The sequence below is a fragment of the Drosophila suzukii genome (genome assembly GCF_043229965.1).
Source record: "Drosophila suzukii chromosome 2 unlocalized genomic scaffold, CBGP_Dsuzu_IsoJpt1.0 scf_2c, whole genome shotgun sequence".
Lineage (NCBI taxonomy): Eukaryota > Metazoa > Arthropoda > Insecta > Diptera > Drosophilidae > Drosophila > Drosophila suzukii.
The window spans coordinates 5,027,623-5,096,447 of record NW_027255896.1 but is presented as its reverse complement, the minus strand read 5'-3'; the positions used below and the strand labels follow the sequence as shown (position 1 = coordinate 5,096,447).

Here is a 68,825-nt window from a genome sequence, read left to right as displayed (position 1 = left end):
GCTTTTGCTCTCCTCGATGACACCCAGCTCCAACATCTTGTCGATCTCGTCTTCGACCACCTTCTGCTTCGCCGGAGACATCGGATACGAACGATCCTTAAATACCCGAGCTCCTTCCATCAGTTCAATGGAATGCCTCTCCATGCTGGTGACTCCGAGGCCGTCCCTTTCAAAGGTAAGGAACTCCTCCTTGACCTTGCCTAACGCCAGCTTTTCCTAGGCAGAAAGGCTCCAGGATTCCGGTTCCTCCCTTACCTCGTCCTCATCTTCCTGGTCGGCATAGTGTTTCATCTGGCTGGCATGGATTTCCTCCGCTGCCTTGACGCCTCTCGTCGCCGGCTTCCCCACGACGGCTGGAGCTAGTCCGAAGGCTCGCCAGAAGTCGACTCCGAAGTACGCCGTTTGTTCCAGGTATGGGCACAGGTAGAACGTGACCGGCTTACTTACGCCTTTGTACCTCACAGGCAGCTCCAAGCGTCCGATGATGGATCGATCCTCGCCAGAAGCCGTTCGGACTACCGAAAAATACGGTTGGACGGTAACTCCCAGCGTTTCCACGAGCTCTCGACAGTTTTTGCCGCTTTCGGACTGCCCAGCCGACCGTTTTCCGCGCAATCGGGACATTTCGGATAAATTACGCCCGGTCTGCTCGCAATCCTGGAATCCGTGCTCCGCAGCCCGGCAATTCCAGCAACCTGGCCTGAATGGTTTTCGGACACGTCCACGAAGCTCGTCCACTTCCAGGTTTCGCTGCTCGTCGACTTCGTCAACTTGCTCTGCTGCAAGTAAGCAGGGCGCCCTCGACGACCGAAACACTCCTACCGAAGTTCGTCCACCGTGAGTTTTCAGGCGTGAGGCGACTTGTTGCATGGAATGGATGTAGTCATCCGCGCTCTCTCCCGGCTGTTGGTCACGCTGAAGTAGCTCAGGCATCCTTTCGTGGTGACCACGGAACCGATCCATCGAAGCCGTGCGCAGCTGGGCCCAAGTGTCCACTCTGGATTGGCGTACGTGTACCCAATTCCACTCCTTCGCTCTGCCGGATAGGAGTACGTGGAAGTTTCGCAGAACTTCGTTCCACGGACACTGGTGCTGCCACTGCAGGAACTCCTTTCCGCCGAATGAGAGGTTCCAGCGGTCCACTCGGATGTAGCGGTTTCCGTTGCCGGCTCACGCGTTGGCGTATAACCGCGGCTCGTCCCGAAAATACGCCGTCCTCGATGCGCCATGGCCGTGCGTGGCGATCGCTCCTGCCTGTCGGATGATACTCGGGTTCCTGGCTCAGACTCCTGTCGATCCCTGGAGAGTCGAGGTCGCTGCCTGGGTGGCAATTCCGGCGGCCTTCGGTAGCATCCTCCTGTATCCTGCCGCTGCTGAATCTCCGCTGGGCCATTTGCGCCGCCTTCTGGACACGACGGGGTGGGCACCATCGACACTTGGCGACTCGTGCTCTCCTGAAGCGGCTGCAGTTTGCTCTCGGCTGGCCTATGGACGTCGTTTAACAACTTGATTTCTTCCCGCAACGCCTGGCTCACTCCTACCTCCTGTGACGCGCGATAGGTTTGGGCAGCCTGTGCCAGAGCTGCGTTCATCGCCGACTCCGCCGCTGTATCCCGTTCCGTGTTCAGCTTTTGTGGTGCCGTCTGCTCCGGAACCAGAAGTCGATCCTGCGCCTCGACGATAGCTTTGAAATCCAGGACCCTGGGCGACCGATGGTGCTCCAGATCCGCCGGTTGATCCCGAATCCGATCCACCGCACTACCGCCTACCGGCGTTCTGGGTAAACCCCCAGCCAGCGATATCCGCGGCAACCCAGCAGCACTCTCTACGTCCGTGGACCAGACATCGTCCTTGTCGTCGCCAGGAGGACCCATCGATCTGAGCTGGTGGCCGTGCCTATCCCTGGCGTCCTTACTTTCGGACATACCTCCCGAGAAATTTTAAATAAATACTTAATAACTACTAATACGCTGATAAATGTGATAAATAAATAAATAAATAAGACAACAAATAAATACTATAATATATAATAAATATCAAAATAAATACGAAAATAACTAACAGCAAAAATAAATAACAATAACCAAATATTCCTCACTATCCAACACCTTTCAAAATCTCCTAAATTTTTTTATTATATTTTTCTTCCTCTACTCTTGATTTGGGGAGATGGAACTGACCCTCGCCGGTGGGCTTCCGACCTAACTGTCTTGCGCTTTTTCCAAAAATCCTATTTACCCGTCTCCGCCTAGCCGTTCGTCAACTGGACTAACTATCACCCGTGGTGACAGCCGCCAGTTAAGGACATCGGCTCGGTTTGGCTTCTGTTGGCTTTTCTTTCCCGCCCTCTTTTTCTATTTTAAATCGAGGTAACCGTGCAGCGCGTAGGGTTGCTACGGGTCACGATTACGCAATTAAGTTCACAACCGACATAAAATTAGAAGTCCAGGACGGGGAGAAAAACCCAGGAACACCACATCCTAACAAAAAAAACATTTCAAATAAATAAATAACAAAATACAAGCTGTTTGTGGGGAAGACAGCAAATATGCCACCCTTATATTTATAATTAATAACGCACGAATAGGTTATATTAAAATGTATAGCGTTTATTCGGAGCGGCAGACGGACTGTATATGTGTAAAAAGCTTGGCTCCAAGATCTTCATATAGACATATGCAGGCTTACAAAGTAGTTGCTGAATAGATAAGCGACAGCTTTATGGGTATAAGAAAGAAGGCGAAAGATAAGCAGAGAGCGATGCAGGTGCCGTCGTACACCTATGCGCGCATGACTAGGCGCTGGCGATCTGCTCCGAACATACTCCCCCCGTTGGAAGAGGTAAGGTTCCAACTATCTCGGAATCGATGGGCAGAACGGCTAGCTTGGCGACGGCTCTCTTGATCAGACCCGTAGCTGTACGGACCATAGCTACTCTGATGACTCCGTCCCCGCCGGGTATGACTTCTTGGATGCACCCAAGCTGCCATCTCAAGGGTGGAACGTTGTCCTCCTTAAGCAAAACTATGCGTCCAACCTTGATGTTAGACGTTTCGACGCGCCACTTGCTCCTCTCTTGAAGTAGGGACAAATACTCGCTGCTCCACCTTTTCCAGAAATGTTGCTGCATCTGGGTAACCCGCTGCCATCTGCTGAGGCGGTCTTCGCGGAGATGAGTAATGCCAGGCTCAGGAAACTTAGTGTAGCTGGAAACCTTCAGGAAATGCGCCGGTGTTAGCACCTCAAGGCTTTCAGCATTTTCTGAAATTGGACAGAGTGGACGGGAGTTAAGGATGGCAGAAATCTCATATGCAAGAGTTCTTAATTCATCGATGTGTGAAGTGAAGTGAAATTTAGCTGACTTCACAGCGGCCTCCCATAAACCACCGAAGTGCGGGGCACGCGGAGGGATGAACTTCCAATCGATCCCATCAGCTAAACAGACGGAAGATATCGATGCTGTGTGCTGCTCGCTCAAAAAGAGCTCTTTCAGCTCGGCAAGCTCTCTCTTTGCACCGACAAAGTTTGTAGCATTGTCGCTCCAAATGGTACGCGGACTGCCTCTAAGGCTGATGAATCTCCTCAGCGCTGCGATGAAAGAATCCGTCGTGAGATCCTGGACCACTTCCAAATGAGCAGCCTTCGTGGAAAAACAGACAAAGACGGCGATATAGCACTTGTGGGGTGCCTTATTTCTGGCCTCTGCTTTATGATAGAATGGCCCACAATAGTCCACTCCTGTGGTATGAAAAGCTGGATTAGGCTGCACTCTATTTGCTGGAAGGCTACCCATGACGTGCTCCCAAGTAACTGGCTTCATTCGGAAACATCGGACGCATTTGTTGATAACGCTGGCGACGAACTTGCGGCCTCCAATCGGCCAGTACCTTTGCCGTAATGCAGCAAGCAGCGCCTGCGATCCTCCATGCAAATATTTCTCATGATAATAAACGATGATCGCCTTGGTGACTGGATGATCCTTGGGCAACAGTATCGGATGCCATGTGTCGTAGTCCAAGTTTGCGTTCTGAAGCCTTCCACCCACGCGAAGTAACCCATCGGAGCCGAGTATAGGTCTAAGCGAAACCAGCTTGCTTTTCTGTGGAAACGGCTTGCCCTGGCTAAGAGATCCATACTTCTTCGCCAAGTTAACCTGTTGGATGTTCCTCAGAAGAAGTACAGTTCCAGAGTTGATCTCCTCCACCGAAAGTCGACCTTTTAACGGCGCAGATTTGGCTCTGCAATTTGAAATGAATCGATAAATGTATGCAAATACGCGCTGCAACTTATCGAAAGAGTTGAGGAATTTGCAGTTTGATGAACTGGCTATGCAAACGGCCCCAATTAGAGCCACAGAACGGCGCTCTGGAAGATCCTTTACTGAGTCTAGCAGGGACGGCCAATTTTACGAGCTTTGCAGAAGGAATGGAGGCCCGTTAGCCCAAAGGGAATGTTCCAACAATTCTCTTGGGGTACATCCTCGCGATACGACGTCTGCCGGGTTCAAGTTTGTAGGAACGTGATGCCAAGACATGTCTTTCGTCATCTCCTGAATTTTCGCGATTCTGTTTGATACGAAAACGTTAAACTCCCTCGGAGGTTGCCGAATCCACGCCAACACAATGGACGAGTCCGACCAGCAATGAAAGGTGCAATCGAAATCTATGGCTTCCTTGGCGTTTACGATTAGCTCAGCCAATAAAAGCGCTGCGGAAAGTTCTAATCTTGGAATTGTTAAGGCCCTTGACTTGGCACAGAGCAGATGGACTTTCGATTCTCCATTGGTCTCCGATCGCAAGTATAGACACGCTCCATAAGCTGACATGCTAGCATCGCAGAATCCATGCAACTCAACGGAAGCCCTTGGTTGCAGTACGAATCGTGGGAATTTTAAGTTCTGTACGACCGATAACTGTGAGGTCAACTCCCCCCATGACGAAAGAATGGGCTCTGGCAGTGCATCATCCCAATCCACGCTCGCACTCCATAGAGATTGCAGAAAAATCTTAGATTTTGTGATAATAGGAGTTATTAAACCGAGTGGATCATAGAATTTGGCAATCGTCGACAATGCAACCCGCTTAGTGGGTCGTTGATTGATTGGCAGTTGAGAAAAATGAAATAGGAGCTGATCAGAAGATGAATCCCAGACTAGTCCCAATGCCTTGGCGACATCCGATCCATCGTGAAATTTGATTAACTGCTCCTTGTCGCATTCAGACTCTCCCTTCAGGGCTGCTGACTCATTCGAACACCATTTGCGAATTGGAAAGTGCCCTCGCGACAGTAATTCCTTCACCTGACGACGAATTTCTCTCACCTCCTCAACTGAGTCCCCACCAGATATTAAATCATCCACATAGAAATCTCTACGAACAATTTTTGCTCTAATAGGAAATGATTCCTCCTCATCGTAAGAGAGTTGATGCATGGCCCTTATAGCCAAGAAGGCAGCTGGCTTGGTTCCGTAAGTCACCGTGTTCAATTTAAAAACACTCAGTTCTTTCCTGGAGCTCTCTCTCCAAACGATGCACTGCAAGAAATCATCCGGGTACGAAACACGCACTCAACGGTACATCTTGCAGATATCTCCACAAAGGGCAACTTTAAAAAATCGAAAGCGAAGCAGTATATTGAAGATTTTTTGTTGAATTGTTGGTCCTGCCAGAAGTAAGTCGTTCAGAGAGCTACCAGAAGTTGTTTTAGCAGATCCATCAAAAACGACACGAAGCTTCGTACTCGTGCTTTCCTGCTTATGTACGCAATGATGGGGCAAAAAGAATTGTGTTTCTGGCGGTTCCTTAGTTACAAGAGACATGTGACCTAGGTCGATATACTCCCTCAAAAATGCTGAATACTGAGCTTTCAGGGCTGGGTTTCTATCTAATTTAGCTTCCAAACTCTTGAAACGACGACGAGCCAAGCAATAAGAATCACCTAAAGATTCGAATCCGGAAGTGGTCAAGAGACGAACAGAGTATTGGCCGTTTCCAAGTCGAATGCAATTTTCAGTAAAAAGTTGCTCACATCGCAAGTCTTCCGGCAACAAAGATGGCTTAGACGAAGTGAAGTCCTCAATTTCCCAAAATCGCTTTACAATGGCGGAAAGTGTGTCATCGGAATAATCAGCTGGGTCCTTGATGCTGGCTTGTAAAACCGACTTATGAGTTGGCATGTTCGATGATAACCCTCCAGAGACTATCCAACCAAGCTTGGTGTTCTGAAGAGTTGGCAAAGCCCTATCCAAATGAATATGTCCGATAAAAATTATTTCGAAAAACAACCCAGCGCCGAGTAAAAGGTCAATTCGTTGTGATTGATTGAAATTAGGGTCAGCGAGTGAAATGTTTTGCGGTATCCTCCACGATGTTGCATTTATATTGAAATGGGGTTGATAATCAGTAATACTGTGAGTCACAACCGCTGTGAATGCCGCTCGATAGCTTGCATCCCGTGATTGCACAAGAATATCGACAGTCTTATCAGAGATCATGGAAGATTCTCCTATCCCAGAAATCGACGTTTGCGATCTTCTGTGATTCAAGTTTAGTTGGCTGGCTAAGCGAGAGGTTATGAAGTTTAGCTGGGAGGCCGAATCTAAAATTGCTCGGCAAGGCATAAATGCTCCAATTCTATTTCTGACGTAGATAATAGCAGTTGGAAGCAACACGTAGTCGATCGGCAAAATATTTAAGGCTTTGGGTGGAGGGCTTGGTAAATGATGATCAGGATGCGATGATGTATGCGAACATGATACTAATGCTGATGAAGTAGATGGTAATGGCTGAGAGCTCGAGGATGGATCGCATGATGGAGATGAAAATGAGGTTGATGTTGCGGATGGGTCATGGTTCATGTGTAATAATGAATGATGCTTCATGCGACAATACTTGCAGTGAGTCGACTTGCATTGCTGCAAACTATGCCCCTTGCGCAAACAGTTGAGGCAAAGGTGCAACTTCTTTGCTTCTCTATATCGAAGATTCGGACTCAAATTTAAAAATCGAGGACACTTTGGCAAATAATGATCCCGTGCATCGCAAAATAAGCATGTCAAATGATTTGAGTTAGTAGCAGATGCATGAAGTGTATTTTGGTTATATTTGTGCAAGTTTTTTCCCACCTGCTGACCTGGTGTTTGAGTTACCAAGGCTTGATCCAAGTTTTCCATCATCCTGCACCTCTTTTCCAAAAACGACTCCATAGCATCCCAGGTAGACAGCTCAGTGATTGACAAATCCTCTTCCCATTTTTCCCGCGTCCTCTGATCCAGTTTCCGAGTGACGATGTGAATTAAAAGTCCATCCAAAATTTGTTGCGTATTGGCCAGGGTTCGAATTGCTCGCAGATGCGAATTCATGCAATCGCTCAGCTCCCGAAGACCCTTCGAAGATCCCTTCTCGACACCCTTTAAACCGAATATTGCCTGAACATGTGCCTGAAAGTGTAAAACTTTATTATCAAATCGATTAACCAGCAAATCCATAGCCTTTTTAAAATTAGCATTCGAGGGTTCGAGCGATCGTATGGTTTCCAGAGCCACGCCGCCCAAACTCGAACGCAAATATTGTAATTTTTCAATGTCGCTTAGCTCATCATCATTTCCGATGACCGTAGTGAAAGTCGCAAGAAAATCCGGCCACTCAGAGTAGGATCCATGAAAACGAGCAATTTCCAAATTTGCCAACCGAGGCTTTCTAGATCGAAAAGAAAGATCCGCATTATTAGTGATGTCAATAGATGTTGAATTTGCCGCGGTTGAAGCCGGCAATTGTGACTTGCGATGAGCAGCCAAGCCTCGGCTTAGTTTCGCCTTCACATCCATGAAAACCTCTACAAATTCAATCCGATGGTCGCTCGAGATCTCTGCAAAGTCCAGTCTTTCCAACGATGTCTGCGCAGAATCAAATGCCTGGTTTAAGGAATTGATCCATTCCATTCGAGCCAGCAAATCAGATTCGTCAAACTGATTACCCGCATCAGCGTTTAAATAGCATTTCATCGAGCTCATTTGCCGCAAAATAGATTGGGCTTTGACTCGGTAGTAGTCGACGTCACTTGTGGATTCATTTTGAGCCCGAACCGAGTTTTCCGTATCAGACATTTTTCAATCACGAGAAAGAAAAAAATGAAATGAAAATGAAGTAAAGTAAAATGTCCGACCGCGTTAGAGGCACAAAACACCGTATACCCTTTACCGCGAAAACGTGAAGGTTAACAAGCGTCGCTGAGATGCAACGGAACCTTTAACTTGGTTGTTGTTGTTCTTGCCGATAAATTGCCTGCCTAGCAACAGCGGATATATGTAACTGGCAAACGAATGTATGTATGGCTATATGTACATATATATAAGTAATATGCGCTATTAACAAAGATTAAATGCGATTCACTTTGTTAAGAATTATTTGCACAACACAGTTTCGGTGTTTTTTCACAGCGCAAAATGTACAAAAAATCAAACGGCCGGCTGTGCACTTTTATATGCACTTATGTATGTATGTGTGTTCGTATGTTTGTGCCCGAATGCACGGTAACGACAGCGAAACAAAGCGTTTGTTTAAACTATATTAAACAATCGCGAGACCGAGCTGCAGACTCCGATAAAAACTGCTATCACGTCGGGGTCACCAAATGTTTGTGGGGAAGACAACAAATATGCCACCCTTATATTTATAATTAATAACGCACGAATAGGTTATATTAAAATGTATAGCGTTTATTCGGAGCGGCAGACGGACTGTGAATGTGCAAAAAGCTTGGCTCCAAGATCTTCATATAGACATATGCAGGCTTACAAAGTAGTTGCTGAATAGATAAGCGACAGCTTTGAGGGTATAAGAAAGAAGGCGAAAGATAAGCAGAGAGCGATGCAGGTGCCGTCGTACACCTATGCGCGCATGACTAGGCGCTGGCGATCTGCTCCGAACACAAGCCTTAAAACTACTCTATCACAGAAATTATCACAGATTCTCGTCAGTGCATCCCGTGATGCAAATCTTGGTTTGCCCCAAGATGCCATCACCGGTTCACTGGTAAACCTGTGACCAGGAGCAAATCGTCGGCAATGTCGACGTGCCTCCCGTTCTACTTCCAACTTCCCTACTCAGCTGACTTCCCCGTCACCACTCCCTAGCAATTGCAATCTATGTTGCAAGCCTTAGGTCGTGATGGCGGGGGCGTCAGGGTCATAAATGGGCGAGACGTCGTCGCCTCGACAATTTATTTTGTTTGAATTGGGCGAAAATATGTTACGAACTGCTTTTTTTTTTTGGTGGCAGTGCCGCTAGCTCAGTCGTTCCTCAGGGCAGAGTACCCCTAATGCCACAGCTCGCAACATAAGTATCGATAACTTCGCGGTCTCACTTTACTAATCTATCGGTCATCACTAAGGGCAAAAACGTAAACAAAGCAAAAATCTAAAATTATTGTCGGGAAAATGGATTACATTTGGTGGCTATCGATGTCCTAGCCCAGCGCTCCCACCCAACCATGGATGCCCTCAAGATGCTGCAGGGCACCACCGATTCGCAGTCGGCAGGAGCCCCTTCCTCGCGACTACGGCTACGGTTCCATCTCCCCCACTGGGAAAGCTTATTCACACATAGTGGGTATTACAAAGGTTTAATAAATATGGTAAGTACAATCATTTATACACATGCTTCTCTTGACAGATTTATCCTTCCTCAGCCTCTAAGACCGAAACCTGGCCGCCGTCTCGGATATTTACGCGGTCAAAGCAGAGGATTTGTTTTGCTGGGAAAGGGTACAGGCGCCGCGGGAACTATGCTCTACCAGCCATGTATTGGTAGAGCTCGCATGGAAACGCGGGCCTCAAGGGAACATGCGCGATGCGCGTGTGTATGGTCACCTAATCCTGAGGAGCTCCAAGGGAAAAGAAGGGACAGGCCAAAAAGGTATGTAAATGCACTGTAAGCTAAACCATTTAACTAATGCTCGCAACCTTTTTAATTTTAGGCAAACAACGAGGACAAATAAGGCTCTCGGGTCTAACTCCGGATAAACTCACAAACAGGTAATTAGATATCAATATATATAATCGATGTACACGTGTATTTAATTTCTGCTAATTTTCAGCCACTGCTGGGCCGGCCTGGAGGCGATGATTGCCCGGGCTGATGACTTCCCGTCGGAGGCCAGCAGCGATACGGATCTCCACACGGGAAAACGGCGCTCTCCGGTGAGTGGTGCACGGGCAGTCCGAGATTCGGCTGCCAGACAAAATGGCGATACTTCTCAGCGCCGCAATGCGACCGCTGGAAGTTCCCGAGAGGAGGAGGAGGACGCGGTACGCCGGAACGGACTCACCGGGAAGTGTTGACGTCGTCGGCGTCGATTGTAGAAGGCTTTCCTGGTTGGTCGCTGGCACGGGTCGAACGGACACCGGTTGCTGGTCAGCCAAGTCGGGCTGGTAGGTATGTCGAAGTATGGCGATGTCAGTAGAGTCCAAATAAATTCTTCCGGGGCCCTTTGTATTGGGACCCCGGCTGCTATTTAATTTAAGGCACAAAGAAAATTTATACTAGAACTCCTAGCTGCATCTGCCTTGATTGCTGGACAGTATGGCCGCGACTATCACGATATCTGCTGATCATCGCCCCCCGCCATATTACATGGCCTCTCTCGACATTGGGTCATTGGATACATGGGCCATTTGAAGTAATCCCAGAGCGAACCGGGATTAATCTTCAAATGGCCAGATCGCCCGCCAGACTCATCCCGCTGCTGCAGCTATCGCCCTATCGACCTAAACTATCGATAACGTCGCTCCCACTCGACTCCAATTGCAACACTATTTTAAATCGGGGTAACCGTGCAACGCGTAGGGTTGCTACGGGTCACGATTACGCAATTAAGTTTACAACCGACATAAAATTAGAAATCCAGGACGGGGAGAAAAACCCAGGAACCCAACATCCTAACAAAAAACATTAAAATAATTAAATAACAAAATACAAGCTTTAAAACTACTCTATCACAGAAATTATCACTGATTTCCTTCAGTGCATCCCGTGATGCAAATCTTGGTTTGCTCCAAGATGCCATCACCGGTCCACTGGCAAACCTGTGACCAGGAGCAAATCGTCGGCCATGTCCGCCGACCCGCCTCCCGTTCTACTTCCAACTTCCCTACACAGCTGACTTCCCCGTGACCACTCCCTAGCAATTGCAATCTATGTTGCAAGCCACAGGTCGTGATGGCGGGGGCGTCAGGGTCATAAATGGGCGAGACGTCGTCGCCTCGACAATTTATTTTGTTTAAATTGGGCGCCAATATGTTACGAACTGCTTTTTTTTTTTTGGTGGCAGTGCCGCTATCTCAGTCGTTCCTCAGGGCAGAGTACCCCTAATGCCACAGTTCGCAACATAAATATCGATACTTCATGGTCTCACATTACTAAATTATCGGTCATCACTAATGACAAAAAAAACGTAAACAAAGCAAAAATCTACAAATATTGACGGAAAAATGGATTACATTTGGTGGCTATCGATGTCCTAGCCAAGCGCTCCCACCCAACCATGGATGCCCTCAAGATGCTGCAGTGCGCCACCCATTCGCAGTCGGCAGGAGCCCCCTCCTCGCGACTACTGCGGTTCCATCTCCCCCACTGGGAAAGCTTACTTACACATTGTGGGTATTACAAAGGTTTAATAAATATCGTAAGTACAATCGTTTATATACATGCTCCTCTTAACAGATCTATCCTTCCTCAGCCTTTAAGACCGAAACCTGGCCGCCGTCTCGGATATTTCCGCGGTCAAAGCAGAGGATTCGTTCTGCTGGAAAAGAGTACAGGCGCCGCGGAAACTATGCTCTACCAGTCATTTATTGGTAGAGCTCGCATGGAAACGCGGCCCTCAAAGGAACATGTGCGAAGCGCGTGTGTAATCCTAATCCTGAGGAGCTCCAGGGGAAAAGAAGGGACAGGCCAAAAAGGTACGTAAATGCACTGTAAGCTATACCATTTAACTAATGCTCGCGACCTTTTTAATTTTTAGCAAACAACGAGGACAAATAAGGCTCTCGGGTCTAACTCCGGATAAACTCACAAACAGGTAAGTAGATATCAAAATAAATAATCGAGGTACACGTGTATTCAAAATTTCCCTAATTTCAGCCGCTGTTGGGCCGGGCCTGGAGGCGATGATAGCCCGGGCTGATGACTTCCCGTCGGAGGCCAGCAGCGATACGGATCTCCACACGGGAAAACGGCGCTCTCCGGTGAGTTGTGCACGGGCAGTCCGAGATTCGGCTGCCAGACAAAATGGCGATACTTCTCAGCGCCGCAATGCGACCGCTGGAAGTCCCCGAGAGGAGGAGGACGCGGTACGCCGGAACGGACTCACCGGGAAATGTTGACGTCGTCGGCGTCGACTGTGGAAGGCTTTTCTGGCTGGTCGCTGGTACGGGTCGAACGGACACCGGTTGCTGGGCAGCCAAGTCGGGCTAGCAGGTATGGCAAGTCGCGCAGATGTCAGTAGAATCCAAATAAATCTTCCGGGGCCCTTTGTATTGGGACCCTGGCTGCCTTTATAAATGATAAATATTAAATACCGAACTACTATAGAACTTTAACACAACTCACTATTTAATTTAAAGCACAAAGAAAATTTATACTATCACTCCTAGATGCATCTGCCTTGATTGTTGGACAGTATGGCCGCGACTATCTCGATATCTGTTGATCATCGTTCATACCCCCCGCCATATTACATGGCCTCTCTCAAAATTGGGTCATTGGATTCATGGGTCCATTTAAAGTAATCCCAGAGCGAACCGGGACTAATCTTTAAATGGCCAGATCGCCCGCAAGACTCATCCCGCTGCTGCAGCTATCGCCCTATCGACCTAACCTATCGATAACGTCGCTCCCATTCGAATCCAATTGCAACAATTTTTTCGGAAAAATTCAGTTTGCACGTCCTCTCCCTTCGGAAGCGATTGTCTATGTGAACAAGAATTGCAACAGCGATTTTAAGCGGATGTGTGCAGAGGCTATTAATAACTTAAAAACTCGAAATAATAATGTACAAAAACAAGTTGCAACATTTGTAGGGTCATGGAATGTAATCGCAATTTGTACTTCACGCGCGGGAAGTACTTATCGAAACTAGCTAATATAGGTGGAGAAAAATCGATGTTTTCGATGATTTAATAAAAAAAAAAACGATGAAACATCGATGTTAAACCAAATAATAGGGTATATTGTTGAACGTCAACTTATCCATTCCATCTGGCCTCAGCTTTGAATCCTTAACATTTTCCACACATTAAGTCTTTCGCGCTTACTGGTGATTCGCAGTTCTCCTTCGCTGTCCTTGAAACTAGCAATAGGTGTTAGTGGTGTAAGTACTTACGGTGTAGAGAAGTTATGGTAAAAATTCACCGTATTTTTCGTCACCCCCAGATGACTATCTAAACGATCCAACGATAGTCTGTTTTCTTTTTCTCTTATTTTATATTATATCTCTTATTATTATACGTCGACGAAAACCGTAGGAGTGAGCGAGAGGCAAATACGTAGCTAACGCTTTTCGTCGGGTCTGTTTTTCAGCGCGGTACTCAGATGAGCTAAGGAAATACCCGAAAAAATACCAGATCTTGCGAGTGAACTTCTGATGAACGCCGTTAGCCGCGGCCCAAAGAATAAGAAGTTTAATCTTTGGCGGTGCTCGTGCAGAAACGGTGGGTAATTTAAAAATTAACAAGGAAGAACGCTATAGTCGAATACCTCGACTATCAGATACCCGTTACACAGCTAAATGGAGATATGCAAACAGCAAAGCGATATTAAAATGAGCCACCTATCGGCGGTAGACATATTAAAGCGTTATGGGCGTTAGAGTGGGCGTGGCAAATTTTTTTTTGGATCAATCGATAGGTATTGACGAGACCAATACAACTAAGTTAAAATTTATATTCTAGCATCAAAACTGTAGGACTCACAGTTTTGGGCGGTTTGTGGGCGTTAGAGTGTGCGTGGCACTCTGCTGAAACAAACTTGCGCTGCTTAAGAAGCTCAGGACGCCAAATCTCAATAGCCTAGGTCTTATAGTTTCCGAGATCTCAGCGTTCATCCGGACAGACAGACGGACAGACGGACATGGCTAGATCGACTCTGCTAGTGATCCTGATCAAGAATATATATACTTTATGGGGTCGGAAACGCTTTATTCTGCCTGTTACATACTTTCCGACGAATCTAGTATACCCTTTTACTCCACGAGTAACGGTTATAAAAATGTAAGAAAAACCGCAAAAACGGCTTAAGGTGGTACAGATTAAAAAGGAGGCCTAACCCAAGCTGTTGCCTATTATTGTGGGACTTGACCGACAGGAAGCAATACCACAACAGGGCAAATCCGCAGAATAGTTGAAGTGCTGGAGGAGATCCACTAGCGAATCCCAGTGGGAGGGAACATGGGACATCGCTCGATCTCCGACGAGCTCTCCATTGAGAACTCCACCTCCACCAGCTACTTGGCAGCTAAAGCGGAGATGGAGGACGCGCCGGCTTCTATAGGGAGGAGGAAATAAGGTCGCTTGCTAAGGGACATCTGGGGGAGCCATCACCAGCCATTACCAAGATGCTGGGCGACTTCCTGCAGTATCAGCGGATCAACCCCGTGCCCAATCTGGGCCCCGTTTCCTCAAGGTCCAACATGCCTATTGGGACTCGGAGCTGGACTACAGATGGTGCGGGAAAAATGTCGAAGCATCCGTAGGACGGGAAGGTAGCCTTAAACTTCTAATTTACATAAAAAAAAACATTCGTTGAACATATCATTTCATTTCATTTCATTTATTTTTACTTTCATTTCTTTGTGCACCAGCAGGCTTTTCTCATTTAAATTGCTCCAATTGATTTGTTTTCCGTTTATCGACAACATCCCGCTTGACAGTAAGACCATGCCACATGCATTGCAAGTGAACTTTAAAAACTTCGGTCACACTACAAAGAATACGATTTTTCTACTAGTGAAACTCTTAGCCGATTTGAGTACTAGGCTTTACCTATTATAGCGAGTTAGATCTTTAAAAACCAATTTAATTTATAAAGCCTAGTACTTAGATCGGCTAAGAGTGTCACTAGTCGAAAAATCTAATTCATTGTAGAGTTTTACTAGTCGAAAATCTAATTCTTTTTAATGTTACCTAAGTTTTTAAATGTCACCCGCAATGCATGTAGCGTGGCTTGTTCTGTTTTGTTGACGATTTAAAAAAGATGGATCTGCTGGTGCACAAATTAGATTAAAGGCTAAAGACAAGTTTCGGCCTGTCCGATATTTTAGGAGCATTATTGTGTTTAAAAAAAACTTCGACAGCGGCACAGAGTTTTAGGCACAAAAAAACGAAAAAGATTTTTGCCATCGACAAGTCGCTCCGAGCCTACTGCAGATCTAAAGGGTATTCTTGATCAGGATCACTAGCCGAGTCGATCTAGCCATGTCTGTCCGTATGAACGCTGTGATCACGGGAACTTAAAAAGCTACAATACTGGGATTAGGCATGCAGATTCATGAGATTTCACTCACTGAAATTTATTGTTCCCATTAACCAAAAAAAAGTTTGCCACGCCCACCTTAACGCCCACAAGCCGCACACGATCTTGAAAAAATCGCAAATATGAACGCTGATATCTCAGAAACTATCATAGATATAGAAGTGGGATTCCAGATTTAGATTTCGTAGCCTTGTACGCAGCGCAAGTTTGTCACGCAAATATCCCACTGCCACTCTAACGCCCACAAGCCGCCGAACACTGTGGGGCGCTCAGTTTTTTATGGTAGAAAACAAATTTAACTAAAATGTATTAGTCCCCTTCAGTTCTGAAGTAGGGACGCGGTGACGAGGGGGCTCAAGGTAAAAACTTTTTGTTTTTTTTGTGCCTAAAACGCTGTACCGCTGTTGACGTCAGCAGAGAAGTCGGCGCAGCTTAGAGGACTGACGACGAAAACGGTCGTGAAAAAAAGAGGGCAGATACTCGGAGGTTCCCTCTTGTTCTTTGTCGTATAATCTGTCTGCACTCGGCGCTCTCAGAGACAAATTTTGTCCGATCCGTTATTTCTTTTGGGTCTCTCCATTATGTTCGGCTAGCGATTAACATTTCGGCGAAAAAATTTTCGTGGAGCAGCGACATGTGAATGCCGTAATATTTTAGGAGCAATGTTGTATATCGAATAAAAAACAACTAATATTGTTTTACAAAAGTTAACTATAGTAGTTAACTATATTATAGTAATATTAAGTAAATTCAATTAACTTATAATGTTATGTTTACTTATTATACATTTTAATTACAATATAATTTTTAAGTTTAGTTATAGAAACTTAGTCCGTTAAAATTGATTTAAATATTTAAAACATTTTAATATTAACATGTTTAAACAAGGGAGAACGCTATAGTCGAGTACATCAACTATCAGATACCCGTTACTCAGCTAAAGGGACCATAGGGAAATGGACATATGCAAGCAGTAAAGCGAGATTGAAATGCGCCACCTACCCGCGATCTCAATATATGGTTATGTGGGCGGTAGACAGATTTAGGCGTTATGGGCGTTAGAGTGGGCGAGGCAAACTTTTTTTTGGCGTCAATCGATAGGTATTGACGAGACTAATACATTTCAGCTTACATTTTTTTCTAGCATGAAAATTGTGGGCGCCACAGGCTTAGGCGGTTTGTGGGCATTAGATGGGGTGTTACCATCTGCTTATTTTCGGTGGCACGAGCCCTCTCCTCTCGACTACGGCGGTTCCATCTCCTCCACTGGGAATGCTTACTCACACATTGTGGGTTTAACAAATTTTTAATGAATATGGTAAGTACAACCATTTATATTAATGCTCCTCTTTCGATTTATCCTTCCTCAGTTTCTAAGACCGAGTTCTTGGCCGCCGTCTTAAATATTTACGCGGTCAAAGCGGAGGATTTGTTTTGCTGGAAAAAGGGTACTGGCGCCGCGGAAACTATGCTCTACCAGTCTCGTATTGGTAGAGCTCGCATGGAAACACGGTCCTCAAAGGAACATATGCGATGCACGTGTGTATGGTCACCAAATCCTGAGGAGCTCCAGGGGAAAAGAAGGTACAGTCCAAAAAGGTACGTAACTGCACTGTAAACTATACCATCTAACTAATGCTCGCGACCTTTTTGATTCTAGGCAAACAACGAGGACAAATAAGGCTCTCGGGTTTAACTCCGGATAAATTCACTGTTGAACAGGGAAGTAAATATCAATATATATAATCAAGGTACACGTGTATTTCATTTGTCCTAAGTTTCAGCCACTATTGGTCCGGGCCTGGAGCGCGGATATACGGATCTCCACACAGGAAAATTGGCGCACTATGGTGAGTTTCGCAAGGCCAGTCCGAGATTCGGCTGCGAGACAAAATGGCGATACCTCTCACCGGGGAATGCTTGATGTCTTCGGCGTCGACTGCGAAAGGCGTTTATGGCTGGTCGTCTGCGCGGGTCGAACTGACACCGTATTCTGGCAGCCAAGTCGGGCTGGTAGGTCGCGCAGATGTACCTAGCGATGCCGTCCTTCAAGCCCTTTTTCACCACCTTCACCAACTGCCGCTCTGGCATTGGTTTTTTAGGCGTGAGGCGAGTTGCTGCATCGAATGGATGTAGTCATCCGCGCTCTCTCCCGGCTGTTGCTCACATTGTAGAAGCTCACAAATCCTGTCGTGTTCCGTCTGGTGACCACGGAACCGATCCATCAGCGCCCTGCGCAGCTGGGCCCAAGTGTCCACTCTGGACTGCGTACGTGTACCCAGTACCACTCCTTCGCTCTGCCCGAGTGAAGTTCTCTCCACGGACCCTGATGCTGCCGCTGCAGGAACTCTAGACGGAACACGAAATCATCCACGGAATGGCCATCGTCCTCGCCGCCAAAGGAGATGTTCCAGCGGTCCATGCGGCTGTAGCGGTTCCCGTTGCCGGCGCCCGCATTGGCGTACATCCGCGGCTCGTCCCGAAAATTCGCCGTCCTTCGGTCCTGGATACACCACGGCCGTGCGTGGCGATCACTCCTGCCTGCCGGATGATACTCCGGTTCCTGCCTCAGGCTGCTGTCGATCCCTGGAGAGTCGTTCACCTGCGGTCAAGGTCGCTGCCTGGGTGGCAATTCCGGCGGCTTTCGGTAGCCTCCTCCTGTCTCCTGCCGCTGCTGAATTTCCGCTGGGCCATTTGCGCCGCCTTCTGGACACGACGGAGTGGGCACTATTGATACTTGGCGACTCGTGCCCTCCTGGAGCGGCTGCGGTTTGCTCTCGGCTGGCCTAAGGACATCGTTCAGCAACTTCATCATGTCCATGAAGCCAATCTTAATCTCCTCCCTCAACGACTGGCAACGGAGTCCTTCTGCTCCGCCTTGAAGTCAAGGACCCTGGCCCACCGTTGGTGTACCAGATCCGCCGGTTGATCCCTAATCCGATCCACCGCACTACCGCCTACCGGCGTTCTGGGTAAACCCTCAGCCAGCGATATCCGCGGCAACCCAGCGTCACCCTCTACATCTGTGGACCAGACATCGTCCTTGTCGTCGCCAGGAGGACCCATCGATCTGAGCTGGTGGCCGTGCCTATCCCTGACGTCCTTACCCTCGGACATGGCTTTCAAGAATTTTTAAATAAATACTTGTCGGATCTTAAATTATGGTAGTCAGTGTAAAAGCATTAAATCAAATGCGTGTACCAAGTGACAATTCTCGTCTCTGCACTTTAACGGTTGTTTGTTAGTACGCTTTGTTCCGTCTATTCGCCAGATGGTCAGTATAGTTCGATGCGAACATGAGAGAGAGAGTTGTGTGAGGTTAGAGGTTTGAGAGGGAGATGCGCACTACGATTGTTGTGCGTGTATGCTTGAGCCACTGCGAGAGACAGAGATACAAGTATGGTCGTTGCAGCATTTTCGGGAGAGCATTTTCGGTATGCAAGAAGGATGGCGCGTATATTCGGCGTATACAATCTGCGCAAAAATATGGAAAATCATATTAATAACCCGACATCAGAAGTGGGGTCGGTGCCAACTCCTGCATTTTCTGAAGATCAGTGGCGTACTATTATGGAACAGCAGAATCGCGATTTCGTTGAAATGTGTAAAGCTATGCAATCGTCTGTGCTTCCACAAAATCAAGTGGTTTTGCCAAAATCTAACCCAAATGTAACTGAAGCCGATGCGACTCAATGGTGTGCAACGGCAAGCATTATTATGGACGAACAGCAGATTGATGGCAGCGCACTTACCATGATGTTGAGTAGTTGCATGCAGGGCAGTGCTTCAGCGTGGCTCGCACAGATCTGCTATCCCGGCATTAATTGGAAGCAGTTTAAAGAACTATTTATACAGCGTTTCGAGATTAAGGAAACGCCGGCAGCTATCACACCGCTCAATAAGTTCCCGGCCTAACAAGGAAAAACACTTTTTTTTTTGAAAATTTTGTTTTATTCATCAATATAGTTTCCATCTACGGCTATACACTCAGTCCAGCGCTTCTCCAACCTTTCTATGCCATTTTTGTAGAAAGATGAACTTTTACCCTCAAAATAGGTCTCAGTATCGACAATCACCTCTTCATTTGATCGATATCTCTTGCCTTGGAGGTGCTTTTTGAGATCTGAAAAAAGCCAGTAGTCACTGGGGGCCATATCTGGAGAATAAGGTGGGTGCGGCAGAAGTTCGAACCTCAATTCACTCAATTTCACCATTGTTGCCATAGACTTGTGGCATGGTGCATTATCCTGGTGAAACAGTGGTTTCTTCTTGGCCATATGTGGACGTTTTTCCGTGATAACGCGATCCAATCGATCCAGCAGTTTTATATAATATTCGCTGTTTATTGTTTTAACTTTTTCCTGGTAGTCTATAAATAAAATCCCATGTGCATCCCAAAATACAGAAGCCATAACCTTACCCGCCGATATTTGTGTTTTGGGATGCTTCGGACGGCTTTCACCGGCTACCACCCACTCAGAAGACTGACGACTGGATTCTGGAGTATAGTGGTGTATCCAAGTTTCATCCATGGTTACGTAACGGCGAAAAAAATCGGTCCTATTGCGCTTCAACATGCTTAAACACGTCTCGGAAGCATCGATGCGTTGTTGATTTTGGTCCGGTGTTAGCAATCGCGGCACCCACTTCGAGCAGAGCTTTCTCATGTCCAAATGTTCATGTAATATCGTAAACACACTGCCTTCCGATATCTTTGAGGCATCAGCTATCTCCTTTAATTTCAATTTGCGATCGGCCAATACGATTTTTCGGATTTTTGCCACATTTTCTGGCGTAACTGCTGTTTTTGGGCGACCACTGCGTTCAGCGTCTTTGGTGTCCACACGACCACGTTTAAATTCATTGTACCAATCTTTGATGGTTGATTTTCCCGGAGAAGAATCTGGGTAATGTTTATCAAGCCAAGCTTTTGCTTCTACTGTATTTTTTCCTATAAAAAAACAGTGCTTAATCAGGACACGAAACTCCTTTTTTTCCATATTGTAGAAAAACCCAAAGGTTGTATTACTTAAAAATTTGTAACTTAAAAGCACGTGGTCACAGAGTTGTATAATTTTTACACAGAGCTTATGATAATCGACACTTTCGATAAAAAATATCTATATTTGCTTACTACTGCTCCTTATATGTCGGGCCGCGAACTAATTGAGCAATGCGATATGTTCCTGAATCTGCTGAACAGCCGTCCAGCACACAACGAGTGCCCTGCAGTGTACGCAAGCCGTATGGTGACGTCATTGACCACAAAATGGCGCAATATGAACGCCGAGGAAATAGCTGTATCCACGGTACTTGCGCATATGGCCAATTTTGACAACCGTTTGCAGCGTATGGTGTTTTCGTCAAATGTACAAACTAGAAGTGAACTCCAGATGGAGCTGAGAGCATTTACATTTGACAAAAAGCGGAGTGCTGGAAGTACTGATGATAATAGCGGCGACTGCAAGCGAGCCAAAATCGTGTGCCACTTATGCAAGAAACCAGGACATAAAATGGCGGAGTGTAAATTAAAGCGGTCTGGATCGGAGAATAAACAGCATCGCGATTTGCAGAATGTGACCTGTTACCGGTGTGGACAACTTGGGCATCTTGCGAATCGGTGCACGAACAATGCAGCTAAATCTGGAGCAGTTACTGAGAATAAATGTAATCAATGTTTTGTGTCTGAGCCAAAAGGAGTTTTGACACACCAGGGTGAGATCTTTCCTATTTGTTTTGACTCCGGGGCAGAATGCTCACTTATTCGAAGTAGTGTTGCCGATAAATTTGATGGCAAACTTATTAATAATATTGTCATAATACGAGGTATTGGCGACGCTGGCATTTCCAGTAAGCTACAAAAACTATCTAAATGCATTATTAAAAGAAATATTGTAGAAATACTGTTTCATATCATAGCAGATAAGCATCTCACAAATGATATTGTAATTGGTAGGGAATTCCTTAGTCAAGGATGCGAAATCATCTTGACACCTGATAAATTTGAATTTGTTAAGTCTAAATATGTCTATCTGAGCCATCTGCCTTGTTACTTAATGTTGATACTGAAATGATTGGTAATGACAAGGAAAACTTAATTAAATTACTCAAAGACAATTCAGCTGCATTTATTGATGGAATCCCTTGCACAAAGGTTAATACGGGTGAGATGACTTTAGATTAATTAATTCAAACAAAACTGTGCAGCGGCGTCCATATCGTCTGAGTCCAAATGAAAAAGAAATTGTACGTGAAAGGATAACAGAATTGTTAAACTGTAACATTATTCGACCTAGTTGCTCTCCCTATGCTAGCCCTATACTCTTGGTTAAAAAGAAGAACGGATCCGATCTGAACTGAACAGCAATACTGTTTCTGACAGATATCCCTTACCACTATCAACGACCAGATTGCTAGACTGGCGGGTGCAAAATATTTTACTTGTCTGGATATGGCTAGTGGATACCATCAGATACCCATTCATCCCGATTCTGTTGAATATACCTCGTTTGTTACACCTGATGGTCACTATGAGTATCTGACAATGCCATTTGGCCTCAAGAACGCCCCGTCTGTTTTCCAGTGAGCCATTATAAACGCGTTGGGAAATCTCATAATGGTGGTGTCATCTACCATAGAATTAGGTATGGAAAGATTGAGGATTGTGTTGGATGTATTGACTGCAGCGGGATTCTCTTTTAACAGAAAAATGTGGATTCTTAAAAACTACTTGGGGTATGAGGTACGAGCTGGTGAGTTAAGGCCTAATCCGCGAAAAATGAATGCGTTAAATTCCTTGCTACCACCGCAAACAGTTCGTAGCGTAAGACAGTTTATAGGATTGGCGTCTTATTTTCGAAAATTCGTGCCTCGGTTCTCACAGATTATGAAACCGATATATTCCTTAACTTCGAGTAAAAGTGTGTTTAATTGAAATAACGAGTAGGAAGATATTAGAAAAAATATTATTGCTATCCTTATAAATAAGCCTGTACTTGTTATTTTTGATCCACAACATCCAATAGAGTTACACACAGATGCAAGCTCTCACGATTATGGTGCAATGTTAATGCATCGAATCAATGGTAGTCCTTATGTAATAGAGTATTTTAGTAAAACTACTTCCCCTGCAGAGTCTAGGTACCATTCATACGAATTAGAACCTTGGCAGTGGTAGAATCCGTTAAACAGTTCTGTCATTATTTAGTTGGTCGTACGTTTGTAGTGTATACTGACTGTAATTCTCTTAAATCATTGCGGACAAAGATTGATCTGACACCAAGAGTGCATCGTTGGTGGGCGTATCTGCAGTCGTTTGATTTCAAAATTGAATATAGAGAAGGAAAGCGCATGGCGCATGTTGATTTTTTATCGAGAAATCACATTCAGGAAGCCACAAAAGTTGAAAAGTCTTTAGTCCCTGAAAAGCATGTAAACTTGGCAGAAATCTCAAGTGAATGGCTTGCTGCTGAGCAGCGCCAGGATTCTGAAATTACTGATATCATTAACAAACTTAATTCTAAAGCAGTGTTCGGCAGCGGCCTATCTAGTGAGCATAGGGAAGTGTTCTGCCCATCCTCTGCTCGCTTACGTATAACGTACATGTTCGTGTGACTTCGGCATGGCTCTTCGGGTCATTTTTTTCTCAGCTTCGGCGCGCTTTTTTGTTGCTGCGGCAGAGGATCTCAGTGCAAAGCAGAGAAACGTCAGGCTTCAGCACGCCGCGATCAAACTTCGTGTTTGTTACACTCACACTAATGGAAGGCAAACCTGCGATGGTATGTGTGGGCCGACCACTGCTCTTAAGAGTTGACAGATGATGTTGCACAGACTTATGAGTTGAGAAAAGGTGTCTTGTTTCGTAAAGTCCAGAGAAATGGAAGAACCCGTTGTTTGCCAGTAGTGTCCCATGCATTTCGATGGTCAGTAATAAATCAAGTGCACGAGTCCATCATGCATTTGGGATGGAAAAAGACTCTTGACAAATATTATTGGTTTGCTAAGATGAATAAATATGTTAGAAAGTTTGTCGATAGCTGCATTACATGTAAAACCGTTAAGGGTTCATCTGGGAAGATACAAGCCGAGTTACATCCAATTCCAAAAGTGAATGTGTCATGGCACACGGTGCATATCGACATCACTGGAAAATTAAGTGGGAAGAATGATCTTAAGGAATACGTGATAGTACAAATTGATGCCTTAACAAAATTTGTTTATTTGTTTCATACTTTAAGATTAGATTCTGACAGTTGTATTCAGGCAATGAAATCATCTATTTCTTTGTTCGGAATACCGCAGCGTATAATAGCTGATCAGGGTAGATATTTTACTAGTGGGAAATTTTCAGAATTTTGTACATCACAGAATATTAAGCTTCATCTTATAGCTACAGGAGGAAGCCGTGCAAACGGTCAAGTTGAACGTGTGATGAGTACCCTTTAGAATCTACTGTCAGCGGTTGAATCAAGTCACCGATCTTGGCAGGATGCTTTAGGTGAGGTACAACTTGCCTTGAATTGCACAGTTAGTAGTACAACCAAAGCAAGTCCCCTAGAGTTACTTGTCGGCAAGGAGACTCGTCCTTTAGGTTTGATTCCACCGTATGATACGGAGATGGAGGTAGATAAAGTTAATGCTAGAGATAGGGCAATTGAAAATATGAACAATCAAGCTTGTCGACGGTCGAACATTGTAATCGATAGGTAGACTAAGTATTGTAAGAGAAATCTAGTATTTGTTAATTTATCCGATCTCGTATGGATTTCTTGGCCCTTGAAGTGCGGGCCTACTAATATCGGTTTAATGGATGTCGCCATAAATTGTGCTTCTCATTGTCTTGTGAATCGTAGGAGGGCACACTGCGGTAAGATTAAGTTAGTTTGAAATGTATGAGGCTGATTTGAATTGTTAACAGAATAAAACGATCGCCCCGATCGCACCAATCGAGCGCCACCAGGCGCACGCCGCCCTTAAAGTTCACCCTCTCTTCGGACCTACGCGTGTGGGGTAGTCGTTAACAAGGCAACTCCATATGATGCAAGACAACTCCTTTTATTCGCAGTCCTAGGGAGACTGTAAGGGCAACTTGCGCTGGAGGACGGCTTGACGACCAGCTAGAGAGTTGCCAGGAGCAATTCCCGTACCAGTAGAGGAGTCGCAGGCAGCGACATAGACGGGCGCAGACAGCGCCGAACACTGGGTACGGACGGAGTCGCAGTCAGCGACAGGGAGACGCAGGCCGCGTCAGTTAAGGAGACCGCAGACAGCGGTCAGGAGGCGCAAGGAGCGCCAAGCACGGGGTCCGCAGACAGCGGGCCAGAAGACGCAAGGAGCGTCAAGCATCGCCTGCCGCAGCCAGCGGCCAGAAGGCACAGGTGCCGCCATTTTGGAGAGCGCTGAGGCAGCGCCGTATTTGGACCTGTTAGGATGCAGCATTCCCCGAAGAGGAGCTCCCGGCTGAGAGGAGGGGAAGCCACCCCTACAGCAACGCGAGCGGATCAGCAGCCAGTGAGTAGTGGAGCAGAAAACCGGCCGCGAGTGAACATAACCTCGGCGGCGGCCATTTCTAGCCCAGCCACTACGGTGACTACAGTAGCGTCCCAACCGAGGAGTACTGCTGTCACAGCTGCGGGATCAGAGCCAGAGCGGGAGACGAACCAGTCCCTCACGTCGGACCTTTTGAAAAGGATTGCGGCGTTGGAGGAGGAGCTAAAACAGGTTAAAGCCCTGAATAGTGTGAGCACCGCCAATTGCGCGCCAATCGCAGTTGGCCCACGCGCAGATGGCGCCATCAGTGGAGCGTCGGGGCGGCCGCCATCTTGGAGCGGACCGCCATTAGCCACATCTAACGGTGAGGCCTCAACTAACGGGGTCGGGCCGGTCCCACATAGCGGTGTCGGTGCGAGCAGTGCGGCCTGCACGCTGCCGCCATCTTGGAGTGGACCGCCATTGCTAACGACTAGCAATCATTTTGTGGAGCCACTGTGTGCTACAAGTGTTGCGCAGACAGCGCATGGATTCGTGCTACCGGGCGGGAGCACCCACAACGTGGCAACAGCATCGCCATTTGTTGGGTCCTACGCCCCGATAACGCCGAATGAATCCCAAAGAGTGTACGGGCCAAGGAAGCTTCCGGACTTGCCTGTATTTGGAGGGCAGCCCGAGGAGTGGCCGATCTTTAACTGTGCCTTTGTGGAGACGACCCAAGCATACAACTGCACAGACTTGGAGAACAACCAGAGGTTGTTGAAGGCGCTGAAGGATGAAGCACGCGAGACAGTGAAGTCGCTGCTGATTCACCCTGGGAACGTCAGCGCCGTGATGGAGCAGCTGCGCTTTAGGTTCGGCCGACCGGAGCAGCTTATACGCAGCCAGCCGAACAGCGTGCGAGAGGTGCCGCCGATTTCGGAGCAGCACCTGGCGAGGATCGTTCCCTTCGCAACCCGAGTGAGTAACCTTACGGCCTTCTTGCAGTCAGCGAAGGCGGAGCAGCACCTGCGGAACCCAACGCTAATGGAGGAGCTTGTGGCAAAGCTTCCTACGATGAAGCGAGTAGACTGGGCCAGGCACGCTGCATCGATCGAGCCCTTTCCCACTGTGGCGCACTTCAGCGTGTGGCTGCAGGAGTACGCAAACGTCGTGTGTACGGTTTTGGACGTCGAGGGAAAGGAGCCGAGGCGTCGAGTTCTACATGCGAGCGTCGACCAGAACGGATGCGATCAACAGGATGATCGGCATGGAGGTTGTCCAATTTGTGGAGGGCAACATGCTGCGACGAGCTGCAGGGAGTTCATTGGAGCTTCGCCACCGGGTAGGTGGAGCATGGTGAGGAGGCATCGGCTCTGCTTCACATGCTTACGGAGTGGACATACGACCAGAACCTGCGATGTACATGGCGAGTGCCAGATCAACGGATGCCGCAGATTGCATCACCGTCTGCTACATGGTGCGGACGCGGAGCGAAGATGGCCGGCGCAGCGAGGTGGCTTCAGGAGCCACAACGGAGGAAACCAGCAGTCAGCAGTTTCCAGACGCGGCCCGGACAGGAGGTCTTCGCCACGAGGTGGTTACAGGGACCACGAGGGGAGCCTACAGTCGGCTGTCCCCAGAAACAGCCTGGAGATAAGGGCCCCGCAGGCAGCGGAGGCACCCGTGCAGAGGAACTTAAACTGCGTTGACGCCGAAGGAGGCCGACTTTTGTTCCGTATACTGCCAGTAACGCTGTACGGAGCTGGTCGCCAGGTGGATACATACGCGCTCTTGGATGAAGGATCCTCCGTCACGATGATCGATGACGAGCTACGGAGGGATCTGGGAGTGCGAGGCGTGCATCGACAGCTGAATATACAATGATTTGGAGGAAGGGCCAGCAGAGAGCCCAGCAACGTGGTGAGCCTAGAGATAAGTGGAGCTGGGAAGCCCACTCGCCACGCTTTAAGGAACGTGTACTCCGTTTCGAGCCTGAGTCTGCCAATGCAGACGTTAGGTCGACGAGATGTCCAGGGCGTGCATAAGGATGCGCGTTTGCCGATGAAGCCCTACATCAACGTGGTGCCTAAGTTGCTCATCGGACTGGACCATGGACATTTGGGATTGCCACTTAGGACGAGGCGGTTTGTCAGAGAGGGACCGTATGCGGCCGCAACCGAGCTTGGATGGGTTGTGTTTGGGCCAGTAAGTGGGCAATCGACTACGCCGTCACCGAAGTCCTGCCTTCTAGCCGTGTCAATGGATGATACGATGGAAAAGATGGTGGAAGACTACTTCGAGATGGAAAGCTTTGGTGTGAAGCTCGCGCCACAGGTCGCAGGCAGCGATGACGCGCGGGCACAAAGGATCCTCGAAGATACCACGGTGAAAGTGGGGCGTCGCTACCAGACGGGATTACTCTGGAAGGACGACTACGCTGTGCTGCCACGGAGCTATGAGATGGCGCACAGACGGCTGATCAATGTGGAGAAGAAGTTGAAGCGCAACGGGCAGTTGGCGCTGGAATACGATCGTATCATCAAGGATTACGTATCCAAAGGATATGCGAGGAAGCTGCAGCAGGATGAGGTCGCGGTGACGAGCGACCGGCTATGGTATTTGCCACATTTTGGTGTCGAAAACCCGAACAAGCCCGGTAAGGTCCGGCTTGTGTTCGATGCTGCAGCCAAGGTTGGAGGAACCTCGCTAAATTCGGCGCTGGACAAGGGGCCTCACCATTACAAGCCCTTGCCAGCCGTGCTCTTCCACTTCAGGGAAGGAGCAGTCGGAGTCTGCGGTGACATCAAGGAGATGTTCCACCAAGTGCTGATCCGACCCGAGGATCGATGTTCCCAACGATTCCTTTGGAGAGATGGCAACGACGATCGAGACCCGGATACGTACGAGGATGACAACGTGATGGTTAGCTTCGTGTGCGCAAAGACGAAGTGCGCGCCGATGAGAACGATGTCGATCCCAAGGTTGGAGCTGCAGGCAGCGGTTCTTGGAACCAGACTGATGAACACTGTCCAGGAGGAGCACAGTGTGGACATCAGCGAGACGGTGTTGTGGACGGACTCAAAGACGGTGCTGAGATGGATCGGCAGCACACACCGCCGGTACAAGCAGTTTGTTGGCAACCGAGTGGCGGAGATTTTGGAGTCGTCGAAGGTTTCCCAGTGGAGGTGGGTACCTACAGCTGACAACGCAGCGGATGATGCGACGCGGTCGCAGAATAAGGCGGACCTTAGCCCGGAATCACGTTGGTTAAGCGGACCCGCATTTTTGAGGCAGCCAGCGAGCGGCTGGCCGGCGCCTGAGGAGGGAACTAAGCGTGTTCCAGATGCGCCTGAGGAGGGAACTAAGCGTGTTCCAGATGCGCCTGAGGAGGGAACTAAGCGTGTTCCAGATGCGCCTGATGAAGAGGAGATGCCCGGTGAGTTTGCATTGGTGGCCGCGGATGAATTTGCCATTCCGTTCCAGAGATTCTCGAGCTTCAGTCGCCTGGTGAGGACCACAGCATGGGTCTTGAGGTTTGCGCGTTGGTGTCGCAAGCAGAGAAGCAAGATCGAGGAGTACGGACTCACTGCATCGGAGTGTGAGGCCGCGGAGAACCTGTTAGTCAGACAGGCCCAGTTGGAGTCGTTCCCCGACGAGATGAGGTCGGCGGAATGCGGAAAGGACGTCGCCAGCTCGTGTGAGATTCGAGGTCTGGCGCCTTACGTGGATGAACACAGAGTTCTGCGAGTTTATGGCAGAGTTGATGCCGCGCTGTGCATGCCGTACAGTGCGATGAGGCCCGTAATACTGTCACACAGGCACAGTCTTACGGATTTGATTGTGAGGCACTTTCATGCCCAGATGAAGCATCAAAACGTGGATGCGACGATTGCTCAGATTCGGACGAGATTCTGGGTCACGAAGATGAGACGAGTGCTGAAGGAAGTAATCTCGTCGTGCAACGAGTGCAAGTTGCAGCGAACGCGGCCGATGCCGCCGATAATGGGACCCCTACCAGAGGATCGACTGGAAGCGGGAGGATGGCCATTCAAGTACACCGGATTGGATTACTTTGGGCCACTGCTGGTGACTGTATCCCGTCACAGAGAGAAGCGTTGGGTCGCCTTGTTCACATGCTTGACGACAAGGGCGATTCATCTGGAGTTGGCTCATGACCTGTCGACGGATTCCTGCATAATAGCGATCAGGAACTTCGTCTGCCGTAGAGGACCAGTACATAGACTGCGGAGTGATAACGGCAAGAACTTCGTGGGAGCTGACAGGGAGGCCAAGCGATTTGGAGACGTGTTCGAGACGGAGAGGATACAGAGTGAGTTGTCCAGCAGAAGCATTGAATGGGATTTCAATTGCCCAACGAACCCGTCTGAGGGCGGAGTATGGGAGCGGATGGTGCAGTGCGTCAAACGAGTGCTGCGCCATACCCTGAAGGAAGTTGCGCCGAGGGATCATGTGTTGGAGAGTTTCCTGATCGAGGCGGAGAATGTAGTCAACTCGCGTCCGCTCACCCACTTGCCGGTGGATGCGGACCAAGAGGCGCCGTTGACGCCAAATGATCTGCTCAAGGGAGCAGCTAACCTGCCGAATACGCCTGGATTGGATGCGGAGCTGCCCAAGGAGGGTTCTACGCGAAAGCAGTGGAGGATTGCTCGCATGCTGCGAGACCGTTTCTGGAGGAGGTGGGTCCTGGAGTACCTGCCTACGCTTGTGCGCCGCGAGAAGTGGTGCCGGAGAACGGAGCCCATCCGCCAGGGCGATATGGTCTTCGTCTGCGATCCTGCCTTGCCCAGAAGAGAGTGGCGCAAGGGAATCGTGGAGGAGGTCTACAGCGGAGCTGATGGAGTCGTCAGACGCGCTACTGTGCGCGTGAACGACAATGGCCTATCTCGGACAATGTTGCGGCCCGTCTCAAAAGTTGCAGTTTTGGATTTGAGTGAAGCGGTTCTTCACGGGGTCGGGGATGTCGACGGTCGAACATTGTAATCGATAGGTAGACTAAGTATTGTAAGAGAAATCTAGTATTTGTTAATTTATCCGATCTCGTATGGATCTTGGCCCTTGAAGTGCGGGCCTACTAATATCGGTTTAATGGATGCCGCCATAAATTGTGCTTCTCATTGTCTTGTGAATCGTAGGAGGGCACACTGCGGTAAGATTAAGTTAGTTTGAAATGTATGAGGCTGATTTGAATTGTTAACAGAATAAAACGATCGCCCCGATCGCACCAATCGAGCGCCACCAGGCGCACGCCGCCCTTAAAGTTCACCCTCTCTTCGGACCTACGGGTGTGGGGTAGTCGTTAACAAGGCAACTCCATATGATGCAAGACAAAGCTAATTACGACAAAATAAGATTCGATAAAAAATAAAGCAGCAGTTGAACGACATAAAATTGGAGATTTTCTTTTACTGAAAAATGAAGAACGGCATCAAACTAAATTGGATGTAAAGTTTAAAGGACCATTTTTGGTTAGTGAAGTTCTAGAAGGAGATAGATATATCTTGAAGTCATTGCATATTAAGAGAACTTATAAATATTGTCATGAAGATTTGAGAAAGATGCCAGATGGTTATGTTCCGAGTGAACTGGAGTGCCCGCCTGAGGCTTGTTGAAATGGCTATAATATATCCGTGTGAGAGGATATGTTATGTCAAAACAAAATGTTCATATAGAGTATGGAATGGTTGAAATGAATATGCAATAGACTTCGATAAGAAAATGTTTGTGAATGGAGGATGTCTTTGAAAATTCGAATGGAAATAACCTGGCGGATGCAAAGTTTTTGTATGGCTGAATAAATAAACGAATAAATAAATGATATTCGAAATTGATGATTAAAAGAAAACACAAGCTTTAATCACGGATTTATAAGTCATATTTAAAATATTAAGATTACAGTACACGAGGTCGTGTAATTGTCAGAATGGCCATGTCGGATCTTAAATTATGGTAGTCAGTGTAAAAGCATTAAATCAAATGCGTGTACCAAGTGACAATTATTGAGCCACTGCGAGAGACAGAGATACCAGTATGGTCGTTGCAGCATTTTCGGAAGATCATTTTCGGTATGCAAGAAGGCTGGCGCGCATTCTCAAGTCGGCAGTGGCATGCTCAAGTATATTCGCCATATACAATCTGCGCAAAAATATGGAAAATCATATCAATAACCCGACATACCTAATAACTAATAATATGATAAATAAATAAATAAATAGGATAATAAATATATACAATAATAAATAAAATAATAAACAACAAAATAAATAAATAAATACGATAACTTATAGCAAAATTAAATAACAATAAAAAAATCTTCCTCACTTTCAAACACCTTTCAAATTCTCCTATTTATACCCGTTACTCGTAGAGTAAAAGGGTATACTAGATTCGTCGGAAAGTATGTAACAGGCAGAAGGAAGCGTTTCCGACCCCACAAGCTTCTTACGCAGCGCAAGTTTGTTTCAGCAGAGTGCCACGCCCACTCTTGCGCCCACAAACCGCCCAAAACTGTGGCTCCTAGAGTTATGATGCTAAAATAAAAATTTTAGCTGAAATGTGCTGTTCTCATCAATACCAATCAATTGACCCAAAAAAAAGTTTGCCACGCCCACTTAAACGCCCAAGCGCTCCCACCCTGCTGCAGGGCCCCACCCATTCTCGGTCGGCAGGAGACCTCTCCTCGCGACTACGACGGTTCCATCTCCCCCACTGGGAAAGCTTACTCACACTTTGTGGGTTTTACAAATGTTTATGGTTATGGTAAGTACAATCATTTATATTCATACTCCTCTTAACCGATTTATCCTTCCTCAGCCTCTAAGACCGAATACTTGGCCACCGTCTAAAATATTTAAGCGATCAAAGCAGAGGATTTGTTTTGCTGGAAAAAAGGGTACAGGCGCCGCGGAAACTATGTTCTACCAGTCACGTATTGGTAGAGCTCGCATGGAAACACGGCCCTCAACGGAACATACGCGATGCGCGTGTGTATGGTCACCAAATCCTGAGGAGCTCCAGGGGAAAAGAAGGGACAGGCCAAAAAGGTACGTAACTGCACTGTAAACTATACCAACTAATGCTCGCAACCTTTTTGATTCTACGCTAACAACGAGGACAAATAAGGCTCTCGGGTCTAACTCCGGATAAATTCACAGTTGAACAGGGAAGTAAATATAAATATATATAATGAAGGTACACGTGTATTTAATTTTTGCTAAATTTCAGCCACTATTGGGCCGGGCCTGGAGGGCGATTATAGCCCGGCTGAAGACTTCTTGCCGGAGGTCAGCGGATATACGGATCTCCACACAGGAAAACTGGCGCACTATAGTGAGTCGCGCAAGGGCAGTCCGAGAGTCGGCTGCCAGAGAAAATGGCGATACCTCTGGCTTGTCGTTTGGCTTGTCGTTTGTGCTGGTCGAACGGACACCGGTTGCTGGCAGCCAAGACGGGCTGGTAGGTGTGGCAAAGTCGCGCAGATATGAGTGAAACTCCTAAGTAAATATCCCGGGGCCCTTTGTGTTGGGAGCCCGGCTGCCTTTATAAATAATTATTAATAAATTACGAACTAGAATGTAACTTTCCTATCACTCACTGTTATTAAATTTTAAGCACAAAAAAATGTATCCTAGCACTTCCAGCTGCATCTGCCAAGTTGGACAATATGGCTGCGACTATACTGATATCTGCTGGTCATCGTTCCTCCCCCCGCCATATTACATGGCCTCTCCCAAAATTGGGTCTGAGATATCCGCGTTTATACGTACGATTTTTTGAAGTTTGTGGGCGGTTTGTGGGCGTTAAAGTGGGCGTGGGAAACTTTTTTGTGGGTTTATCGATAGGTATTGATGAGGACAATACATTTCAGTTAAAATTTGTATTCAAGCATCAAAACTGTACGAGCCACAGTTTTGGGCGTTAGAGTGGGCGTGGCACATTCGTGAACAGGTAGAAGGAAGCGTTGCCGACCCCTTTAAGTATATGTACATATTCTTGACCCGGATCACTAGCCGAGTCGAGCAGGCCTTGTCCGTCTGTCCGACTGTTCGTCTGTGTGTCCATCCGTATGATTGCTAAAATCTATGTTCTTCACATGATTACGCCCGCTAAGGGACAGCTGAAGGAGCATCATTACAATGATGCTGAGCGACTTCTTTTTTACATAAATAATAACATCCTTCGAACATTCCATTTAATTGTATTTGTCACACACTTCCAATACTTAGGCGTTGTATAGGGGAATGTGTGAGTTGCTGTTGGTTTGTCAGGAATAAGGCGAATAGATAGCGCGTCTTACGGTGAATAATTACACTAACTCGTGTTATTAGTTATGGTATTTTATTGATAAACCAATGGATTACAAAATATGAATAGATATATTGGCTTATGAAATATGTACGTTGCGATGTGTCGTTCTCGCGGAGCTGACGTTGCTCGTGTCGATCTCGTTCCACAATTACTCGCCAACTGGCTTCGGAGTTGCCACACAGTTGCTGTTCAATGCTTCTCCATCGGAACTGGATCGTGACAGCTCGGCCAATCCTGCATTCGGATCATCGTCATCTTCGGGAACATCCAGCTCAGGGATGTTGGAGCACCACGGCTTGATTTTGTCGGAGGAATAGACAGAACAGTATTTACGTCCTGTAATCTGAATACCTTCGATTACCGTCTTCGATTACATAACGATCATTTCCAAGGACCTTGACGACGATAAAGGGTCCTCGGTAACGTGGTTCGAGCTTTCGCGACTCGCCTGTAGCAGCTGGTTCGTTTGCAACGACTACAAGATTATCTGTGGAGTAGATAGAAGGGTTAGCGTGTTTCGTGTCAAACCGTTGTTTCCATTTAGCTCGCTCGCTTGCAATATTGACGAGCGCTTGGTTTCTGTTGTCGATGACAGATTCCTTCTCATCTTTTCCCAAATCGGCGTGTATAGCTGCCGTGAGATGATTCCACCAAATTGACACCAAATCAATTGGGCTGAATCCTGATGTTTCGTTCTTTTGAGAGTTTACACTTCACTGAAGATTATGTAAAGTAAGATCCCAATCCTTCGGGTTGTCGTTTATGGCGCGTACATAGTTGAGAATAGTTTGGTTTGCTCGCTCGACTTGTCCATTTGCACGAGGTGTTCGCACAGCGTTTTTAATGTGTTGAATCTGGTTGTGCTTACAGTACTCTTCAAATTGTTTCGAGGTAAACGCTGTTCCACGATCGGATATTATTATCGTTGGCAGACCGAAGTAGCTAGAAACTTCATTTAAAATGTTCAGCACTGGAAGGTTTTTGTGTTTTAAACTGCCTTTACAATCAGATATTTACTGAAGGCTAGTATATGGGTATTTCCGCGTTTGCTTCGAACAAACGGTCCCAAATGATCAATGTGTAGCCTGCGAAATGGTACTGGATCGGTGTCATTATAATGCATGCAACCTTCGGGCTTGCCTCCTTTGGATTTGTAGTAGCAGCATTGAATGCATGTTGAGATATATTCTTTCACGTATTTCCGCATTCTGGGGAACCAGAATTTTTGTTGAATTCGTCCTATTGTTTTGTCAAGACCGAAATGTCCAAAATCATCATGACTCATCTTAACAATGCGCCACCTCACGTTCTTTGGTACAACGAAAGCTATTCCTTTTTCGACCTTGCGATATAGACGGTGATTTTTGATTACGTAATCAGCTTGAAGTTGCTTTAGCTGATTGCCGGTACTGTGGCCATTCAATACAGCAAAAATTTGAACAAGGGCCTCATCCTGAAGCTGTATAGTTAACAACCAGTCATCGACGTCCGTAATTATGGTGCGCACTACTTCCTGTAAGGATTTTCCAGGAGGCCAATCGGGAGCGCGGCTCATGGCATCCACATGGGCCATTTTACAGTCGTAGTCCAGTATTTTAATCCACCAACGTGCGACTTGCGGGATTAACTCTTTATTGAGTTTTACCTTAGCAATGGCGGAACAATCAGTAACGAGTCGGAAGGGTTTTCCTAGAATATACACCCTAAACCTTTAAAGTGTTTCTACGACGGCTCGAGTTCATAGCTATGGTATCTACTTTCAGCGTCAGTACAGTGCCTACTAAAATAGCAGACAGGTCGCCAATTGGTTTTGTCTTGAGATTGCAATAGGACTCCTGCTAGCCCGATCGCACAAGCATCTATGTGTACCTCATGTTGTGCCGCAAAGTCATACAGAACCAGAACAGGAACACAGCACAATTTGTCGATTAGCTCGTTAAAAGCCCGTTGCTGGTCATTTCCCAATCAAAACAGTTTTGGTCTGTTTTACGCAACAATCGTGTAAGGAGTCTTGTTATTAAGGAGTAGTTTTCAACAAACTTTCGAAAGAATCCTGTTAGACCCAAAAATCGTCTGACATCCTTTACGTTATTGGGGACTTTGAAGTTTTTGATAGCGCTCACCTTGTTTTCTCCAGGAGTGATACCATCTTTGTTGACAATATGGCCCAAAAAAGTTATTTCTGATTGAAGAAACTTGTATTTGTCATAGCGAAGTGTTAAGCCGCTCTCTTTAAGAATTCAAAAGAATTTTTCGAGTCGTTGGATACCCTCATCAAACGTTTTGCTCAGAACTATGACGTCATCTAAATATGCGAGTATCTCACCTGGCTCCATTCGTTTGACTACTTTGTTCATGACCGCCTGAAAAACTGCTGGGGCATTGACGAGACCGAACGGCATCCTGTAATATTCGTAGTGGCCGTCTGAAGTTACAAATGCTGTGAATTGTTTGGATGACTCGCAAACATCGACTTGATGATATCCCATACGCAAGGCCAGCTGAGAAAAATAGGCATTCCCGGCTAATTGGGCAAATTGTTCCTCCAGATTTGGCATTGGAAACGGTATTTTGACGGTTATACTGTTGAGACGTCGGTAGTCGACGCAAAGACGATGTTCACCATTCTGTTTTTTAACGACGACAATTCCAGATGCATAAGGAGAGTCCGAAGGACGAATGATATCACTATCGAGTAACTCGGAGATAATATTACCGACGACAAGTCTAAGTGCAAAATGCGTACGGTAGGGCTTAGTGTAGCACGGAACGTTTTATGTTAAAGTTATTTTCATTTTGGTTAGAGAACATTTGCCGAGCTCGTTAGCTTTCTCCGCAAAGCAAGAATCGTTTTCCAATATCAATCCATTTATGAGTTCGTTCTCAACTGAGGAACGCTCTTGGCTTGTTTGAATTTTTCGAATATTCTCTACGTAACACTCGTTACCGAGGATGATCAATTTGTTTCCACCGCGACAAAGGATATCCTTAGCCAAAAGTACATTTTCGGTTATTAGATAATCAGAATTGTCAATCACAATTTTCACGAAAAGTTTCTGTGTGCAAAGGAATTTCCCACCACCAAATCCGTGCAGAGTAACAGCACATCGTTGTAAAACACCTACGTTTTCGGCGAATGACTTACGAATTAGCGTTCGCGTACTGCCTTGATCTACGAATGCGACGGTTTCATTGCCGTTTGCTGAGATCGATTTGGAGATTTCCGAATCAGAACCAGAGTCAATTTTATTAATTTTTGGACCTGTTTTTGTGTTATCGGGGCAGCTGGCAGAATCGTGTGTTGTGCGATTGCAGTGCGTGCAACGAGGCTTGCGCTGGGGCTCAGGACATTTCGAAGAATAGTGTCCAACCTTCTGACAATTGTAGCATTTAACCGATACTTCGACTTTATCGTTAAAAGCACGTTTTGTAACCAAGGATGAATTCGGCTTATGAAGGTTGACGTTAAGATCCCGTTTGTTTGACATTTGACTGGCGTTATGCGTTATGATATTATGCGCTGAGTATGCAAGAATATCGCGTAGAAGTTCGTTACATGAAATATAACTGTTGGATACCTTTCTCTTTAAATCGTAGTCGTTAATCCCGTTGACAATGTGTGTGCAAATTGCGGAATCTGGTAGCTCACCCTTTTTACTTAAAGCTAGCATCTTGTAGAAATAATCTGACGGTGACTCGGTGGAATCTCTATGCGTTTTTGACATCTTATGGTGAACGTCTGCCGATTGCTGAGACATGGAAAGTTATTTAAAAATCTTGCAGTAAACTGGGGCCATGTTTGAAATATTTGATCCGTAGAGTCTACCGAATAACGAGCATTTTTTGTTGAACTGCAAATATTACCTTACAACGATAAGCGTTACGAAGGGAGTTAACACGATTTACCAGATGATGGATTAAAATCCGGAAGCAGTGCGACAATATCACTTATGTTTCCATAGGAGGGATTAAGGTTTTCATTGCCAGTAGGGATCCTGTTATCCAAGTAGCCAGCACGAGCATACGGTTACTCGTTATATATCGGTTGATGTATTGGGAAAGTACTGTATTGATTAAAATCGTTTCCCGAAGCTACAAAATTTCCAAAGTTTGGGTAAGTGACCGGGATGTTCATGTTTGGCTGTGATTCAGCACAGTCTGCAAATTTCTGTGACGTAGAAAAGTGCACGGTGTGTGGATGAGTCGGGTGGATAACATTTCGCTGTGACGTAGCAAAGAGCATGTTGTGTGGTTGAGTTGGGTAGTTATCGTTCTGCTATGATTCAGACGTTGCCAAGTTTATGTTTGGGACATTCGTTAATTTTTGCACATGCATCTCGCTGGATCGTAGGTCGATTTCTTGTTGTTGCCTTTTTTCATCATGCCTCTGACTCGTTGTATAGCTACCGTTGGCTGGCTGAACTTCGTTTACTCTTGCAGATTTTTCGATTGGTGATGATAATACGAAGGGGTGAAAAGATCTCTCCTGAAACTCTTGGACCGTTTTCTCTAGCTCCACAACCTTCTTTTGAAGTGATTGGTTTTCTGCACTTATGTATTCATCGTCGCTGTTTTGGGAGTTTAATCTTTTTAGCATGTCTTCGCGATTTCCCGATGTCGAGAGTCCCGCTTCTCTGCACTTATGTTGTAGGGCTTTCTTAGTCGAATAGTTCTTTCCCGGCATAGTGTATTAATTTCGCTTTAATTTGTGTCCATTAAATTTTGCTCGATTTCACTTATTGCGCACTATCCCTCTTCTGAGAATGTCACACACTTCCAATACTTAGGCGTTGTATAGGGGAATTTGTGAGTTGCTGTTGGTTTGTCAGGAATAAGGCGAATAGATAGCGCGACTTACGGTGAATTATATCCATAATTACTCGCCAACTGGCTTTGGAGTTGCCACACAGCTGCTGTTCAATGCTTCTCCATCGAAACTGGATCGTGACATATTTCTTTGTGCACCAGCAGATTTGTAATATCCTTAAATTTTTCGTTTGTCAACAAAACAAACCCATTTGCTTGACAGTAAGTCCATGCTACTCGCATTGCGGGTAAGCTTTTAATACTTTGGTCACACTACAAGGAACACAATTTTTCGACTAGTGAAAATCTTAACTGATCTGAATACTAGGTTTAAGGAATTGCGAGCGGATGGAGGAGTAACCAGAAAAGTCAAGCACAGACCCGGTTTTTTTTTATTTTTTTAAGCCCCGAATTTCTTGTTTATAGGTTGGATAGATCGTATTATAAAATTAAAATTAAAGGCTTAAGGGTTTTAGGTAATGGGAAATTGCTCGGACTCTTGAGACTGTTGCAAGAGCAGCATCGCTAAAAATCGTGAGGTCCGATTATCTTTATATACAAACCTAGTCAAAATTATTTTCACAACACACAATAATTTGCACATCCCAACTTCTTTTAGTTGTTATTCTTGTTGTTGTTGAACAATTTCCCTGAAATAAATGTTATCGCGTAGCTTGATCTATGCTGAAGCAACACACAAAGAAATGCGAAAGATAGCGGTTCATAGGACAAAGCTAAAGGCAAAAGAAAAAAAGCTTACCAGTTGTCAAAAGTATTTGCACACGTTTTATTCGCGTCAGAAGTAATTTCACAATGCAATTTCGTCATTAGTATTTGGTTTGCAGCGACAAGTGGCGGTTCGTTTGCTCTAATAAATTCAATTCAGGGAAAATTCAATTAAAATAATCAATTATCTTTTACATTCATCCAAACAAAATGCCTAAATCAAGAGAGTTAACCCTTGAGCTCCGGGCTGAAATTGTTACTAAGTTTAAAGCCGGTATTTCAGCAGCTGAAATCGCTGAATTGTATAAAATTTTGCGCAGAAATGTCTACTATTTAGTAAAAAAGATCAATACAGCTGGCACTTTAAAAAATAAGAAATGATCAGGCCGAAAACCTGTGTTGGACCAAAGACAATGCAGGCACTTACTAGGAGTTGTAGCGAGCAATCCAAGTGCAAGTCCAGTAAAAATTGCCCAAGAATCAAAAAATATAATTGGAAAACAAATAAGTGATTCTACACTTCGTCGCAGGCTAAAAGAAACTGATTTCAATACATATGTTGTCCGCAAAGTGATTGACATCACACCAACCAACCGAACAAAACGCCTGCAATTTGCATTGGAATATATTAAGAAGCCTCTTGACTTTTGGTTTAATGTTTTATGGACGGATGAGGCTGCATTTCAGTACCAGGGGTCCTACAGCCATCATTTTATGCATTTGAAGAAAAACCAAAAGCATTTGGCAGCCCAGCCAATCAATAGGTTTGGTGGTGGCACAGTCATGTTCTGGGGATGCCTTTCCTATTATGGATTCGGAGACCTCGTACCGATAGAAGGAACTTTAAACCAGAACGGATACGTTCGAATCCTTAATGACCATGCTTTTATGTCAGGAAATAGACTTTTTCCTACTTATGAATGGATTCTTCAGCAGGACAATGCTCCATGCCACAAAGGTAGGATACCGACACAATTTTTGAGCGGCCTTAATCAGGCGGTTCTTCCTTGGCCCCCACAAAGCCCAGACCTAAATATCATCGAAAACGTTTGGGCTTTTATAAAAAATCAAAGAACCATTGATAAAAATAGAAAACGCGACGGAGTCATCGCTGAAATTGACGAAATTTGGTCAAAATTGACCCTTGAATTTGCCCAAACTTTGGTAAGGTCAATACCTAATAGACTACAAGCTGTCATTGATGCCAAAGGTGGTGTAACTAAATATTAATAATGTATTTTTATAAAATTAAGAAAATCTTTTGTTAAAATTAGATATTAAGCTGAAATAAATTAAACTAAGTTTTGTGAAATTACTTCTGACGCGAATAAAACGTGTGCAAATACTTTTGACAACTGATAAGCTTTTTTTCTTTTGCCTTTAGCTTTGTCCTATGAACCGCTATCTTTCGCATTTCTTTGTGTGTTACTTCAGCATAGATCAAGCTACGCGATAACATTTATTTCAGGGATATTGTTCAACAACAACAAGAATAACAACTAAAAGAAGTTGGGATGTGCAAATAATTGTGTGTTGTGAAAATAATTTTGACTAGGGTTGTAGTTAATTTGGACGAGGGGATGTTAGGTAGCAAAACTGAGCCAGTAAAAAAAGAGCATGTGAACCACAATAGAACATGTTCACTCACTCAGTTTAGTTGAAAACTCTTTTTAGCTCACTTACTCATGAGTAACCCAAAACTAATATAGGCGAGGATCCTCCTTGCCCTTATCGTGCAATCCGACTGCTGTCACTGCTTCCAGTAGTTTTCGCCATCATCCCAGCCAGCTGATTCTCACCATATAAACGACACTTTATATCGCCCTACTCTTTTCTCCTATTGTATGAGCTGCTATCGGTTCACGGTTAATATACCAAATGTAGTCCCCCATCACTGCTTTATCGCAAAAGCAGTGATAAAATCCAAGTGGGAATGAAGAAAATGAATTTCGTGAATTTAGTGACATGTCCACTTCTGCAAAAGATTAATTTACGTAACTCAAAAAACCAATTATAATTATATTAATAAAGTTAATAATAAGCCCGTAATGTTATAGTTTTAAATAAATTAGAAACAACTAGACAGGAAGCCTACTTCGGCACGCCGAAGTTTCTATACCCTCGCATGTCGTTCCCGGGGCAGGAAAGAGCCTTCCGATCGGTCGGACAGACGGACATGGCTAGATCGACTCAACTAGGGATGCTGATCAAGAATATATACACTGTATGGGGTCGGAAACGTCTCCTTCACTGCGTTGCAACCTTCTGACTGAAATCATAATAACCCCCTGTAAGGGTATAATAAAAAAAATACTTATTGCCTTATAGTTCTTGAGACCGTCCTGGAGAAGTTTTTAATTTTGCAACAAGACCGCTTTTTCTTTGTCGTACGAAGGACCTGGAAACACGGACAGCAAGTGGCAGTACCTTCTATATTGAGGACTTCAACTTAATGTGCAGAATAATGTTTTCTCGTTTTACTAAAAGCTCGAACTTTATATTGGCATCACCTTTTATTTTTGTACTAATATTTATTTAAAGCGTTGATCAACCAACTAAATGGGTATAAAACGCAAGGAAATAACAAAGAAAAAATAATATAAAGCATAACAGAAATGAGGAAATTTAACTATTTTATAACAGGGACAGTACTATGCTATTGTCTCAAGGAGCGGATTTGACGACGTCCTCGTGCCCAAAGATCGCCAGGGTGCCGACGCTTCAGTCTTCTTCTAGTAGTTGGTTTAGCCAAAGATGGGCTAGTAGACGGTCGTTGTATCGTCTAGAATGTATATTGATCTGGTCTCTCACAGTGGGGATATGAAGATCGCTAGCTTGGCAGGCTTCAAGGATGTGCTGCGTTGCCCTGGGGTACCATGGTGACTTTTAAAGACAAACTGGTGGCCTGGAATGATATATACCTGACCTTTTTCTCATTTTTCATTTTTTTAATCCGCCAATCAGATCTACTCTCTCCCTCTCTACTACGAGGAGGTGGTTTGCTTGCTGTGTTGTGGCTCGGCCTGGGCACCTCGAGCGACTTAAAATTGCGGTGTCGTCAGCGAAGGTAGATGTTGTTAGCTGCTCGTTCGTGGGAATATCCGCTGTGTATAGGAGGAACAGAGTAGGCCCTAGCGCGCTTCCTTGCGGGACTCCAGCTTTGATGATGTAGTCGTCGGATGTTGTTGTATTGCACCTTACTGCGAAGGTTCTGTTGTATAGATACGACTCAAGAAGCTTGTGAGTGTATATATATTCATTTATTTCATACAACTATATACAGTAAAAGTGAGTTCAAGAACAGGAGTAGGGTGCCGTGGTTGCGTGGTATCACCGCAAGGTATTGCTTCGCGCAATGGTAGCCACCTAGGCTGTTACTTCTCTCCTCTCGTTGTCGGTGCGACGCAGCGTTCGCAGTACGCTCGCTGCGTAGGCTGCCGTCGCTTCCCAAATCGCTTCCTTCAGCAGCATGAGGGGCACAAAAGTTTCTGGCCGAACTCTTGCCCCGGTGGTCTCCATGAGTATCTGGCGGTCATAGCCAAAGCGGCGGCATTCAAAAAGGACATGCTGAGCGTCCTCGACAATGCTGCTGCCGCACTCTGGGCAACCGTCCTCCGTGTCGTGCCCGAAGCGCTTAAGGAAGCTTCGGAAGCAGCCATGTCCACTCAGCGCCTGCGTGAGGTAAAAATCCACCTGGCCGTGCTTCCTACTTAGCCATGGCTCTATGCTGGGGATGAGCTTGCGCGTCCAGCGACCCTTGCTGGAGATGTCCCAGGCTGCCTGCCAGTTGACGACGCTCTGCATCCTGGCTCTTCTCTGCACCTCGGTCTTGGTACTGCGGTCCGCCTGTTCGCCTGCTAGAGCCGCGCGAATCTCCTTGGCCTCCCGCACCAGTTCACACAGGGGAATTTGGCCTGCGATGACAAGGGCTGCGTCGTCCGAGATCGTCCTGAAGGCACTCGAAATTCTAACGGCGCACAGGCGGTACGTCGAGTTAACACCACGCATGTAGCTACTCACAGCAGTGGCCTCAGCCCACACTGGAACAGCGTACAGCAACTGCGACTTGACAACAGTCGCGAGGAGCCTGCGTCTGTCCTGCTTCGGTCCCCTGGTATTCAGCAGGATCCTGCAGAGCGATCCTGTGGTTTCGCTTACCTTCTTGTTTACGAACTCCAGGTGTTCGCGGTAGGAGAGGCGGGTGTCCAGCATGACTCCCAGGTACCTTATGGCACGCTGAGAAGTTATCGTTGACCCTCCGATCTGAATATGCGCCGACTCCACTGCTTTCCTGCTTGAAATCAGCACCGCCTCAGTTTTGTGTGAGGCCAGCTCTAGGCCCGCCACTGCGAGCCACTCCTCCACTGCTCGAATTGCGCAGTTTGCAGCTGCCTCCACGGCCGCAACTTCCTTGGCCACCACAACCAGCGCGACATCATCCGCAAAGCCCACAATGTCGGTGCTGCTCGGCAGTGGGAGCTTCAAAACACCGTCATACATCGTGTTCCAAAGCAGAGGGCCCAGTACCGAGCCTTGAGGAACACCGGCTGTCACCTCGTAAGTCCTGGGGCCCACAGAGGTATCTAGGACCAACTCCCTTTTGCTGAGGTAGCTGTGCACTACATTCAGCAGGTAATCCGGGATGTTGAAGGACCGTAGTGCCTCCAGTGTCCTCCTCCAATCGGCTGTGTTGAACGCGTTCCGTATGTCCAGCGTGACCACTAAACAATACTTTTTCGTCCCACCTTTCCATCTGGTACCCGCGATGGCTCTCCCTCTTGCTGTCCCGAATCGCCAGTTTGAGTGCCTTCTTTGCACTCTTAAAGCTAGAGTTGCTGGCAGAAAGGTTTGCGGTGCCTCTCGCCCTTTGGACTAACCTCCTGGCTCGAAGGCAGGTCCTGCGCAAGCTAACGATTTCCTCGCTCCACCAGTACACTGGCGCGTGGTGCTTCCGAAAGGTCTTACGCTGCTGCATGCTTTGGTCACAGGCTTCCTCCAGTCTGGCTGCCAATTTGTTCGCTGCTACATCTGCAGAGTCCAGCTCAGATACAGCCAATGCCTCCAGTGCGCTGGCGAAGGTCTGTGTCCTAAAGGTGTCCTGGCGGTAGGCTTTTCATCGGCTGGCTTTGGCACGGTGGACCGCCAACTGTCAGCAGGATGGCCTCATGGTCGCTGGCCGAGAACACCTCGCCTATCCTCCAGCGTGTGCTACGGGATAACGAGCTGCTCGCGAACGATAGGTCGATGATTGAACCGACCCCAGCTCTGTTGAAGCTGTGCTGGGAGCCCTCGTTCAACAGGACGATGTCCAGAGACGCAATTGCTTCAAGGATGGTGCGCCCCCTGGCGTTGGTATAGAGGGAGCCCCATTCCTCGGCCCAGGCGTTAAAGTCGCCTCCGATCACCCCGTTGCTCCTTCCTCTCAGGTCGCTGATCAGCTCGTCCATGATCCTGCTAAAGGACGTCAGTGATAGACTGGGGGCCAGGTAGCAGCTGTAGATCCATGTGCCGCCTACGTTCGCTTGGACAAATCCCTCTACTGCCCTCGTGTCCCGCATTGGTAGAACACTCACGCCGCAGAGCCACAGTGCAGCTTTGCCTGTGCGATCCGTGACCCAATCGCTGCTGCTTTCCACTCTGTAGGGCTCACTGAGTATCGCCACCTCAGAACCCAGCTCACGCACCGTCTGCTTCAGGAGGTCCTGCGCGGCCCTACAATGGTTCAGATTTAGCTGAATCAATTGCATGACGGCCGAGGTCTCCCTTTCCCGCTGGTTGTGGCTGGGCAGAGTCTGCTTCCTGCCTGGTGCCTGGTCTCCTTTCTTCCTGCCGCAGAGCAGAATAAACATGAAGGCTCCTTGCTGCACTTGGCTGCCTTGTGCCCTTTTTCACCACATCTCATGCAGCAATCGCTCCTGTCCACTAGGCTCTTGCAGTTAACTGCAATATGCCCGGATTCCAAGCATTTGAAACACCTTGGGGGGCCTGTTCTTTCCCGGATCCTGCAGATGGTCCATCCAATCCGCACCTCGCCACGATGGAGGACGGCTTTCCCCAGGGAGTAGGGCAAGCTGATCACAGCTAGCTGCGACTCCGCGTAGCCTCGAAGCAGACTCCGAACTCTGATGCGCTCCGCGTCGATACCATACTGGCTCGCAATCGCAGCGTAGATTTCCTGCTCCGTCGCGATGGAGTCGATGTCTCTTATCTCCAGAACGAGCAGTTTGGTCTCGTCCGACGTGGCTCGCACTGACGCTGCGTCGCCTAACACCCTCGCAATGCTCTCCTTCATGGCTTCTGCACTTTCTGCGCTGCCTTTGGCCACCTCGAGCAGTAGGTTGCCGTTAATGGTGAGGCGTACCTTGGATACACAGCTTCCCAAGTCCGACAGCTGTTTATCTTCCCTTTGAGTCACCATGGCTAACACCTCGCTGTACGATTTCCCGCTCGCCTGGACAACGACGGCGTCGGGTCTGGCGCGACGCGTGGCTCTCGTTTTTTTCTTGACCACCTCCCACTCAGCGACCGGAATTGCGGGGCTCTTACTGGCGCCAGCGTGCGTCGCATCTCTCTCTTGTGGCCCTTGTTCCCTCGAACAAGCTTGTGAGTGTAATCAGGTAAGTGTGTTTTGATTTTGTGCATGACACCATCTAGCCATACTCGATCGAAGGCTTGAGATACATCGAGGAATATTGCGCTGCAGTATTCCCGATGCTCGAAGGCTGTGCGTATTTCTGATGTTATTCTGTTAACTTGTTCGATTGTTCCATGGTTTTGACGAAATCCAAATTGATGAGCAGGGTGTTATGCGAGTTAAAAGGCATTTTTCGTACAGCTTAGACAGACAGATTGGTCTGTAGGATGACGGAATTGTGTGGTGTTTTCCGGGCTTCGGTATCATAATGATAATAGATTTTTTCCATTTTTTCGGATAGTAGCCGAGAGTTATAATCCCATTGAAGAGCTTACAAATAACCTCAATGGCAGAGTTTGGAAGTTCAATTAACATTTTTGGGGTTATTAGGTCACCGCCAGGGGCCTTTTTCGGTTTCAGTTCCCCAATGACTTTCGCGATCTCCTTTGGCTGAAACAATGGTGGTAGGGAAATAGATTCGGACTCGATTTGTGGTAGGAAAAATGAACCAGTGGCAGGGCTTGGCTGAAAGACGTTTCTTAGATGTAAAGCAAAAGTTTCGGCTCTATCTTCGTCGCTGCGGGCCCAGATGCCAGATGAGTTTCTTATCGGAGTGAATGTTTCGATTGGAGAGCTCAGATTTGGGTGAGGCCTCCATAGAGGATGTTTTGTACTGGTTGGCGATAGTTATACCCGTTACTCGTAGAGTAAAAGGGTATACTAGATTCGTCGAAAAGTATGTAACAGGCAGAAGGAAGCGTAAACTGATTTGCCATCTCGTGGAGAGATCTGCGACAGTCTGCTATTGTACGAGAGTTGTTGTTTGTCGAGTAGATCGACTTAATAGCCGCTTGGCTGTCACTATATATGTTTCGGTGTTCTCTCTGGAGGCTAAGGTTCCCTAAACAGGTTAGTGCTTCTTTTATAGCGTGGGCCTCCGCCTGAAAGACGTTACAGTGGTTCGGGAGCCTGAATGACTTCCTGATATCTAATTGTTCGGAGTATACACCTCCGCCGACTTGTCCTTCTAATTTGGAGCCATCTGTATAGAAACAGATTGCGTCCGTCGTGCCCGGTCGACCCTGTTCCCATTCCTCTCTATCAGGAATCAGGGCCTCAAAAGGTGTGTGACTATATTCAATAGATTTGCATATATCCGTGATTTTCGGAATCGATTTATCATGCTGGAGAATTTTAGCATGGCCATATAATTGGGCTTTCCACTGCCCTGTGTCCCTCAGTCGAATAGCTGCCGATTTGGCCCTTTCTATGCCTGCTAAGTCCAGGCTAGGGAGGTTCAAGAGGGCCCAGTACCGAGCCTTGAGGAACACCGGCTGTCACCTCGTAAGTCCTGGGGCCCACAGAGGTATCTAGGACCAACTCCCTTTTGCTGAGGTAGCTGTGCACTACATTCAGCAGGTAATCCTGGATGTTGAAGGACCGTAGTGCCTCCAGTGTCCTCCCCCAATCGGCTGTGTTGAACGCGTTCCGTATGTCCAGAGTGACCACTAAACAATACTTTTTCGTTCCACCTTTCCATCTGGTACCCGCGATGGCTCTCCCTCTTGCTGTCCCGAATCGCCAGTTTGAGTGCCTTCTTTGCACTCTTAAAGCTAGAGTTGCAGGCACAAAGGTTTGCGGTGCCTCTCGCCCTTTGGACTAACCTCCTGGCTCGAAGGCAGGTCCTGCGCAAGCTAGGGATTTCCTCGCTCCACCAGTACACTGGCGCGTGGTGCTTCCGAAAGGTCTTACGCTGCTGCATGCTTTGGTCACAGGCTTCCTCCAGTCTGGCTGCCAATTTGTTCGCTGCTACATCTGCTGAGTCCAGCTCAGATACAGCCATTCCCTCCAGTGCGCTGGCGAAGGTCTGTGTCCTAAAGGTGTCCTGGCGGTAGGCTTTTCTTGGCCCGGTCATCGGCTGGCTTTGGCACGGTGGACCGCCAACTGTCAGCAGGATGGCCTCATGGTCGCTGGCCGAGAACACCTCGCCTATCCTCCAGCGTGTGCTACGGGATAACGAGCTGCTCGCGAACGATAGGTCGATGATTGAACCGGCCCCAGCTCTGTTGAAGCTGTGCTGGGAGCCCTCGTTCAACAGGACGATGTCCAGAGACGCAATTGCTTCAAGGATGGTGCGCCCCCTGGCGTTGGTATAGAGGGAGCCCCATTCCTCGGCCCAGGCGTTAAAGTCGCCTCCGATCACCCCGTTGCTCCTTCCTCTCAGGTCGCTGATCAGCTCGTCCATGATCCTGCTAAAGGACGTCAGTGATAGACTGGGGGCCAGGTAGCAGCTGTAGATCCATGTGCCGCCTACGTTCGCTTGGACAAATCCCTCTACTGCCCTCGTGTCCCGCATTGGTAGAACACTCACGCCGCAGAGCCACAGTGCAGCTTTGCCTGTGCGATCCGTGACCCAATCGCTGCTGCTTTCCACTCTGTAGGGCTCACTGAGTATCGCCACCTCAGAACCCAGCTCACGCACCGTCTGCTTCAGGAGGTCCTGCGCGGCCCTACAATGGTTCAGATTTAGCTGAATCAATTGCATGACGGCCGAGGTCTCCCTTTCCCGCTGGTTGTGGCTGGGCAGAGTCTGCTTTCTGCCTGGTGCCTGGTCTCCTTTCTTCCTGCCGCAGAGCAGAATAAACATGAAGGCTCCTTGCTGCACTTGGCTGCCTTGTGCCCTTTTTCACCACATCTCATGCAGCAATCGCTCCTGTCCACTAGGCTCTTGCAGTTAACTGCAATATGCCCGGATTCCAAGCATTTGAAACACCTTGGGGGGCCTGTTCTTTCCCGGATCCTGCAGATGGTCCATCCAATCCGCACCTCGCCACGATGGAGGACGGCTTTCCCCAGGGAGTAGGGCAAGCTGATCACAGCTAGCTGCGACTCCGCGTAGCCTCGAAGCAGACTCCGAACTCTGATGCGCTCCGCGTCGATACCATACTGGCTCGCAATCGCAGCGTAGATTTCCTGCTCCGTCGCGATGGAGTCGATGTCTCTTATCTCCAGAACGAGCAGTTTGGTCTCGTCCGACGTGGCTCGCACTGACGCTGCGTCGCCTAACACCCTCGCAATGCTCTCCTTCATGGCTTCTGCACTTTCTGCGCTGCCTTTGGCCACCTCGAGCAGTAGGTTGCCGTTAATGGTGCGGCGTACCTTGGATACACAGCTTCCCAAGTCCGACAGCTGTTTATCTTCCCTTTGAGTCACCATGGCTAACACCTCGCTGTACGATTTCCCGCTCGCCTGGACAACGACGGCGTCGGGTCTGGCGCGACGCGTGGCTCTCGTTTTTTTCTTGACCACCTCCCACTCAGCGACCGGAATTGCGGGGCTCTTACTGGCGCCAGCGTGCGTCGCATCTCTCTCTTGTGGCCCTTGTTCCCTCGAACAAGCTTGTGAGTGTAATCAGGTAAGTGTGTTTTGATTTTGTGCATGACACCATCTAGCCATACTCGATCGAAGGCTTGAGATACATCGAGGAATATTGCGCTGCAGTATTCCCGATGCTCGAAGGCTGTGCGTATTTCTGATGTTATTCTGTTAACTTGTTCGATTGTTCCATGGTTTTGACGAAATCCAAATTGATGAGCAGGGTGTTATGCGAGTTAAAAGGCATTTTTCGTACAGCTTAGACAGACAGATTGGTCTGTAGGATGACGGAATTGTGTGGTCTTTTCCGGGCTTCGGTATCATAATGATAATAGATTTTTTCCATTTTTTCGGATAGTAGCCGAGAGTTATAATCCCATTGAAGAGCTTACAAATAACCTCAATGGCAGAGTTTGGAAGTTCAATTAACATTTTTGGGGTTATTAGGTCACCGCCAGGGGCCTTTTTCGGTTTCAGTTCCCCAATGACTTTCGCGATCTCCTTTGGCTGAAACAATGGTGGTAGGGAAATAGATTCGGACTCGATTTGTGGTAGGAAAAATGAACCAGTGGCAGGGCTTGGCTGAAAGACGTTTCTTAGATGTAAAGCAAAAGTTTCGGCTCTATCTTCGTCGCTGCGGGCCCAGATGCCAGATGAGTTTCTTATCGGAGTGAATGTTTCGATTGGAGAGCTCAGATTTGGGTGAGGCCTCCATAGAGGATGTTTTGTACTGGTTGGCGATAGTTATACCCGTTACTCGTAGAGTAAAAGGGTATACTAGATTCGTCGAAAAGTATGTAACAGGCAGAAGGAAGCGTAAACTGATTTGCCATCTCGTGGAGAGATCTGCGACAGTCTGCTATTGTACGAGAGTTGTTGTTTGTCGAGTAGATCGACTTAATAGCCGCTTGGCTGTCACTATATATGTTTCGGTGTTCTCTCTGGAGGCTAAGGTTCCCTAAACAGGTTAGTGCTTCTTTTATAGCGTGGGCCTCCGCCTGAAAGACGTTACAGTGGTTCGGGAGCCTGAATGACTTCCTGATATCTAATTGTTCGGAGTATACACCTCCGCCGACTTGTCCTTCTAATTTGGAGCCATCTGTATAGAAACAGATTGCGTCCGTCGTGCCCGGTCGACCCTGTTCCCATTCCTCTCTATCAGGAATCAGGGCCTCAAAAGGTGTGTGACTATATTCAATAGATTTGCATATATCCGTGATTTTCGGAATCGATTTATCATGCTGGAGAATTTTAGCATGGCCATATAATTGGGCTTTCCACTGCCCTGTGTCCCTCAGTCGAATAGCTGCCGATTTGGCCCTTTCTATGCCTGCTAAGTCCAGGCTAGGGAGGTTCAAGAGGGCCCAGTACCGAGCCTTGAGGAACACCGGCTGTCACCTCGTAAGTCCTGGGGCCCACAGAGGTATCTAGGACCAACTCCCTTTTGCTGAGGTAGCTGTGCACTACATTCAGCAGGTAATCCTGGATGTTGAAGGACCGTAGTGCCTCCAGTGTCCTCCCCCAATCGGCTGTGTTGAACGCGTTCCGTATGTCCAGAGTGACCACTAAACAATACTTTTTCGTCCCACCTTTCCATCTGGTACCCGCGATGGCTCTCCCTCTTGCTGTCCCGAATCGCCAGTTTGAGTGCCTTCTTTGCACTCTTAAAGCTAGAGTTGCAGGCACAAAGGTTTGCGGTGCCTCTCGCCCTTTGGACTAACCTCCTGGCTCGAAGGCAGGTCCTGCGCAAGCTAGGGATTTCCTCGCTCCACCAGTACACTGGCGCGTGGTGCTTCCGAAAGGTCTTACGCTGCTGCATGCTTTGGTCACAGGCTTCCTCCAGTCTGGCTGCCAATTTGTTCGCTGCTACATCTGCTGAGTCCAGCTCAGATACAGCCATTCCCTCCAGTGCGCTGGCGAAGGTCTGTGTCCTAAAGGTGTCCTGGCGGTAGGCTTTTCTTGGCCCGGTCATCGGCTGGCTTTGGCACGGTGGACCGCCAACTGTCAGCAGGATGGCCTCATGGTCGCTGGCCGAGAACACCTCGCCTATCCTCCAGCGTGTGCTACGGGATAACGAGCTGCTCGCGAACGATAGGTCGATGATTGAACCGGCCCCAGCTCTGTTGAAGCTGTGCTGGGAGCCCTCGTTCAACAGGACGATGTCCAGAGACGCAATTGCTTCAAGGATGGTGCGCCCCCTGGCGTTGGTATAGAGGGAGCCCCATTCCTCGGCCCAGGCGTTAAAGTCGCCTCCGATCACCCCGTTGCTCCTTCCTCTCAGGTCGCTGATCAGCTCGTCCATGATCCTGCTAAAGGACGTCAGTGATAGACTGGGGGCCAGGTAGCAGCTGTAGATCCATGTGCCGCCTACGTTCGCTTGGACAAATCCCTCTACTGCCCTCGTGTCCCGCATTGGTAGAACACTCACGCCGCAGAGCCACAGTGCAGCTTTGCCTGTGCGATCCGTGACCCAATCGCTGCTGCTTTCCACTCTGTAGGGCTCACTGAGTATCGCCACCTCAGAACCCAGCTCACGCACCGTCTGCTTCAGGAGGTCCTGCGCGGCCCTACAATGGTTCAGATTTAGCTGAATCAATTGCATGACGGCCGAGGTCTCCCTTTCCCGCTGGTTGTGGCTGGGCAGAGTCTGCTTCCTGCCTGGTGCCTGGTCTCCTTTCTTCCTGCCGCAGAGCAGAATAAACATGAAGGCTCCTTGCTGCACTTGGCTGCCTTGTGCCCTTTTTCACCACATCTCATGCAGCAATCGCTCCTGTCCACTAGGCTCTTGCAGTTAACTGCAATATGCCCGGATTCCAAGCATTTGAAACACCTTGGGGGGCCTGTTCTTTCCCGGATCCTGCAGATGGTCCATCCAATCCGCACCTCGCCACGATGGAGGACGGCTTTCCCCAGGGAGTAGGGCAAGCTGATCACAGCTAGCTGCGACTCAGCGTAGATTTCCTGCTCCGTCGCGATGGAGTCGATGTCTCTTATCTCCAGAACGAGCAGTTTGGTCTCGTCCGACGTGGCTCGCACTGACGCTGCGTCGCCTAACACCCTCGCAATGCTCTCCTTCATGGCTTCTGCACTTTCTGCGCTGCCTTTGGCCACCTCGAGCAGTAGGTTGCCGTTAATGGTGCGGCGTACCTTGGATACACAGCTTCCCAAGTCCGACAGCTGTTTATCTTCCCTTCGAGTCACCATGGCTAACACCTCGCTGTACGATTTCCCGCTCGCCTGGACAACGACGGCGTCGGGTCTGGCGCGACGCGTGGCCCTCGGTTTTTTCTTGACCACCTCCCACTCAGCGACCGGAATTGCGGGGCTCTTACTGGCGCCAGTGTGCGTCGCATCTCTCTCTTGTGGCCCTTGTTTCCTCGAACCAGCTTGTGAGTGTAATCAGGTAAGTGTGTTTTGATTTTGTGCATGACACCATCTAGCCATACTCGATCGAAGGCTTGAGATACATCGAGGAATATTGCGCTGCAGTATTCCCGATGCTCGAAGGCTGTGCGTATTTCTGATGTTATTCTGTTAACTTGTTCGATTGTTCCATGGTTTTGACGAAATCCAAATTGATGAGCAGGGTGTTATGCGAGTTAAAAGGCATTTTTCGAACAGCTTAGACAGACAGATTGGTCTGTAGGATGACGGAATTGTGTGGTCTTTTCCGGGCTTCGGTATCATAATGATAATAGATTTTTTCCATTTTTTCGGATAGTAGCCGAGAGTTATAATCCCATTGAAGAGCTTACAAATAACCTCAATGGCAGAGTTTGGAAGTTCAATTAACATTTTTGGGGTTATTAGGTCACCGCCAGGGGCCTTTTTCGGTTTCAGTTCCCCAATGACTTTCGCGATCTCCTTTGGCTGAAACAATGGTGGTAGGGAAATAGATTCGGATTCGATTTGTGGTAGGAAAAATGAACCAGTGGCAGGGTTCGGCTGGAAGACGTTTCTAAGATGTAAAGCAAAAGTTTCGGCTATATCTTCGTCGCTGCGGGCGCAGATGCCAGATGAGTTTCTTATCGGAGTGAATGTTTCGATTGGAGAGCTCAGATTTGGGTGAGGCCTCCACAGAGGATGTTTTGTACTGGTTGGCGATAGTTATACCCGTTACTCGTAGAGTAAAAGGGTATACTAGATTCGTCGAAAAGTAGAAGGAAGCGTAAACTGATTTGCCATCTCGTGGAGAGATCTGCGACAGTCTGCTATTGTACGAGAGTTGGTGTTTGTCGAGTAGATCGACTTAATAGCCGCTTGGCTGTCACTATATATGTTTAGGTGTTCTCTCTGGAGGCTAAAGTTCCCTAAACAGGTTAGTGCTTCTTTTATAGCGTGGGCCTCCGCCTGAAAGACGTTACAGTGGTTCGGGAGCCTGAATGACTTCCTGATATCTAATTGTTCGGAGTATACACCTCCGCCGACTTGTCCTTCTAATTTGGAGCCATCTGTATAGAAACAGATTGCGTCCGTCGTGCCCGGTCGACCCTGTTCCCATTCCTCTCTATCAGGAATCAGGGCCTCAAAAGGTGTGTGACTATATTCAATAGATTTGCATATATCCGTGATTTTCGGAATCGATTTATCATGCTGGAGAATTTTAGCATGGCCATATAATTGGGCTTTCCACTGCCCTGTGTCCCTCAGTCGAATAGCTGCCGATTTGGCCCTTTCCATGCCTGCTAAGTCCAGGCTAGGGAGGTTCAAGATCGCATTCAGCGCTTCATTCGGGGTTGTTCGAAGGGCTCCACTAATACACAAAGCCGCCATTCGCTGTACTTTGTTTAGAGGAGTCAGTATGCATTGTTTGTGTAAGGCGGTCCACCACAGAGCCACTCCGTACAGTAGGATTGGCTTGACTACCGCTGTGTATATCCAGTTAACTATTCTTGGGGACATGCCCCATCTTAGCCCGATTGCTTTTTTACAGGAGTAAAGTGCAATGGTCGCTTTTTTGGTTCTCTCTTGGTTGTTTAAGCCCCATTTGAGGCGTTTATCTAGTACTAACCCCAAGTGCCTGGCGTGATCGCTAAAGGAGAGATTACAATTGTTTAAAATGGGTGGGTTAAGTTGAGGAATTTTGTACCTATTCGTAAATAGAGCAAGTTCTGTTTTCGAGGGATTTACCCCGAGTCCGTTCGCTATCGTCCATTCCGATAGCATTTTAAGTTTAGCGGTCATAAGATCGCAAAGTGTTTGTGGATATTTTCCATTAAAGATGATGGCGACGTCGTCTGCGTATGCCACGACCTTACAACCTCCTCCCTCCAGAATCCGCAGTAGTTTATTTACTGCGATATTCCACAAGAGGGGTGATAGTACACCTCCTTGCGGGGTGCCTCTGTTCACTAGTCTAGTCTGGGTTGAGGTCCCAAGTGTGGCTGTGACCATTCTGCTTATCAGCAATTTATGGATTAGCCTCACCATTGGCGACTCAACCCCTTGTTCTGTGAGAGATTCTGTTATAGCGGTGGGAAGCACGTTATTGAAGGCTCCCTCTATATCCAGGAAGGCGATCAGTGTGTATTCCTTGATGTTGAGTGATTTCTCGATGCTGTTTACCACCAAGTGTAGCGCCGATTCGGTTGACTTACCTTTGGTGTAAGCGTGTTGTGCTTCTGGTATTTGTGTCGGGTCTACGGTGGCCCTTATGTGTAGGCTTATCATTCTTTCAAAGCTCTTAAGCAGGAATGATGTTAGGCTTATTGGCCTAAAATCCTTTGCTGTGGTGTGAGTGGCCTTCCCTGCCTTGGGAATGAAAACCACCTTTGTTTCTTGCCATGCTGTTGGTAGTTCTCCTACCGCCAGGATGGACTGGAAGATTTTTTTCAACCAGTTTATGGCTATTTGTCCTGCTTGCTGGATGTGAGCCGGTGTTATCCCGTCCGGTCCCAGCGATTTGTATGGTTTGAAGCTATGAATGGACCATTTCATATTGCGGTCTGATAGGAGTGGATCTATTTCGATTCCCTCTCCTGTTCCTCTTTCAGGTGGATGACCTGCTTGTTGGCTCCCCGGGAAGTGAGCGTCTAGGAGCAGGTCCAAGGACTCTTTACTGTAGTCTGACCATGATCCATCTGCTTTTTGAAAATAGCCCAAAGGCGCGGCTGTCTAAGAGAGTATTTTCCTGAGCCTTGCGGCATCAGTTGTTTTTTCTATGTCAGAGCAGAAGGTCTGCCATGCCGTTCGTTTTCTCTTCTAACTTGTAGTTCAGCCAATTGGTGTCCTCATTTCCCGCCTTTGCATGCCACTTTGAAGGCAGTGTTGCATGCCTCTGTGAATTTGTATACTGTTTCGTCCAGCTCATGTGGGTTTGTGATGCTTTCTGACGGTTCCATGGGGAGGATATTTGTCAGAACTTGTTTGTACCTGTGCCAGTCTGCTCGTCTGGGGTTGGCGAAGCTGACCGGCAAGGGCGAATCAAGGGACAATACGGTTTCTATGAATCTATGGTCCGAAAAGGAGTGCTCGTCAGAGACTGCCCAGTTTTTGACTGCGCCTACGAGTGAATCTGATACCAAAGTTAGATCTATGATCGTTTGGCAAGCTTTAGTTATGAAAGTAGGGGCATTGCCCCTATTGCATAAGAATAGGTTCGAATTTAGAATAAAATCAAAAAGAGACTCACCTCTGTCGTTGTTGGTTGGGCAACCCCACTGGGTGTGATGGGCGTTGGCGTCACAGCCTATTACCAATCCGTACTTGAGCTTTTCGCATTCCTCTGCTAGTTCTCTGACCAGCGCATCTGGGGGGTTTTCCTTCTCAAAGGCCAAATAGGCCGATAGAACCCTTATAGAGCCACTCTGCAGCTCCAGGCTTACTGCGGTGTTGTCTCCGTTGCTGTAATTGCGAAGTGGAAATATCTTTGGGGTCAAGCATAAGCTTGTATTCCTTTGTTCCTAGTCCAGCAACCTTGCCTCCTACCACCCAAGGTTCCTGTACGAGGACTAGGTCGGCTCCGCCTTCTGTCAGGCGAAGCAGAAGTGCAGCAAGGTGCCTGGCTTCTCTCGTACCATGCGCAGGCAAATGAGGGAAAGGTGGGACTCCACTGCCTTCCACTTGTTTCTGGGGATCCTGCCCTCCGGATTTCCCCTGTCAATCAGGCCAAGTAATACACGATTCTTCGTGATTTCGGCGAAAGAGACCGATGGCTGGATCTTTGATCTCTTCGCCGATGGCCCGGGTAGTTCGAGGGATCGCTGCCTTTTAGCCTGAGTCGCCTCTTGAGTGGGCTTTTCCTGCCCGTAGTTTGGGAGCACCTTCCTTGCCCACTCTACCTTCTTTAGCCATTCAGGCGAAGGCGTGGCAACGGTGCTCCTGGTGTGTGAGCGCAGAGTCTGGGCGGCAGTCCGCCTTTCTGCGTATGTATATTTTGCACCAGCGGGTGGCCCGAGCGCCTTGGCAGTGCCTACCGTTGCTTTCGGCGCAGATGCTCACGTCGCGGAGGCGTTTGCGGTTGGCTTTCTGCCACGCATCATCCCCAGTTTGGGATGCGGCCCTTTCTGGGCCGTGCTGGTATGGAAGGTGGAACCAGTGTTCGTCTTATCCATGGGTTTTTTAAGAGTACCCGTCTCTATGTTTTTTATCTTTTTTTCTTCTGTTTTTTGATCCATAATTAGGACCCACGAGTTGCGGAGAAGGGGAAAAGTCCGCCCGGGCAGAGATCCGCGATGCCCGGGTAAGGCGATAGTTAGAACAGGGGGTCGCATGTCCCTGAGCACTCCGTTTGAGACTGGGCTATTTTTGATCCGGGCCCCCAGCCAGGCTGACTCTTGGCACGGTCCGTATTACACCGTAGTCCGGCCCGGAGTGAGATGTTGTTTGGGAGGGGAGTTGGGTAGGTGTTGTGTTGGGAGTGGGTTTGTGTAAAGCAACTATTTAGATGCGGCTGAACAACTCGCATCGTCGGTATTGCTTCGTTGCAAAATACCCGCTGGCTGTCCGGGACTGTTTATTTACTGGGGTTTCCGTCCACGGTACCGTGTTTGACTTATCCCACCAGCTTATTCACAGTTGACCTCGAGAGAGGTCGTCCGCTATCCGCAACCTGCGACCCGCTCGGTTGCCCCAGCTAGGCGACTTTGGAACCATCTCACAAGTTCCTCAGCCGAGCCCATAAAGTATATATATTCTTGATCAGGATCACTAGCCGAGTCGATCTAGCCATGTCCGTCTGTCCGTCTGTCCGTATGAACGCTGAGATCTCGGAAACTATGAGAGTTACAACACTGGGATTAGGCACGCAGATTCCTGAGATTCCTGCGCAGCGCAAGTTTGTTTCGGTAGAGTGCCACGCCCACTCTAACGCCCACAAACCGCCCAAAACTGTTGCTCCTACAGTTTTGATGCTAGATAGAAAATTTTAACTGAAATGTATTGTTCTCATCAATACCTATCGATTGACCCAAAAAAAAGTTTGCCACGCCCACTTTAACGCCCACAAGCCGCGAAATCCTGTGACGCCCACAATTTTCATGCCAGATAAAAAATTTTAACTGAAATGTATTGTTCTCATCAATACCTATCGATTGGTCCAAAAAAAGTTTGCCACGCCCACTTTACCGCCCACAAACCGCGAAAACCTGTGACGCCCACAATTTTCATGCTAGATAAACAAATTTAACTGAAATGTAATGGTCTCGTCAATACCTATCGATTGGCCACGCCCACTCTAACGCCCATAACGCTTAAATCTGTATACCGCCAGTAGGTGGCGCATTTTAATCTCGCTTTGCTACTTGCATATCTCTATTTAGCTGAGAAACGGGTATCTGATAGTCGAGGTACTCGACTATAGCGTTCTTCCTTGTTTTTTAATGTACTGCAGCTGTGCATTTTCTGTTTCTTGCTTTAGAGCTCGATTTAGTGAGCGAGTAGCTTCCTTAAGACGTTGTTTTGATGACGGCGATCTGTTGGTTTGCCAGTCACGTCGCAGGCGCCTCTTTTCTAGGACTAACCGTTCAATTTGCAGATTAGTTTTGAAGTGGTTGGCTTGCACGTCCCTGCCTTGTGGTGTTGAGATAGTGGCTGCCTCCACGAATACTTCTTCAAGAGCATCGGTAGAGCAGTCGATGTCCTCTTCGATGTTGAAGTGAGGGGTTAATTTGATGTGTGAGCTTACATACTTTTTATATTTTAACCAGTTGGTTCTGTGCGACGTCAGCCTGAGGAGGTGATCTGTGGTTTTTGTGCTTTGACGAAGAGTTATTAGCACTGGCGAATGGTCTGACGACAGGTCCAAAAGCGCTCTGGAGCTTATTATATTGCGGGGAATGTTTTTTGTCACCGCAAAGTCTATTAGGTTTGGAACTTTCCTGGGGTCTGTTGGCCAGTATGTGGGGCTGCCAGGGGAAAAATAGTCTAATTTGTTGTTCGGTTTTATGATTGCATTGTATAATTGCCTTCCTTTGGGAGTCACAAGGCGTGATCCCCAGTGCATGTGTTTGGCATTATAGTCCCCTGCAGCTATAAAGCGGTATCCAAGCAAGTTGTAGAAGTCCATGAATTGTCCTTCAGAAATTGTAAAGCGAGGCGGGCAGTAGACAGCGGCTATGGTGAGGTTTCCGTTGCCTGACTGCACTTTGATAGACGTGGCTTGCAAGTAATTAGTTGAAAACCTTTGGTGAAAGTGGTGCTTGATGCGTTCCCTGATTAGGATGCCGGTTCCGCCGTGGGCTTTACCATCTGGATGGTCTGTGCGGTAGAAAGTGTAGCCTCTTATTTGGAAGTTGTATTTGTTTGTGAGGTGCGTCTCTACCAGTAGCATAATGTCGATATGATTTTCATTCAGGAACTGTGTTACTTCAAGGTTGTGCCGTAAAACGCCATTGGCGTTCCACATTGTTATTCGTAGATTTGCCGTCTGATTATTTGGACTGCTTAGCTGCAAGTAGCTGTAACACCATGTTCTGGTTTTGAACCAGTGTTTGCATGGTCGTTTTCATGAATGACATGAGTTCCATCATACTTTGTTGCATGGTGACCATCATAGTTTCCAGAGTGCTTTGCGACTGTTCTTGGATCTGCTGAGCGTTTCCTAGATTAGACTGGAGTGGGTTTTCCGTCCCCGATCAGGGCATCGGCGTATGAGAATCCCTTCTGGGTATTTAGTTGACCAAAGGAGGATCTTGCAGCCGTGTCGAAAAATACTTCCGGCGTCGTACGCGAGTAAGTGTACGCCTTTTGGGTATTCTGATGACGCGTTGCTATCACTTTTCGCATGCGGTCCTTCATCTCCTTGTAGACCGGACAGCCCCTGTAGTTTGCCGTGTGGTTACCTTGGCAGTTAACGCCTTTTTTCTTTTTGGGGTCTTCTTTGTTGGCAGGGCAGTTGGCCGAATTGTGGAAGTCTCCACAAGCTACACAGACTGTTCGAAACGAACAGTATGCCCTGGTGTGTCCATACTCCTCACAATTTGTGCATTGCACTGGGCAGTTCCTTTTAGTGGTTGCGGCTCTTTTTTCCTGTTTATGATGTTACTGACGTTCTTTGCAGAAAACTTTTTTTCCTTGAGAGCATCGATAACTTCCTTGGCGGTTACGTCGGGCTCGATTCCTTTTATTACCACTTGCAGGCCCTTGCTGCTTTTTAGTTGGTACGTGTAGTAGCTTTTCCTAGCTTCCTCCAGGTATTTGGATACTGCTCGGAAATGTTCTTCAGATTTGGTCTGAAGCTTGGTTTCATGGATATCCCCTTTTGTGACCGGAACAACATGAAAGTTTCCGTCTCCGGTCAGCGCAACAATTTTGTTGACCAGGGCGTTCGAGATTTTCTCTCTAATGTAAATTGGTGGGGGCTTAGGTTTCGGTTGGGTCTCCTGAGCCCGTCCTGATTCATTTTCTGCTAGAAGCGCAAATCGATTGCTGTCGGATCTCCCGGGTAATATATCTTCTACTTGGACACGGTTTATTTTTGACTTGTTACCTACCGCGGTGTCCTGCGGGCTAAGCTTACGCTTGATATGGATGTACCGATCTAGTCCGGTCTGTATGGCCGGACCCGCTTGCTGAATTTTGTTTTGGTTTTGATTTGTTGTCGTGGATTTTGTTGCCGTTGTATTTAGAGCTGCGGTTGCAGTCGATTCCGAAATAATAGTCGTAGCTGTGGTTGTCGTTGGTTTTTTTGCCGTAGCTGTAGTTGCTGCTGACAAATTTAGTGCGGATGCAGAAGTTTTACCGTTGCATGTTGTTGGTGCGCCAGGGGTCGAAACTGATGGTGGGGGGTTTTGCATTGTTGACTCCACGCCGTCGGAGTAGCCGTAAGTAAGCATGGTGAGCAAGATCGTGCTCTTTGGCTATCGACCGACAGTAGGGTCGTTTTTTGCACTTCGCTATCACGCGTTGAGACATACGAAAAGTAACCGTCTCTTCGGCTTGCGGAGCTGAGTCGCTCTTTATTCTGTTCGTAGCTCATTGAGCTTTTATTAGCGTGGCACTTATTTATTATTATAAGATGAAAAAATGTATGTGCTAGTTAAAGTCATTACACCGATTTTGTGTTGAAACCTAAATTTCTTTGGGTTTAAGCGTCTTTTCGCTTATTTGAAATTAACCAGTTTAGTTTTTGTGTTTTGTTTGCATTTAATTTATCAACTTTCTTGCACTTTTCGTGGAGCTCGCACAAGACACGTCCACTCTCTTCAGCGGTCGCACCCAATTGTGGGCTAGGATGGGATCCAATGAGTCTAAAGCAGACGGTAACACCGCCAACGTGATCAACAACGTTGAGGTGATAGACCACACAGAAGAAATAGAGAAGGTCTACAACGTTTTGCGCCTAGTCGCTTTATCCTAGTGGGTCCTGATTATCCTTCGAGGACTTCAAATGTATGAGAGATCCGTACATTTTCGCCGGGACCACGGACATGAGCTTGAGAAAATGGCTGCTACCACCAATTGTGCCGAGAGGAGCCGAGAAAAAAAAAAGGAAGAACGCTATAGTCGAGTACCTCGACTATCAGATACTCGTTACTCAGCTAAATAGAGATATGCAAGTAGCAAAGGTATACAAATTTAAGCGTTATGGGCGTTAGAGTTGGCGTGGCAAATTTTTTTTTTGACCAATCGATAGGTATTGACGTGACCAATACATTTATCTAGCATAAAAATTGTGGGCGTCACAGGTTTTCGCGGTTTGTGGGCGTTAGAGTGGGCGTGGCATATTCGCGTAACAAACTTGCGCTGCGTATAAGACTACGGAATCTAAATCTGAAATCCCAATTCTCTATCTTTAATAGTTTTCGAGATGTCCACGTTCATATTTACGATTTTTTGAAGTTTGTGGGCGGTTTATGGGCGTTAGGGTGGGCGTCGCAATCGATAGGTATTGATGAGAACATTACATTTCAGTTAAAATATTTATTCCAGCATCAAAACTGTAGGAGCCACAGTTTTGGGCGGTTTGTGTGCGTTAGAGTGGGCGTGGCACTCTATTGAAACAAACTTGCGCTGCGTAAGAAGCACAGGAATCGGCACGCCAAATCTCAATAGCCTAGCTCCGAGATCTCAGCGTTCATCCGGTTAGACTCGTGATCCTGATCAAGAATATATATACTTTATGGGGTCGGAAACGCTTCCTTCTCCCTGTTACATACTTTCCGACGAATCTAGTATACCCTTTTACTCTACGAGTAACGGGTATATTAAAAGCAATACCCAAAACAATACACAACTCAAAGCAATAAAGTCATAAAAAAACAACAAAAGAATACGTTTATATCAACTCAACCGCCAGCAAACGAAAAAAATGTTAAGTGAAAAAGTTCAGCAATAGTAACAATTGTCGTCTAAATAACTGTGCCAAAATTCTTTTAAGTGAAAGTGCACTAATACATATATAATTACAAGTTTTCACCATAACTTTAATATAAAAAAAATTTAATTTAATTTTAACTGGTTACAATCTTATTTTTATGTTGGAAGAACACCGACTGGCCGTTAACAAATCTCAAACTGAACTCATTGAGGGTCCAATGATTTAATAGTGTACCTTGATTCGTTCTAGATGTTAAGTTAAGACTTTGGGTGCACTTGCCATTAGATACAGGCTGGTTGGAGTACTAAGGTTGTCTGAATGGTAGGTTCTGGGGTAGTGTATGTGTGTGGGTGTGTGTTCATGTGCATAGAGTTATGTGAACCCTGCAGTTCCAAAATTGAGTTAAGCGCCCAATCATCACGAAGCCGACTGCGACGTCGGCAGAGAAGCCAGCGATGCCGGCAGAGCTGAGCGCAACGGCGGCAAAGCGACGCGCTCTCAGTCGGGTCCGCAAAGAGAACGCACAAAAAAGTAATTTTGGGCTCTCCCTCTCTCGTCAAGTCTCAGACGAAAAAGTGCGCGTGAAGGGAAGGAGGCCCAGCAACTAAAATATATAGACCTTTGTGCACCCTTGCCTTTTGAATAATGCGACATTTGTTCGTAAATGTTAAAACAACGATTTAAAATAATAGGTTTCTGTTTTAAAATATTTTTATTTCTTAAACAAATTTATATGTTTATTAATATAATTTAATAATATGTAAAGTTTTAAAAATATATTTTTATAAACCGATTTGCATAGTCGAATATGTCTATAAATACCCTGCTTTTATGTGCAAGATGCATAGACCAAACGGGACATGCAAAAAAAACAACAACGGCTTAGCGGAACCGTTGTTGTTGTTGCTTGTTGTTTTTCTGGAAGGCACGCGCCTTTTTTCGTCTTTTCACTTGCGTTTACTTTAGTGAAGGAGTTAGAAGTTGAAGCAAACATACCAGCAATTTACTAAATTAAATTAAATTAGTGCCTTAAAAGTGAAAAAGAAACGATTCCCAGGTAAGTCTGTCGCAGACTAATAATATTTAAAACAGTGAGAGTAAAAAACAAGATAATCTATATTAAAAACAAGGAAGAACGCTATAGTCGAGTACCTCGACTATCAGATACCCGTTACTCAGCTATATGGAGATATGCAAGCAGCAAAGCGAGATTAAAATGCGCCACCTACCGGAGGTATACAGATTTAAGCGTTATGGGCGTTAGAGTGGGCGTGGCAAATTTTTTTTTGGATCAATCGATAGGTATCGACGAGACCAATACATTTCAGTTAAAATTTTTTATCTAGCATGAAAATTGTGGGCGTCACAGGTTTTCGCGGTTTGTGGGCGTTAAAGTGGGCGTGGCAAACTTTTTTTTGGGTCAATCGATAGGTATTGGTGAGAACAATACATTTCAGTTAAAATTTGTATTCTAGCATCAAAACTGTAGGAGCCACAGTTTTGGGCGGCTTGTGGGCGTTAGAGTGGGCGTGGCACTGTGCTGAAACAAACTTGCGCTGCGTAAGAAGCTCAGGAATCTGCACGCCAAATCTCAATAGCCTAGCTCCCATAGTTTCCGAGATCTCAGCGTTCATCCGGACGGACAGACAGACGGACAGACGGACAGACGGACATGGCTAGATCGACTCGGCTAGTGATCCTGATCAAGAATATATATACTTTATGGGGTCGGGAACGCTTCCTTCTGCCTGTTACATACTTTCCGACGAATCTAGTATACCCTTTTACTCTACGAGTAACGGGTATAATAAGGGAAATACAAGATTCCCAAAATAACACGTGGCGGAAAAAAAATAGCTGTGAAAAATATTAATTTTTGACGTGAAAAGCAACAAATGGTGCATATAATAAACAAATCTGTGAAAGAATTTAAAAATCTTATTGAGTGCAAAGTTTCTAGGGACAAAAAATAAGAGATGTTTGTTTTTAAAACTTATATTTGTGGTTAAAATTCGATAAAAATGAATATTAATAACATTTAACAACAATTCTTACTTTTGTGTACGTATTTAAATAAAAATCTCAAACATCTCCAATTTTCAGTTCCTGGAAAAGTGTTATTTTTTTTCCGCAACTGCAAAATAAATAAATGTTTTAATAAATAATATAAAATACATAAATAATGTGTGGTTTATTTTTCGTAATAATTGTTTACAACAAAATAAAATAAATCAAGTGACCGAAAACAAAAGTTTGCTAATTTCTTCTCGATATTTTTTGCATTTTCTTATATTTTTAGACAAGGCTGAAGGTAAATCTATAAAAAAATGGAAGGCTAAATCGTTCCATCTTAAGCATATTATCCGAGGAACTTGTTCTGTCCCACAACTTACTTATTAAGTAAGTTTTTATTGAGGCTGAAAGTAACTATTGTTTGTAAGTTTAATTTTTAAAAGACTTCTGGGATTTTTACATTGAATGCCAAAGATAACATTTCTTTTATTATAAATAAATCTTACAAATAACGATTACTTTCGGTCACTCGTTTTTATTCTCGTCTTGTTTTATTTTTAAAACTAATTTTTTTCTAATACTAGATGCAATCGCCCTGGTCGATCCCTCGGAGCCTCCCGAAAAGGCGCTGCAGAAGGCAATGCGGTGCGTTAAAAACCAGATGCTGAGGAGGAGGTGCCAGCGACCCCGATAACACCGGAAACCCCCGAGCTCAATTTTTAAAATAAACAAATAAAAATAAAAATTACAACTGAAATTTTTTTTGCTGCTAAGCGCTCAACGTGCGCTGAAAGTGCGCTTTTTCGCTGCTTGAATGAGCGCTCAACGTGTGCTGAATGTGTGCTTTTATCGCTGCTCAATCGAGCGCTCAACATGTGCTGAACGTGCGCTTTTTCAGCTGCTCCATCGAGCGCTCAACATGTGCTGAACGTGTGCTTTTTCAGCTGCTCAATCGAGCGCTCAGGAGGGTGCTCAAAAAAGCGCTCAATGAGTGCTATTTTTTGAGCACTGATGAACCCTAGGACATGCCTATGTTAATTTCAGCACATAGCTCCATACAAATTGTGCGCTCATTGAGCGCTGAGTGATGAGCTTTTTGCAGTGATTGAGTGCTCAATAAGCGCTGAATGGTACTGCAGGGAAGCTATGGATATTTCACTCCCCATCCTTTGAATTTGGCCTGTCCTCATGTGGATAGTGTTGGGTATAACATTACATTTTCTTGTATGTTAATCTGATTTGGAAGATCGTTTACAATTTCTGTACTCTTTGGTGTCCATTGATTTTAAATATTTTACAATAAGTTTTCTTGGTATGCTCTTAAATTTTTAAAATAAGTACAATAAAATGCTTATAATAATGATTACAAAGGTTGTTAAAGTAGTTATTTGGAATACATTATAATATTTTGTGTGTGATTCTATTATCTCTTTCGTTTGAATACAAGATAATGGTTCTAACTTTGTTACATTATTATTTACGTAAACGCTCTGTGTGTAATCTAGCATTGTACTTGAAAGAGTGAATTCATCTAATTGTAAAGAACAATTAAGGATTTTAACGAGGTTACTTCCAACTATAGAAATTTCTTTATTAATGCAATATTGATTTAATAATGTTTTAGGGATATTCCATGTCAAGAAAATATTCGGTTCGACATAATTAATTTGGAAATTTTTATATGATGTAGTATACTTGCATTCAGTGTTTTCTTGTCTAATTATTCCTGTTCCTTTGTTAAATACTTAATCTTCATAAAGGAAATATTTGTCGAATATATTTTCTTTTAAAAGATTGTTGCTTTCATCGGGACAAGGAATAATTTAAAAAACGGGAGATTTGACTATTTCTGAAAGAGTATAAGAAGTAATCAAAATTTCGTTTGTGTCTGTTCTAAGCCAAGTGGAAGTTTTGATTTTTAACAATTTCTCAGGGTCCATGTTTTTCAAATAATCGTGTTTTAATAATTTTTGGTTGAATTAACCTTATCTTGTCAGCTGGATCCCTAATTCGATATTTTCTACACATTCTGTAAAGTGTTGTAAGTTAAATATTAAATAGCTGGCTTGTTGCTCCCTTTCTCTGTCTTCTTTTAATTTATTAATTACTTCAATTCCGTTATTTATAACATCGATAATCATATTTAAATTAGTGTTCTGAGCTTTCCCTTCCAAATTAGTAATTTTTTGCTTCATCTCATCTTTATCATCTTGATCTAATGCTCGGAATAAATATTTGAAAACTGATCCTATAATATTAAATAGACCTCTCTTACTACGTTTTGCTATTTTAATTCCATTAATTTCTCTTTTAAGTTTCTCTACTAGATATCTGATTTGGATAACGTCATAAAATTTATTAGCTTCTTTCAAAAGACTTTTAAAGGTTTGTTCAGTTTTTTTATGTTTATACTTAGGTAATGATATTCATATTTAGTCGGGATCTCTATTGATCCAGTTTTAAATACAAGATATTCGTTTCGGGCCTTAATGGGATTTATTTCAATGCTCTGCCCAATTGTTAGTTGAATTGCAGTAGCTAATATTACGGAGAAAATGATTGTTTTCATTGAGTTGTTGCTGAGTCCGTTCATTTCCTTCCGTTTGCCTGAAATTATCATCGTATTTACTTTTATTAATTTTCTTCTTCTATTTGAATTTTGATTTATAATGAACAATTCTTCTTCCCCTATTCGTTTCCTCAAAATGTTTTTCGTCTATTTTCTTCATGGTTCCTGCCTTCTTAAATGGATTTGTGGTTTTAGATTTTACCAAATGTGCTTGTCTATATTTTGTATCTATTTCATAATCATGACGTTTTTCATTTATTTTTCAATTCTACTCTTTTTTTTGTAGTGCGTCATAATCAGGAGTTCTTGCATACATAAATATGTCAGTTCCTATTTGATTTGAAGCATTATGTATTGTTATACGAATATACAGAATTATTTCAAACGTAGTATATCTGTCTGTTTCGCTTCCTATAATTCTCAATTTAGTATTTCTATGTTCCGTTTTAGCAATGTTGCACGATTCACATTTATTTATTATATTCTGAATTAATTTTTGATAGTCAGGGAAATAATATTTTTCTCAAAACCATTTAGTAGTCTTTTCGATGCCTGGGTGTAAAAGTTCTTTATGTCGTTTCAATATTGTTTCTTTAAAGTCTGCATATGTCATTGTCTTCAAGTTTTGCCGTACATCTTACTAATTTCGTCAAATAATTTGGATTTTTAATTTCCACATAAGCTTTTTGGAATGTAAGAAAATCATTATGGAAATATATTGCGCTCTTTTTAGTACATACGTGTTCTTTAATTATTTCTTTTGCTAAAGTCTCTGTCATTTCTTTATAAATAATTTGAATTTTTAATTTGTGAAAGTAATATGTTATTTCAGTTGTATTTTCATTTCCTTTAATTGATTCGATTTGTCGGGAAAAACAAGTAAATGGTCTCTCCGTTATAGAAATATAATTTTGGTTGTCTTCTTGAGCACTTTGGACTGTTGCATTTACACTACTGGCTGTTTGTACTGGTATGTTTTCTTCAAAAGTATCTGAAAATATATTTTCTTCGATTTTAATCCTGGATAATCATATTCGACTAATTTTGTTTTCCATCTTTGTAGTTTCACATGTGGCTCTTTTATGTTGTTTAACCAAACTAAAGGTTTATGATCGCTAATTATTTCAAAAGACCTGACAAATAAATATGATCTAAGATATTTGGTAGCCCATACGATAGCTAAAAGTTATGTTTCTATGGTAGTGTAACTTATTTCGTGTTCGTTAAGAGTTCTTTTGTGACAATACTGCTCCTTTCGCCATGTTGCTTGCGTCTGTTGTTAAAGTTAATGGTTGAATAAAGTCGGGATAAATTTAAATGGGGTCTGATTTAATTAAGACTTACATTTTTTCAAATGCTTCTATGTAAGATTTATCTTTGATATAAATTGTCCCGCCTTTCTTTAATTGGTTCATGGGTTTTACGGTATTGGCAAAGTCCTGTATGAATTTTCGATAAAATCCACACAATCCTAGAAATGATTTAATTTCTTTTGGAGTTTTTGGTATTGGCAAATTTATAATGGCACCTATCTTTTTTGGGTTTGGTTTAATAACTGTAGTAGTTACTATATGGCCTAAAAAAAAAAATTCGATTTAGCGTCGCTTGTGACCGGTTGTGTTTATCTTGTGCTCTGTGATTTTTGTCAATTTGTCATTAATATCTGTGTTACTGGTGCCTTGCTTTGTGTCTTAGTCCAACATAACCAGCCCACAGTGGTTCGGCTTGTATGGAGCTGCGGCCATAATTACTTTTAGTTGTTATATTGTTACAACATTTTCCCCAAAATTAAAAAAAAAATATTATATATATGTACGTATATGTATGTTATAAGAAATGGCCATATCGTACGTCTATATGATATAGCTGCTATAGGAACGATCGACCACCAACTTTGAAGTCTCATTACTTTTTGAACAGCCCTCGTATCGAGGCAATTTTTTTTTTATTTACTTTGAACCTTTTGTAATACAATAAATAAAAAAAGTTTTCAATTATTTTTTGCGTTTTCAAATAAGAATTTTTTTAAAAAGGGTTTAAAAAACGGGCTTTGAATGAGAAGACCCCCCTTAAATAGAAAATTAGTATATAGCACATTTTTTCTTATTTTTAGAGGTATGTTATCTAAACTCCCAGACTATAAGGTTGGTGTAGTTTTACATTTGCTGCCATAGGAAAAATCAACTATTTTGTTTATATTTCATAAATTTAAATATCTTCCCCCGTCTAATTCTCAAGCTATACACCTACTAAAATAATATCATATCAAAAAATCATAAATTAAACAATCATATTGTACGCCAATTTATTATATTGATATTTTCAAAGCTATTAACGAATTAATATAATTATAACAAAGATTTATAATGTTGATTTATCCTTCTTTCCATGTTTTCTTTGCCCAGTTATAAATGGGTCCGACCGTAAAATGAGTGTGTTCAATATGTCTGTGTTTGTTGCAATCCGTGACATTTTTCGGCTGTGATACAATCTACATTTTTTTAATTCCTTATTATTAGACTCGGCAGCTTCTTCCGAAAGCTCTCCGATTGACACGAGTGCATGCTCAATTACAGAAGATCCATGAACTAACACCTTATGGACTGTAGCTGGCAAATAGTA

General features: G+C 45.8%; 7 protein-coding genes and 1 long non-coding RNA gene across 10 annotated transcripts; 4 read left to right on the top strand and 4 right to left on the bottom strand.

The window, feature by feature from the left end:
- Positions 1–2,652: 2,652 nt before the first annotated feature.
- LOC139354506 (uncharacterized) lies at positions 2,653–8,894 on the bottom strand. The gene is made up of 2 exons (XM_070998745.1): positions 7,132–8,894; positions 2,653–3,261 (listed from the first exon to the last, which is right to left on the bottom strand). Exons 1-2 carry the CDS (start codon positions 8,102–8,104, stop codon positions 2,795–2,797), a joined length of 1,440 nt encoding a protein of 479 aa, XP_070854846.1. The 5' UTR covers positions 8,105–8,894; the 3' UTR covers positions 2,653–2,794.
- Positions 8,895–9,373: 479 nt separating this feature from the next.
- LOC139354507 (uncharacterized) lies at positions 9,374–12,667 on the top strand. 3 transcript variants are annotated; one of them, XR_011605468.1, is made up of 8 exons: positions 9,374–9,633; positions 9,688–9,914; positions 9,976–10,033; positions 10,096–11,682; positions 11,737–11,959; positions 12,022–12,078; positions 12,141–12,476; positions 12,653–12,667. XR_011605468.1 is itself a non-coding variant. In XM_070998746.1 (4 exons), exons 2-4 carry the CDS (start codon positions 9,842–9,844, stop codon positions 10,337–10,339), a joined length of 375 nt encoding a protein of 124 aa, XP_070854847.1. In that variant the 5' UTR covers positions 9,375–9,633; positions 9,688–9,841; the 3' UTR covers positions 10,340–11,002. The 3 variants fall into 3 exon arrangements, 1 of the variants encoding a protein (XP_070854847.1); XR_011605467.1 differs by lacking the exon at positions 12,653–12,667 and having other exon boundaries at positions 12,141–12,645; XM_070998746.1 differs by lacking the exons at positions 11,737–11,959; positions 12,022–12,078; positions 12,141–12,476; positions 12,653–12,667 and having other exon boundaries at positions 9,375–9,633; positions 10,096–11,002.
- Positions 12,668–24,213: 11,546 nt separating this feature from the next.
- LOC139354505 (uncharacterized) lies at positions 24,214–26,882 on the top strand. Its single transcript, XM_070998744.1, has 2 exons — positions 24,214–24,393; positions 24,445–26,882. The coding sequence occupies exon 2, from the start codon at positions 24,957–24,959 to the stop codon at positions 26,880–26,882; it is 1,926 nt and encodes a 641-aa protein (XP_070854845.1). The 5' UTR covers positions 24,214–24,393; positions 24,445–24,956.
- Positions 26,883–26,895: 13 nt separating this feature from the next.
- On the top strand, positions 26,896–30,276 carry LOC139354504 (uncharacterized). Its single transcript, XM_070998743.1, has 2 exons — positions 26,896–30,165; positions 30,217–30,276. The coding sequence occupies exon 1, from the start codon at positions 27,003–27,005 to the stop codon at positions 29,997–29,999; it is 2,997 nt and encodes a 998-aa protein (XP_070854844.1). The 5' UTR covers positions 26,896–27,002; the 3' UTR covers positions 30,000–30,165; positions 30,217–30,276.
- Positions 30,277–42,221: 11,945 nt separating this feature from the next.
- LOC139354278 (uncharacterized) lies at positions 42,222–45,273 on the bottom strand. The gene is made up of 4 exons (XM_070998498.1): positions 44,831–45,273; positions 43,989–44,738; positions 43,601–43,924; positions 42,222–43,527 (listed from the first exon to the last, which is right to left on the bottom strand). The coding sequence occupies exons 1-4, from the start codon at positions 45,271–45,273 to the stop codon at positions 42,222–42,224; spliced, it is 2,823 nt and encodes a 940-aa protein (XP_070854599.1).
- A 1,503-nt stretch (positions 45,274–46,776) lies between these two features.
- LOC139354277 (uncharacterized) lies at positions 46,777–48,705 on the bottom strand. Its single transcript, XM_070998497.1, has 3 exons — positions 48,263–48,705; positions 47,022–48,170; positions 46,777–46,948 (listed from the first exon to the last, which is right to left on the bottom strand). The coding sequence occupies exons 1-3, from the start codon at positions 48,703–48,705 to the stop codon at positions 46,777–46,779; spliced, it is 1,764 nt and encodes a 587-aa protein (XP_070854598.1).
- A 1,503-nt stretch (positions 48,706–50,208) lies between these two features.
- On the bottom strand, positions 50,209–52,068 carry LOC139354276 (uncharacterized). Its single transcript, XM_070998496.1, has 3 exons — positions 51,695–52,068; positions 50,454–51,602; positions 50,209–50,380 (listed from the first exon to the last, which is right to left on the bottom strand). The coding sequence occupies exons 1-3, from the start codon at positions 52,066–52,068 to the stop codon at positions 50,209–50,211; spliced, it is 1,695 nt and encodes a 564-aa protein (XP_070854597.1).
- An 11,399-nt stretch (positions 52,069–63,467) lies between these two features.
- On the top strand, positions 63,468–64,385 carry LOC139354473 (uncharacterized). The gene is made up of 3 exons (XR_011605430.1): positions 63,468–63,682; positions 63,921–64,021; positions 64,219–64,385. It is a non-coding gene; the product is annotated as an uncharacterized lncRNA (long non-coding RNA).
- The last annotated feature ends 4,440 nt before the right edge of the window (positions 64,386–68,825 follow it).

Excerpts from the sequence above, each read along its gene's own strand:
- LOC139354277 (XM_070998497.1), bottom strand. The coding sequence starts at position 48,705 with ATGGTGACTCAAAGGGAAGATAAACAGCTGTCGGACTTGGGAAGCTGT. Across the intron at positions 48,171-48,262 it reads GAAAGAACAGGCCCCCCAAG|GGCACAAGGCAGCCAAGTGC; the intron begins GTGTTTCAAATG and ends GTGGTGAAAAAG. Across the intron at positions 46,949-47,021 it reads CGCGGGTACCAGATGGAAAG|GACACTGGAGGCACTACGGT; the intron begins GTGGAACGAAAA and ends CGATTGGGGGAG.
- LOC139354507 (XM_070998746.1), top strand. The coding sequence starts at position 9,842 with ATGCGCGATGCGCGTGTGTATGGTCACCTAATCCTGAGGAGCTCCAAG. Across the intron at positions 9,915-9,975 it reads AGAAGGGACAGGCCAAAAAG|GCAAACAACGAGGACAAATA; the intron begins GTATGTAAATGC and ends TTTTAATTTTAG. Across the intron at positions 10,034-10,095 it reads CCGGATAAACTCACAAACAG|CCACTGCTGGGCCGGCCTGG; the intron begins GTAATTAGATAT and ends GCTAATTTTCAG.
- LOC139354505 (XM_070998744.1), top strand. The coding sequence starts at position 24,957 with ATGCAGCATTCCCCGAAGAGGAGCTCCCGGCTGAGAGGAGGGGAAGCC.
- LOC139354278 (XM_070998498.1), bottom strand. The coding sequence starts at position 45,273 with ATGGTGACTCAAAGGGAAGATAAACAGCTGTCGGACTTGGGAAGCTGT. Across the intron at positions 43,925-43,988 it reads CTGACAGTTGGCGGTCCACC|CGCACTGGAGGCATTGGCTG; the intron begins GTGCCAAAGCCA and ends GACCTTCGCCAG. Across the intron at positions 43,528-43,600 it reads CGCGGGTACCAGATGGAAAG|GACACTGGAGGCACTACGGT; the intron begins GTGGGACGAAAA and ends CGATTGGAGGAG.
- LOC139354276 (XM_070998496.1), bottom strand. The coding sequence starts at position 52,068 with ATGGTGACTCGAAGGGAAGATAAACAGCTGTCGGACTTGGGAAGCTGT. Across the intron at positions 51,603-51,694 it reads GAAAGAACAGGCCCCCCAAG|GGCACAAGGCAGCCAAGTGC; the intron begins GTGTTTCAAATG and ends GTGGTGAAAAAG. Across the intron at positions 50,381-50,453 it reads CGCGGGTACCAGATGGAAAG|GACACTGGAGGCACTACGGT; the intron begins GTGGGACGAAAA and ends CGATTGGGGGAG.
- LOC139354506 (XM_070998745.1), bottom strand. The coding sequence starts at position 8,104 with ATGTCTGATACGGAAAACTCGGTTCGGGCTCAAAATGAATCCACAAGT. Across the intron at positions 3,262-7,131 it reads CTTGGTAACTCAAACACCAG|AAAATGCTGAAAGCCTTGAG; the intron begins GTCAGCAGGTGG and ends GTCCAATTTCAG.
- LOC139354504 (XM_070998743.1), top strand. The coding sequence starts at position 27,003 with ATGCAGACGTTAGGTCGACGAGATGTCCAGGGCGTGCATAAGGATGCG.